At 36.9% G+C, this 60,688-nt stretch overlaps 2 protein-coding genes and 1 pseudogene across 2 annotated transcripts; all 3 read left to right on the top strand.

Annotated features, from left to right (window-relative positions):
* The first annotated feature begins 2,551 nt into the window (after nt 1-2,551).
* On the top strand, nt 2,552-38,993 carry LOC132608256 (tRNase Z TRZ3, mitochondrial-like; annotated as a pseudogene).
* A 44-nt stretch (nt 38,994-39,037) lies between these two features.
* LOC132608258 (tRNAse Z TRZ4, mitochondrial-like) lies at nt 39,038-41,823 on the top strand. The gene is made up of 5 exons (XM_060322310.1): nt 39,038-39,098; nt 39,276-39,331; nt 39,448-39,843; nt 39,948-39,980; nt 41,668-41,823. The coding sequence occupies exons 2-5, from the start codon at nt 39,299-39,301 to the stop codon at nt 41,821-41,823; spliced, it is 618 nt and encodes a 205-aa protein (XP_060178293.1). The 5' UTR covers nt 39,038-39,098; nt 39,276-39,298.
* A 10,410-nt stretch (nt 41,824-52,233) lies between these two features.
* Nucleotides 52,234-53,240, top strand: LOC132607019 (tRNase Z TRZ3, mitochondrial-like). Its single transcript, XM_060320803.1, has 4 exons — nt 52,234-52,471; nt 52,546-52,681; nt 52,785-52,823; nt 52,922-53,240. The coding sequence occupies exons 1-4, from the start codon at nt 52,425-52,427 to the stop codon at nt 52,976-52,978; spliced, it is 279 nt and encodes a 92-aa protein (XP_060176786.1). The 5' UTR covers nt 52,234-52,424; the 3' UTR covers nt 52,979-53,240.
* Nucleotides 53,241-60,688: the final 7,448 nt, after the last annotated feature.

The following is a 60,688-nucleotide window of genomic DNA, read 5'->3' on the forward strand; positions in this document are numbered from 1 at the left end:
ACAACTGCATTTTCTCTCTCTTAAGTTTTCTTAAGTCAGACATACGTCGTTGTAAATGTTCTCTGCATAACAATCTATCTTCAGTTGTGGTATTGCCTTGTAATGTTCCAAACTTCTGAATCTGCATCGTGAATTGTAGGCCCCTGGGCAAATAAAAGGGGACGTCAGTACATCGAATGTACTGGTATGTAAAACAATTGAATGAAATAGCATGGGACATGGAAAAAACATAATAGGGACTGAACTGAAACATGATCATGAACATGCATATCTGACATGGACATATATATATATATATATATATATATATATATACACGGGTAAAATATTTTAAGTTGGGAGAGCAATAAATATATAACCGATAACATGGTCTGTACTTGCGTCCTACCAGCAGAACACTCACACCTTGCCTGGGTAATGAGATTTAAACATGGCATGAAAGGATCCAGTCATTATCAGAGATCGTCCTAAGCATGGGTGGAGCATCCTCATCCTACGGTGGCTGCGTAGTTTTAGGCTGCTTGAAGCCTTCTCGATAATTAATGCAACTCCCTAAAACATGAACATGGAAAATAAGTGGCACTTGCTACCCATGGCTTTTCAGGAATTATAACTTGCATGTACGTGGATATCGTTCGTATTATTCTTGCATGAACTTATAAAACATAGATAGCTTTTCTTGAAAATATCATAATAGCTTGTGAGTCCTTGGTTTCATGAGGTACTTGTCATAATCTTGCAAACATGTTTTTGATTGATGAGTAATAATAATAGTTCATAATTATATATATAATTAACTTGAAAACATGCTTGTAACTTACTACATAAAGGCTTCATATAAACATAATGAGAACACATGAGGAAGAATTCATGATTCATGGATTAAGCTAGGGTTCCTAATAACCGTAATGGAAGATTAGGAATACAATAACGAATATAAATATAAAATTCATGTTCATAAATACATAAATTTGGGCTACCAATATGTTGGGTTTAATGCCTTAGGATTTGAACTTCATGGATATCAAGAAACGGAGCGTGGGGAAGAACGTAGAGATTTCCACACGTGGATAGAAGTTCTACATACCTTAATCGCTCCAAAAACTTGAGAAAAGTCGGAATCTTTGAATAAGAAATTCCAAAATCTTGATTCTTGAAACTTGGAATGGGTTTTCTTGAAAACCCTATGTTAGGAACAATGATTTCTTATTTAGATTACAAGGATATATATTAGAATTGACTTGGAATGATTAGAATTGGCTTACTTTGGTGTTCTTGGTGATGAGAGAGGGTAGGAGGTCGTTCTACGACTTGAAGGAATGAAAAATAATAATTTTGGACTGCTTTGGACGAATATATACTGTTCTGGGTCGTAAATTATATGGCCACTAAATGCGGTCCGTATTTCATAATATGGGTCGTATTTCGGGTCGTATTTTTGGACTGCTCTGCGACTCTTCAATAAAATGGCCATAACTTTTTGTAAAGATGTCCGGTTGACCTCCATAATATACCGTTGGAAAGGCATTTTAAAGCCCTACAACTTTCATAAAGAAGCTCTATAACTTTCTTAAAGGAAGTTTTTCCAAATTCCCAAATAATAAAGGGGTTATGATCGCTGGAAGTAAAACCTTGTGCAAACTCACTTGAAAACATGCTCCGTAGAGTGGCTTCCAACTTTGTTTTGCCCAAAGACTCTTCCTATGACTTGATTAGTTTTCAAAACACTTCCTATATCTCCCATATTGGTTCCATTATCCCCCGCCCCCCCTAATCTTACGCGTTAAACCTTAGCCAAAAGATCTGAGATGTTACATTCTCATCACGTAAATTTTTAGAAAGTAAAAGGAAATTCTAATTATATTAAGAAAAGTAACTGATTTTCTTCATCTTTTCAATATAATTTGTATAATTTAATTGAATTAACATCTACAAACATTTGTAAATTATAAAAATTTATTTTTATTTATTTGAAAGTTATCTTTGTTTATAAGTAACCTCATTAAAATCTCAACAAAACAATAAATATAACATATCTAATTGATCTCTCTAGAACCAAACTATTTTTTTTTCGGGGAAGAAAATGTAATTGTTTATATTGTTGTTAAAAAATTAAGAGACTTTAGGTCTTGTGTTTGTTTGAAGGTAAAAAGAGGTCTAGAGTAAGGGAAAAAAAGAATTTTTGCTCAATTTTCAAATATTTTTATGCAATTTAAATATATGGTAAGCCTTTAGTTTTTAAGAGTTTTCAGAAAATATCGAACTAATCATTCAATAATTTAATGCCTCAAAGAGCGGGAAAGAAATAAAAATAATAATAACAAATTTAACTTTTAATCTTGATTTTAGGCCCGTGCTAGAGTTTGCAGAAAATATCAAACTAATGTTTCAATAACTTAATGTCACAAAAAGGCGAACAAAAAAAAAATTAAAAAAAAAATATTTTTTTTGCGGGGATTGCCCTTTAGACTGTTTGTGGACTATGTTAGAAATTCACAGGTATGTTCTAAAGAGTTCTTTGCACGTGGATTAGAATAAATTGAAGTGGGAATGGAGTGTGTGGTTCAGGGACTTATTAGACTCAAGTAAGTTCCTGGTTTGTGTTTTGAATTACAGATGGAAATTTACATACCCAACCAAAAGTTAGTTTGGGTTTTACCGAATTCAACAAAGGAAATTTTTTAGTAGTGAATATTCATATAGTCACGCCAACTTGCTTAGTAGTTGTTGTTTTTCAGTAGTGAAGTAATCATTCATGTTGAGTTGTTGATTTTGACCACCCAAAGATAGCTTCGACTGTTCGACACATGCTATTCTTTTTCCCCGTCTTTGACACGTTCTTACGGAACTCTACTGGATTGATATATATATATATATCTAATTGATGAACGCCTCACCTTTAAAGTGTTCTCTCTCCGTATATCGATATTTTCTCAACGTCTTCTATCGTTTTGCTTCATCTGTCGGGCGGTTTTCTGGCTGCTCATTTTATGTTCAGTTCTATTTTGTCTGTTTTCCCCTTTGTTTATCCAATCCGGGTATCATTCTTCTCCTTTTGTTGAATTTTATAGTAATAATTTTTATGGACGTTCTATTTTTCCCTTTGCGCCAACTCTCTGTATACTTCTGTTAGTTTTCCGTTTTTCTCCTTTATGAGGTAATTCCTTTTCTGGAGGTAAATGAGTTTCTTTTCTGGTGGGCATATCCTCTGTATACTCCCGGTAATTGATTTTTATCAAGTTTTTAGCTTTGTTCATCGCAGCTACTGTCCAAACTCCTCTCCGTACTCCGTACTCCGAACATAAACAAAGGAAAGCACAAATACCTATTTGTATTTTGATGTGACTTAAGTTTTATGTTCCTTTAAAAGCAGATATAATTTATTGACATTCACATACAAAGTAATATATATCAAAAACAATAGGAAAAAACAAATACCCAAGGAAAAATGGTGCTAAGAAGTGAAGACTTTCATATGTTTGGTCCAACTCTAAGATAGCACTTCGATTGAGTATCGAAATCCCAAATTTTGAGCTCTAGGCTAAATTCTTAAATTGCCTATGAAATTATGAGGTATTAGATATTACTGAAAAATTTATCAAAGAGCTTGAAACACATATATGCTGAAAATGGAAGAAAAAACAGAGTGCAGAACAAAACTCACTGGTTAGAAATTAACAGTGCAGGAGAAGAACAAAAGCTTAGCATCAAAACATAAGAGGAATTTGAGATAGATATGAAAACATTTAGTTAGCTGTATTTGCGAGAATGACGTGCCAAAGCCGGATAGAAAAGGAATAGCATAGCACACGTCTCAGACCTACAAATACAACACAAATATAACAGGTGACGGGAGTCAAATCAAACAACCCCAATTCCCCAAAGTACAGTCACAACTTCAAGCTGCGGACACGTGATCTAGGGGTTGGAAAAATAATGCTGGCCTAGGGGAATCTATATTGCGCAGTGACTGTTCCAACCCTAATGAGCCAGTATCTTGATGTATTGACAGAAAATTCTCCATAATATGTTGCTTCTCCATATTCAAGTTGTTCAACATATAATACCTCATTTCTTTTCAATAGATGGGCCATTGTAAGAGGACGTTGTGATGCCCATAAACATTTTATGCAAATCCTCAATTTAATTGATGATTCTTAATTTCTTATAGCATTGATTTATTGATTTAATACAATGTCATGTGTTCAACACATTCATTTCAAACTTGAGTGCACTACTCACTGTTAAGTTCTGAAATTATCAAAGTTATTGATTGGTTCAGATCATATTCATGTAGAGTGCTTGCAAGCTGAAAAGCATCATACATTTATACTGATATTGCAGTTCCATTCAGTTGGATTGACAGTGATTCTAAACAGATTGCAAATCCACAAATGGGAAGCTGCATTCTTTTTACACCAACATAGAGAGGAGCAATCTGCTTCTTGATTCTGATATGAAAACTCGGGATATTTTAGAAACCTCATCCCGAGTTTTTCTTTCTCTATACAGATTCACTAAGTTTCTACTTTGGTTTCACATAAAAATGATGAATGGGAATAAGGTTTAGACCATCCTTATTGTACTTTACTTGTTTGACATTGTGAATCAGTGATTCACATCTTTCTATGTTAAGATTGTGTAAACCTTAAAACAGCTGTTAGTTTTACCCTCAATGAAGACTAAACAAAATTGAACAGTTAGATTAATTTTTCTTTTTCTGTGTAAAATTGTTTTGCCTTGTGAATTTGAACAATTTGCATTGGTTTCTCTTCCTGTCCATAAATGTGTTTGATGTGCTAGCCATAGATTATTTTTTTACGCTGAGTTGGACTAAAAATAACCCCGAATGGTCGCATATTTCTGATAAATACGCAGCTTAAATTATGTTGTAAATTTTGGAAACTTTGCATTAATGATTAACAAGTTTATTGGACCCGTGCGCAGCACGGGCAACAACCCACTAGTATAAAGGAATATTTTGTGTGGTTTTTCCCAATAAATAATTGGACCCGGAGTCCGGTCTTCACCGAGTCGGAAGAGCTTAGAACAAATAAACTATTGCCGCCAGCTTGGTCCTCTCCATCAATTTCTCCACTAAATTGTATGTTTCTCCTTCCCCCCTTCTCTAAATATAAACATAGACTTAGTTAATTAAATTAAATTATACTTAGTGTTGTTTTCTACCTTGTGTTTTAGTATGAAGATTCATAACATAATGCACTTGTTGTTCTACACAGGTCCAGGTTTCGCCAATGTCTAAGCCCAAAAATAATGTTCCCCGCGAAAATACAGAAGCCTATGTCCAGGTTTTTTTTTAATTTTTTTTTTCTATATTTGTGCAGTGCTTTTGTTAATTTTATTTATCTCTTCAGCATACTTACTTGCTTAAACTTGTTTGCTCGGATATGAATGTGCCAAAAGGGGGAAAAATAATGGAATAGTAACTAAAAGTTTCACTTTTTACAGTAAAACGAGTCAGTCATAATCTCTAGGAACTAAAAAAAGAGTTTTTTTTTTTATGTCAAAAGGGGTTTGACAACTTATATATATGAGAAAAAAAAAACCGCACGGGGCTTGACTAGTGCGAGTTATCTCTCCTGTGTGGTTTGCGAGCTATTGCGCAGGAGTTGGGTTTACCTGTGCGCACCTTTGTAGCGGCTGCGGGTTCCATGTCATAAAAAAAAATTACCCTAGGGTTCAATTGACACTGATCTCGAGGAATTTCTTTGATTAAAAAAAAACATAATCAGACTTTTTTTTTTTGATGAAGTGGAATATTATTAACAAAAACATCACGAAGAATATATTTTTTTTTTCTATGAAGTAAGTGGGATATTATTAACAAAAGCATCATGAAGATGCATAGATTACAAAAGAAAGAAAACATAGAGTATACTATAGTCAAACGGATGAACCAGAACAGAAGTATGTTGGTAAAAGAGGAAGAAACGATCATTAGAATGGTTGTAGATGAATAAATTAATCTTGGTGAGACATCGATTTTATTCTCAGATTTGTTGTTGTACAAGCTGTGTTGGTTAACCGCTCTAGTAGCTAAAATCTTATATACTAGTCAGGATACAAATGCTTTTGCCTTGCTGAACCGTTACACATCAGGAAGTTTTCTTTGGAAGAAATCTGAAAGAGTAAAAGACCAAATTTCTACTGACCTGAATATTGTAACTGTTGACACCCAATTTTGTCCCTCCTTTATTTAATTTTATTCACTCGGACGTCTAAATTTATTGACGAACTAGATACTTTATTTTCACTGCTATTTATATTCGCTACCTTTATTTTAACATTACAAGTATTAATTTATCACAAATTTTAAATGTTCATCGTCATTTCACTTTCGGGTTTGGAATCGTTAAATTAATTACAAGACAACACTTTGTAAATCCTTACTTTCTATATACTAATTACTATTTATCTTCATATAATAAATATTGTACTAGTTACTAAATTATTAGCCCGGAAATAATTAAAATAGCGGAGGAAGGACCAATATTTTTCAGCAAATTAATGGCTTAAAATACAAATACAATATTATTTCCTACCCAAACAAACAACCCACATTTCTATACCCAACCCACATTTTTCAACCCATATTTACATTTATGGGCCAGCCCAAACGGACCAGCCCAATTCTATTTTCACCCGACCCGGGTCCGGCCCAATTCCTTTCTCCTAACCCTACTTCTTTCCCTTCTTCTCTTTCTCTCTTCTTTCTTTCTCCGCCTCCCCTCATCTCTTTCTCTCTTTTTTCTTTTTCCCTCATCGTCGCCGCTCCCCTTTTCCCTCGTCTCTCTCGCACCCCGCTCCTCTCCACTTACCCCTGTCCCCGCGCCTCTGTCACCCACTCATCTCTGTCCCCCCACGCTCTCTTCCTCCTTTTCTAAAACCCTGATCACAACCCTATAAAGAAGGGGGAAACAAAGACGCAGAGGAGAGTTTGTTTTGGGATACAACAAGAATCACCCAGAAATCTTTAGCATTTTTAGGACTTTCATTTTGATTACGATTCTAACTTTAAGATTGGTAAATGTTCGTTCTGTCTTGGTGGACTTTGGCCGCGATAGAACTCTTCGAATCCATTTTGTGTCGATTCCCAATCTGTTAACGTTCGAGTGTAGATTCGACGACTTCGACACCCTAGTTCATTGCGCACAAAAAAGGTAAACTTCGATGCCTTATCACTCGTAAGCTTTAATTTCTGTTTTGGTTAAGATTTTTAGTTTATCCTGCTGTATGTTTAGTGATTATGTAGTTTCGTTGTTGTCGCATTATTTGTTTGATGTTTGGGAGCTGTTAGGATAGGATATTAATCATTAATCGAATTTGAAAGATGTCTATTGTTGCTTAAGAATGAATTTCCAGGACTTAGGAGATATTTAAAGTTGAATACACATAAAATATACAGTGGGTTATCGAGATAATAAGAAGATATACGTTTGATATATGTCTGATATACACACCGTGGTGTGTATATCTTAGGTATATTGATTATATGATTAAAACAGACCGACACTGAATCATCTCTATAATTATCTTTCATCTATAAGTTTAAAATTTTCTGTTTTGGTTAATGCTAATATAAAAACAGTAGCAGTGACATTAATACTGTTAGTGGAGTGCGTAATGTGACCAAATCCAATTCTGGTTTAGTCGATTAGTTCGCTATTTGGATCTACTATGTGTTTAGTTTATTAAGTGTGGGATTAGTATGTCCATTAGTTAATTTCCAGCCAAGTATATGTCTGTCTGTTGCTTGAACACTAGGCTTAGTATTTAAATACCTATCACACGGTCTAAATAGGATTGAGATGCAGCCTATAATAAAACTTATGCACGAGTTACAGCCCTGCTTTTTAAGTTATCTGGATTTATCCGCATGTTTGATTAATCTAGTAATGTTAATGAACTAAACACAACATACACAGCTATTAAGTGTGTGGATTTGTATGTGTACAAGCTCAGAAATGTGTGAAAAAGTATGTTGTATCTGTTTCTTCACAAGCACTGTCCATTTGGAGATGGCTTAATTATGTAAATGAGTGATTTGATGAATACTGTGCCGATCTTAATATCTTGTTCAGTTGCAAAATGCTGAAAATATTTATATATCTAAATGACATGTTCGACGATTCACGTGACCCGTATGTGATTGAGAGTCCGCTATTTAGAAACATAAAGTCATATCTAAGTACATGTACATTCGGTTTTTGGTCAATAGAGCTGGGATTTCAAAATGATGTTTGTTTTAAAGTGTTTAATTGTCTTTATATGCCTATGATTATCTAAGCACGATTCATATGTCGGCAGTGATTGACCACGTTACTTAAGGTTTGTGATAAGCTTGCTTGCATTATATGCCTACTAGCATTACTTGTGTGTAGAAATTTTGAGAGTTTGAACCTATCGTTGATCTGTGTTTCACCTCCAGCAGTGTTAAATATGCATACATTATGTTCCATCAAAACAGTTTCTGCGTTCCTAAATTTACAAACGATCTCGTGGAAAATGCTATATACTACATTTTGTCTTACCTAGAATGAAGTTAAGAGTCCTAGTATGACAGGTTTAGCTCATTTCCTTCTCCTGTACTTGTACATGTTTCTTCCTCATAAAATACTTGCATGTTGTCTTATCTGTCATGAAGTGGTCTGGTAATACTGGAAATTAGTTCTATAAGCACATTTGTTGGATAATTGGTCATAATTTTGCCAAACAAGCATCTGTATACTAATTTGAGTTCTCTATGTGATCAATGATGCATTAATAAAGGATTAAACTGTCCAGATTTTCCACCATGTGTGTTAAGTTAAGCAATCAGTTCTTTCCTCTGTTTAAGTATGGATCAATACCAAAGTTTCTGGTTTTATTTCAGTTTTCACAGAATTAGAACTGAATTATCTCGTGTTGGGCTGTTCTGCTATTTTAATTTCCTGCCCTATATCTGTCCGAGATTATGAAATTCTGGTTTATTTAATCATACATTGATACTCTGTTGTTCACATGATTCAAGATTGCTCAGCATGTTAACATGGTCAGTTTCCCTTTGATCGATTGTTTGTTGCTGGTTTATGCCTATTTCTAGTTGACGTGCATCGTGATTGTTTAGCCGAATGTAGGCAGGCTATGTATAAGCTTACCCCTTTCTGTGGTTTCATCTTGCTGAATTTCTGGGTTTTAAATTCTTGATTATATATACGAAATATACAAGATATACATGGTTGGTATACGCTTGGTTATGCATGGGAAGGTACACTACATATATAACTAAAAGAAGTTCACATTACGTGTCTTGTAACCCTTATCTCGGATTGTTATGCGTTGAAGGGATTTTGCTGCGTTATGTTGATTATACGAACGAGTATACACAAATATATACATTACATATATTCAACTTGCTGATTTTTGGGTCTATATCTTATGTGTTAGCCTTGGTTATCGATCCCATACTAATCCTTTTTCTTTGTTACTTATGCATGAACATCGCGTATGAGTCCGGGGACTTGTCTCTTCCCGCATTCGATGTTGGGCCGAAGCCCAACGAAATATTTACCTCGAGTCAGCCTCTGTCACATCAGTCCGCAGCAACTAAAAGGATTTTCTGGGCCAAAGCCCAATAATAAAATAGGCTGCAGCGGCAGTCCTAAAAATGGACTGATCCATTTACTCTTTCCTCTCTTCCTTATTTTTATTTGTGTTGTGTATTTTTATTTGCTTTGTATGACTAACATCTTATTTTATTTTATTAATGTAGATAATGTCTAGTATATTAATGAAGTTTAGTTTAATAGTGGGTAGTTAATTCAAAAAAAAGAAAACTAATAATTAGCTTCACTAGTTTATGTCGAAATTATTTATTATCCCTAATATTTATCTTTTGGAATAATTGATCTTCAAAGTACCATGACTGTATATCTTGACTAAGAGAATCAAATTGCACTTACTATTTTAGAAGTTTTAAAACACTCCAAATTTTATACTAACTTATTCTAAGAAAATAAAAGGAAATAGGTTTCAATGGATAACTTTTTACTTTAGTTCCTTCCAACACTTAATACACGATTGTTCGAAATAACCTTAGCACCATATATATATATTAAGTTGCTAGTCTTTATATGAAGCCTTTAATATTTATTCAACATTGATTTTACAATAACTCTTTGAAATTGCGAGTCGACATAGCTCACTTTTCTTCAAATACGTACAAACATTATCTTTTAGATCATTTTAACTAAACTCTTTTATGCACTTACTATTTTCTACAAGTGTTATTTTAAATAATGCTATTATACTTTCGTCTTAAAACCTTAATCATATTTATAAGTTGTATTTCAAAACAGCATTAAAAGTACTCTTTTATACGAATTATTATTATTTTTTACAAGTTTCATTTTAAATAGCATTCTTACATATTTATTTATAACTTTAGTCATACTTATAAGACTACTTTCTTTTTCTATAATACTATATTTACACTTAGCCTAATTAATTATAAGTCCGGTCGGTTAACCATTGTTAATGGGTCTTAAAGGGTGCCTAATACCTTCCCTTTAGACTAATTGAACCCTTATCCAGAATCTTTTGGTTTCGTAGACTTTAAAATAAAATCAACTTTAGATAATTACTTTAATTAACTTTAGGTGTCCTAATTCACCGTAAATAATTAGGTGGCGACTCCTTAACAACAAACACAAAAACAGGAATCTCCAATACGTCATACTTCTACTTTAACTCTCCGGGTTAAAATGGGGTGTGACAGTAACATGTGGTCTAATAGGTATGAGGAGTTTTTTTATGTAGCCGTGTTTATAGTAATTTAAATCTTGTAGCCTGGAGCTAAATGCCCTTGAATAGATTTCTTAGAGTTTCTTCCCATGTGTCCTAGCGTTGGTGGACAGAGATATTTTGTACCTGTTGCTGGTAGGAGGTGGTAGGTATCCCTAGAATTAGTCGAGGTGTGCGCAAGCTGTGCTGGGACACCGCGGTTATAAAACATGATTTCTTAGAGTTTCTCTTGGGTAATTAATTGTCACCTAGGGGCAATCCCAGGTAGGTGGTTGGAAAGAAACCAGTTTTGCAACTTAGGATTTTTGCCAGTTCTTCTAAATTGGAAACATCATTAACAGGGTATATGATGATTTTGTTCATATTGATGTGTAATCCAGAAATGGTTTCAAAGACCAGAAGAGCAAGTTGAGATTGGACACCTGATGTCTGTCTGATCCACAAAAGTTCAAAGTTTCATCTGCATACACTAGATGAGAAATAGTAACTGTGGTGGCTGGATTCCTGCCTATCTGGAAACCATGAATCCATTGTAGTTCTTTTGATTTATCCAACAACTGAGTGAGACCCTCCATGACAAGTATAAAAAGAAAAGTGGAGAGGAGATTTCCTTGTCTAAGATCCTTGTGTGGAGAGAAGAAACCCGCTTCTGTTTATCAAGACAGAGTATTTCACTGTTGATATGGAGATGTAAATCCACCTTATCCACCTATCTCCGAAGCCCATGTTCTTTAGGATGTTGACTAAGTAAGACCAATTTAATTGATCAAAAGCTTTTTCAAAAAAATAAATCTTTTAATAACTGAGAAATATGCTATTTCTAACTTTGTATGAATAATGCAGTATTATCAAAGGTTCACTTCACTTAAGCCTTGAAGCTAAGTACAAAAACTAGCAGATCACTTCGCATTGGTTAGGCATAGTTCCAATCTAGGCACCAAGGCGAAAAAGGTGTGTCTCATCACCCATTGGCCCATTCTTGAAGAGGACAACGCTAAAAAATAACTGCTCCCTCCGTCCCTATTTAGGCAACCAATCTTCGGGAAATTGCTTCATCATCAAGATTTTTTTTAATGTCACACCAAATGCGCTGAAGCGTGGCTCTTTTGAAAAATATTCTGTGCACCATTATGCAAATAAGAGAAATACCCTCTTTAGAGATCATAATATCGACCATAGTATTCTCCTTAAATGCTTTTCTAGAGTCTTTGATTTGATGTGTCTAGACTGTTGGATGTTTAGTTTGGTAACTCTGATCCTCACCTGAGCTTCCATGTAATTTTATTTTCTATTGTATGTTAGTGGCATTCCCTTTTAATTTCTTTGCTTCTTTACGAGGTGTGGACACAATTTTACTAACTCGTGAATGGATGGTGTGCAAACCATGTGCACTACAAAAATTGTCCATTTTTAATTTTGAAAATTCGTGAGCATTAATTTCAAAATCTTCAGACAATTGGAGGAAGTACGTGAAGATATCTATAAAGCATTTAGGTCCCCTCTAACACCCTTTGACATGTCTAACCCTATTCTTGAATTTGCATGTGAACTGAGTATTGAACAATCGAGTCTGACAGTCCACACAAAATTGACAAGGGAAGAGTTTGTGCCTTCATCTCAAAACCTTAAAGCAATACATGAATACCCCCAGACCCTTATAAGCGGTTTGCATACCTACATATCCTTATCATATATAAAGTATACAAAAACATAACTATCTCTGATGAATAACTTTTCCTTACAAAAAAATATATCTGTCTCATGAATTATTAATTACCTTTAAGTCTTAGCTGAAAAGGGGATGCCCTCATATTTATTTGTTGTTTTGCCTTTATATCTTTTCTCTTTCATTTGTAGTAGTAATTGCTACTTTCATGTTTATTACAGATTTTAGGGACAGGAATGGATACCCACGAAACATCCCCGTCTGTTCTGCTCTTCTTTAACAAGGAAATATTCATATTTAACGCTGGAGAGGTAACTCTTGAGTGATAGTAATATCTATTACCCACTACATCTTTTTATCGGAGGTAGATTAGGGTTGGCTTCAACTTGCCTGCTATTTCGTTATGTTTCTAAAAGTATGGTTATTGAAGTTAAGGATATTCATTAGATGATACTTCAGAATGTTATAGTATTAAGTATTAACAGTGACAAGCTGAGTTGAAAATATGTCTTAACTCTGTTTATGCTTCACCCTTGTGAGCCATTTCATATGCTTATCTTAAGAATTCTGGCTTCCCGAAATATTCTCATTCCTAGTAATTTTCGCATCTTGATTGTGCAATACAATTTAATTCGAAAGCTCTAGGAACAAGCAGCTTGGAGATGCCAACACAATGCTATTTTCGAATTATGGGCGTTTGTTGGCAAAGTATAATGAGTAGAAGTATTCTGTTCAAATTCATTCTTTTAGTAAATTGATAGAATGCTTAAACCCAAGATTCCCTGTTAACCTCAAGTTAGTTTGCTGAAGTAAAGATCCCGATTCAACTCTTGGTTGAACTGAATTGATTGCTTTATGTGAAAATCTAATCTGGACTGTTGGTGCGGTATCTGCTAGTTCACTGTCAACAGGTGAACATTCCAAGTTTTTTGTTTTTTGGGGAGCTTGGAAGAGGGCATGTGACACTTGCTGTCATTATTTTCCACATTCAGTAGAATAGTGACAACTTTTCCTTGTGGTTTTTAGTTGAAATAGTTTTCTGTAATAAGAATTGAAGCTCTGCATTTTGTATTCTAAAAAAAAAAAAAAAACTTGTTCTGCAAAGCAAATGTTATCCACTTGTTTAAAATAAAAAAAGAGGAAGTTGTTACCCGCTTGTGGGAGTTGTCTAGTTAGTTCTAAGAACACTTGTAAGGCGTTATTCCTCAAAGCATTACTTATGTTGCAGGGATTACAACGCTTCTGTACACAGCATAAGATAAAATTATCTCAGGTATGTCTCATATGCACGATTTCAGTTTCAAAGTATAGAAGCAATTGGTCACTGCTTTTGTGGACGGACATAAACAATCGATTTACAGGTAGACCACATATGTCTGACTCGTGTCTGCTCAGAGACAACAGGTGGACTTCCAGGTTTGCATCTCGACCTTCGGGGAATGAACTAATTTTTAAAGCCATAAATTGTTTTGTCCCTTTATTTTCTTAGGAAATTAAAATTGATTATCTATGTGGTACAATTTATGACAATTTCCATGAGTAAAATCTCTCATGAAATCTTTTCCTCATGATCCCTATTTCACCATTTCTCAGGCTTGCTATTAACTTTGGCTGGCATGAACAATGGTAGTCCTGAGAGTACTGGGCATATGAGTAGCAGTCCAGTGCTTACTTCCCCTATTTTTCATATGTTACTTATCATTAAAATGAACAGCAACAGTGGTGCTACTACTTACTGAAAAAACATCTCTACTAATCCTTTAAGGTCGACATATGGGGACCTCGAAATCTAGATTTATTGGTTAATGCAATGAAGAATTTTGTCCCTCATGCTACTATGGTCAACAAACATATCATCCCAAACGACATTAAGGTTCATGAAAATGGATCTGCATTAGCTCCCTCTTTACATATGCTGGAGCTGAAAGATAAACACAAGTTCAAGGCAGTTAGTATATCAGCTATTCTCCTATCACCGACTCAGTTGGCTGGATCTCAGTTTAGGCCAAATGATGCCTCCATTGTATATATTTGTAAACTACATGACATCAGGGGGAATTTTGATCCCGAAAAGGTTAAAGCTTGCGGACTTAAACAAGGGAGAAAACTTGCAGAATTGGAGAAGGGGTTCAGTGTGAAGTCAGATCTTCTGGATATCGAGGTCAGTTCTACTCTCATTAGAACTAATATATAGACTTTGAATTTGCCGTACTTGTGCCTTTGAAGCTACTAAATTGCAGCTGACTTTCATTTTGCCTCGTTCAGGTCCATCCAGATGATGTTATAGGTCCACCTATTGTTGACACCCAATTTTGTCCCACTTTTCTCCGAAATATCTATTTACGCCTCTAGTATTTTTGGCGACTTCATATAAAAAAAATAAAAAAATAAAAAAAATAATTAATTTTTTTTTTGGTAAATAGAGGAATTTTATTACCAAGGCAAAGATTTACAATCAAATTTTAACCTGTAAAGATTTCCTACCCTCTCCTAGTCTTCTAACCACATCTCTCCTTCAGTTCCACTGCCTCTTTATACTAGAAATACCTCTTACATTTAAGGATAGTTATTAAGTCTAGCTAGTCCACTTTCTAACTTCTTGTATCTACTCCCTCGACAGTGAGCATCTTGAATGATTTGTCTGATTACTTGCTTTGTGTTTTGTTGTTTTGCTTGGAAGATCCTCTGATTTCTTTCTTGCCACACAAAGTACACAGTTCCAGCCAGCACTATTCTGAAAATCTGAGCTGTTATGGAGTTTCCTGATGCATTTGTTACAGCCCAATTAAGCTCATCACTCCATTGCATAGGTTGCCTGTTTATCCGTTGCCACTTTAATAACCTCCTCCATATAGCTTGTGAGAACCTGCAGCTAAAGAATAAATGGTCGATGGACTCCACCGCATTCTCATACAGGGGACATTCTGTGTCATTTATTATTCCCCATTTTGCCAATCTATCTCTTGTGTGTATCCTTTTATTCGCAACTAGTGTCAATATGAAAATCCACTTGGGACATCCAAGGTTGTTGCACACCAATTAATTAAATTATTTTTTACTATAATTATTAGCTTCTTATCAATACTGGCGTTATTGTTATTATTATTATTATTATTATTATTATTATTATTATTATTATTATTATTATTATTATTATTATTATTATTATTATTATTACCAGTATTATTGTAATTCACATTTTTTATCATTTCAGCATTTTTGCCAGCTTATGCACACGCATCGCATTTATTTTCGCGTAATTTAACAATAGCATTTACTTACTGTTGAATTTCAAATATATTATCGCACGGCTATTACAGCGGCATTTTATTTTCATATGAGTGCTAATAAATACATATTTTTATATTAGGGGATATTTTAGCACATTTAGTATATGATTAATTAAAATGGGTCTCTTATTCAAATTTAGAAAGCCAAACTATTTTCATCCAGCCCAACATTTTTTCCGCCCAGCCCACATTTTCAGCCAATTCAGTCCATTAAGGCAACAACCCGCCCATTTTGTTTCTTGAAAGGGGTAGGGTTATACTCCATCTTCTTCAGCCGCACACCCCACACACCTCATCTCTCTCTCTTTCTTTCCTTTCTCACCCCCACCACGCCGCTCCCTCCGCTCCCCTTCATCATTTCTCAGCCCCACCACCGCACTTCCCTCCGCTCCTCTCTCTTTTCACCAACCGCACTTCTCTTTCCTGCTACTCTCTCTCTCTCTCTCTTCTTCAACACAAAAGAACAAAACCCTATAAATAGTGGCGAGTTGAATCGTTTTAGAGAGATCGAGAACCCAAAAAAAATCCCCTAGAAAACATTAAGTTAGCAGCAGTCGCAACATTCTTGATATCGATTTAACATACTAAATCGATATTTTGTTTTATTTCTCCCCCTTGGTATTGCATTGAATCCGAGGAACACAAGCTCAGATTCGAATAAGTTCGAGTGCAGATCGAAGACCCCGCACCCATTTCGCTGCACCCGAAGAAGGTAATTTCCCCTTTCCCTTTTACTTTCTGCTTAATCTATGCTTTCTTAATCGTTGTTAGGTTTTAAAATATGCTGATTAGTTAGATTAGATTGGTAAGCCTGTTTGTGTGTTGATGTTAATTCAGACCTAATCAGTCTTGTGTGATGATTTAAGTATCGAGTTGGGCTCTGCTTACGTAATTACATATATTATGTGTGATAGATTGGCTTCAGTCGATTCAGATGTATGAGTTAATCATGCTAGTTGGTTTAAGTTGCACATCGTCGTATAAATCTGAACAATTAGTTAGTAGGACGTTTGAGCTTGTTTAAGTGTTTGTTGTTAGGTCAGGCATGACTAGTAGTTAAGTCTGTCATTGATTTCTGTTTGCTCCTGATTATAACACAAGATTGTTTAATGCAATTTAGTAATGACATAGTAATATGGAGGGCTGGAATTGTAACATAGAGAAAACATATCCATTTTGTACCATGATAAGAATGATGGCTTGTGGATAAGATAAATAAATCTGGTTTAAAATTAGCATAAGATAAAATGGATGTGCTGTTTGGAGCTATTAACATACATCAGTTTCAGTTCTTGGGCTGGTTTATATTATCTTAAGGAGATTATATGTTGTTTTAGATTTAAACAATCTAAAGATGTCTTTTGAAACATACTTGTGCACCTGGCAGCCTTGATACATAGACATTGAACCCAATTTGACCAGAAAATTTCTCTTATTAGTCCCTGCTTCATGGATTGGGATATATGTTGATTTGATATTGTATTATGTTGACTCTGTCATGTATTTGAAATGTTTGTGTTGGCCAAACAACCTGTAGTAAGAGTCATTCATTTTTTTCTCTCTGCTTAAGTGTCTATGAGTTTGTTGAAAGGAGATGGGGAATTTACACGTTGGTTTGAATAAAATAGAATATGAATCTGCAATTTTTCCTATTGTTCTGTTTGGGCAAAGAATTATGGTTCAGCGTGATTTTCAAGGTCACCTTTGTTTGAGGCATCAGTTTCCTTCAAGACTCTTTGATTGTTAGCTTAAGTTGAAGTCTATATTCAGAATCAAAAGCCTGTTTTAAGTTCAAAAAATGGAAACTGTTAACTTTAAAAAAAAAACAGGGTGTGTATATGTGAACTGTATCATAAGGTATGATGAATCAGTCCCCCTATGGTCGAAACAAATGTCATTTTTCTTTGTGTTGTATGCAAGTCCTTTGATAATGTGAAAATTTCTCATTTTGGCATTACTTTATATGAAATCTGTTGAGTTCAAAAGGGATAAGCTGGTCATTAATTTGTTTGAAATATGATTGAATCTGGTTTATTGTTACCTTGAAGAAGGTTAAATCTGGCCTGGTTTGTTTAACCTCTTGAAATAGATATTGTGATCATGAGCATGAGCCTTAAAGATTCATTGTTGTTTTCGTGGAAACATCTTCAAAAGTCCCAAGGGATTTTCTTCTTTTTCCTTACTGTCATTTCGATGTAGTTTGTTTAATTGCTAGTTTCGTGGCTGTTAGATATAGGCTAGATAATCCTCATGCTCTTTGGATTTTGCTCTTCTTTTCTGATTTCATCAGATTTCATTTTGCATGATAATGTGTGGATCACTTCTGCCCCTTGCCTTAATTTATATCTATCGGGTGAAACACGACCATTTCTCAGTTCTGTGTATTTTCTTTTACCGGGTACAGATTAACTAAATCTGATTTGAATTAGGGAACTAGTCTGTCCGTAACTGCTGTCTCCATGTTTATGGTATAAAATGCTTTGTGGTCTGTTTGTTTGCCTCTGTAAGCAATGAACTGAAATACTGATTTAGGTGTTATCATAGGCTATAAGACTGGCAGTTATTTAGATATATTGAAGCTGTTTGTATTGATTAAGGCTGCTCGAAACGTCAACTTGCTGGTTCTATCACATATGGGCTTAATGTATTCATCTTTGCTTAATTTTGTGCGATTGGCTGTCAAAAAGATTAAGAATCCTGCCTTGCTTGTCTGCTTTCTGTGCGTTATATATGGTTCATGAGCCTTTCGTAATCCGCGGACCTTTGTTTGCCATTGCTGTGCAAATTTTGTGTTTTGAACGCATTTCGTGGTCAATTTTGTGAAGTTCGGTGTCGCCGCTAACGGCTGCTGTCGCCTAAGCATGTTTATGGGTAATGTTATGCACTGCCCTTGCTGGGCAGATGCTGTTTTGCCGTGGTATATTGTGTAGTCTTTCTCGCGTTGTTCACTGCCTTTCTATGTCGATTTCTATGCCTTAGTATATGAGTGAGTTAGTTAGTTTTGTAGAATACATTGCCATTGCTATGTAGATTTGTCCGCTTTATGATGTTATGCGATTTCTCTTGCGATGTCCACTGCCATATCTGTGCAAATTGCATGCCTTAGTATGTTATAAACACTTTAATATTGTTGAAACAGTAGAATTGTATACCTATGTATGCTCTAAGTATACTCATGAAAACACGTTAATAAGGAGGTTAGATGGGCCATTATGGATTAAGCTCGAACCCTCCCCAGTGTTAGCCATGCCTGGGATTCATGAAATCTTTTGGAACTTGTGCAACATCGGGAAAACGGGGGCAAAAGCTTTCTGATATTGACCTCCTATACATCCTTACGAGTGTGTATATACTAGGTATACTTAAAATATATCTGCTGGCTTGTTTGAGTTTACATTTCATATGTTTAATATAATTCATTAACCGCATACTAATCTTTCTCTTTCATTTTTTTGCATGAACCTCGCATACGAGTCCAAGGGACTCGTCTATCTCCCGCATTCGGAGTTGGGCTGAAAGCCCAACGTAATCTCGCTTGAGTCATCTCTGTCCAGCCCAGTCCGCAGCAATCCATGTATAAAAATTGTTGTTGGGCCAAAGCCCAAAAGCAGCCCTTGAGCGCAGCATTTTTAAAAGAAAAACGTGGGCTGAGCCCATTCCCACCAGCAACAGATCAACAGTCCCAAAGTGGGCTGGCCCATTTGATATTATTTGCCCTTTCATTTTTTTTTGTGCATATTAATTTGTATTATGCAACTAACTTTTTGTTTATTTTTTTTAGTTTAGATAAATCCTGATAAATTAGTAGGTTTAGTTTAGAAATGGGTAGCTAGTTTAAGAAAGACTAACAATTGATTCCATAAGTTCATTATGTGCTTTTCATGTTACAACTATTTATAATGTCTAATATTTATTTTATTTAGAATAATTGATTTGCAAAATGGCGTGAATACATATATTTAGTTAAAGGAATCGAAATTTATCCTTACTATCTTAAAAAAATAAAAAAAATAATAAAAAAAGAAATGGCAGTAATATGCAAATACAAACTCAAGTATATTTTGTAAATAACTCTTCAAGTTTTTGAGTCAATTACGCATATTTTTAAGTATAGTTGATGATTGTTTGTTTCAAATATTTATTAAAACGCTGCACAAATCCGCATTTTCGGCTACTCATATGCAAATCATCTTTTGCAAGTTTTTTTTATTTAAATAGCATTATTATGTAAAACCTTAGTAGAATTTGCAAGTTTTATTTTTAAATGGCATTTGAAATTTCCCTTTTATGCAAATTATCGCATTTTCTGCAAATAACGTTTTATTTAAAGCTTTAGCAATATCTATAAGTTTTCATTTTAAATGGCATTTGAAGTCTTTTTTTTTTTATGCAAATCATTATACTTTCCTACAAGCTATTTTCTTGAATTTTAAATATTATATTTGCATCTTTAGCCCTAATTAATTAACCTAAGTTTGGCTGGATAATCGTAGTTAACAGATTCTAAAGGATGCCTAACCCCTTCCCTTTAGGATAATATAGAACCCTTACCTAGAATCACACTGATTAAGCAGACTGTTAACGAAGGTTTATTTAGCTTTACCTTAGTTAATAATTAGGTGCCCTAATTCACTTTAAAATCAATTAGGTGGCGACTCCATGAAATAAGCGATTTGGGAATCTCCAATATGTTGTACTCTAATTTCAACCCGGTTAAAATGGGGTATAACACCTATTCCTGGTCCCATTGTACTGATTGTTGACTGTCCAACAGAACCTCATGCACAAGAGTTACTCGCTGCACAAGCCATTGATGCCTATTATAGAGATCCCCAAAGCAACTCCCCAGAGGCCACTAAGGTTGTGAACTGCATCATTCATTTGAGCCCTGCTACAGTCGTCAGCACTCCAGTCTATGAGAAATGGATGAGCAAATTTGGTTCCGCCCAACATATTATGGCAAAAACTACAAGGTTTGTAACTCCTCTTAATGCTTATTTTAATTTTTTCCATATCAACACTGGTTCATAGTCATTCTCTCACAGGAAGCAAGAAACAACTCCAATTCTAGTATCTAGTGCTAGAATCGCTACAAGACTGCATTATTTGTGTCCTCACCTTTTTCCAGCTCCTAGTCTTCCTTCTGTTCAGAATAACGATGTTGTAGCACCAAATTTCAAGGTACCAGTGGAGCTTTGTTTTGAACTCTAAAAGTTGATAGTCACTTGTGAGACGTCTTTAAAAGTCGAGGAAAGCTTGTGATATATGATACTTGTCTTTGCAGGGTTCAGTTTGTGGCATATCTGCTGAAAATCTCTTAAAGGCATTGTTGACTCCAATTTTCCAGATTATTTTGTTTAGAAAGGTTAACTGTATTATAAATAATCAGCATAATGGATGTGCTACAAATTATATTTACAGTTCAAAAGGAGCAAGAGTATATCCTTGTGCTTCCTACAACAACTATATGATAGCTAAGAGTGAATCAGCATCTTCCAGCTATTCTTCTTTACACCAAAAATGAATCAAAAGCAATCAGTTCATTTTGATTTCCTACACAGGCCTGGGTCTTTCTTCCAAACATCTTGCATTTCTTTCCTTCCATACGGTCCACCATATACAAGCAGGAACTGTTTTCCACCATTTCTTCTGCCTAAAATATCCCCCAGTATCCAGCATGGTAACAGATCTCTTGTGGACTTTGGCATAGTCCACTCAATACCTTTCATGTTTAAAGGGATTTTCCAGATCTGGTAAGCGGTTCCACTGTAGAAATAGATGGTTTATACGATCTGATTTCATTTCGCACAAGTAGCATCTTGAGCACAGTTGCATTTTCTCTCTCTTAAGTTTTCTCGAGTCAGACATGTTTCCTTGTAAATGTTCTCTGCATAACAATCTATCTTCAGTTGTGGTAATGGCTTGTACATGTTCTAAACTTCTCAAAGATTCAGCAATTTGAGTAACTTCTCAGTCATTGAAAAGTCTTCTAAAGTTTAAATTCCAACCCCGCTGTAGCATCAACTGCTGGTTCAAACAAAACAATTCAGGAAAAAGGTCTTTTAAAGGCCCATGCCCAGTCCAATTGCTATCTAAAATGTTTTCATCTCATTGCCAACTTCTTATTCTGATATCATTGAAAAATAAAGTCCATAGTTTTTGATAGTTCTCCTGACACTTGGTGACAGTTGGTGTATATGGGGTTCTTACAATCCTTGAACACCATTGTCCCTCTTAACTATACTTTTCACTAATAATTCTTCTCCATAAAGCTTGATCTTCCAAACTAAGTCTCCATAGTCATTTCATAAGCTTGTGGGTTCTTTCTTATGCCTAAACCCCTTCTGTTCATTTCTGACAGTGAAAGCACTCCACTTTATGATATAGTAAATCTAGTTCACCTGCCAGCTAGAATATAAGTGAGAAAGGAGTTTGTTCAAATGTTCTCTGACTCTAGAAATGAATTACCTGCCTTTATGAGTTTTTTTTTGGAACCATGTCATGTTAAACTGTTCCTTAACGAACCTATCTAAGAACTTTTTCAGATTAGTACCTGTGATTATGAATTATTTCAATAGCAATTCAATAATTTCACTCATGAGCAGGAAACTCATCCTTTTATAAAAGTGATGGAAACCATTCTCCCTCCTCTCGAAGCTACATTTAACATTTTTCCTCTTCTTCTAGGCTTAATACATTGTTCTTACCTATGGTTTTATAAAAAATTTCATTTGCATGGCCTTCGATTGAATGAACTTTTCTTGTCTAACCTTTTGAACAGTTCACCTTACGTCCTCCTAGTCGACTGGGATTGGATAGATCAAGTGTTCAAAATCCGATGACCTCTTCAGTGTTCATTGAAGAGTTACTTTCAGAGATTCCTGAGATTGCTGATGTAGCAAAGAACATAAGCCAATGTTGGCACAAACCTAAAGAAGATGAGGTGGAATTATCCAACATTCAGCACAATGGTGAAGTCCCAAGGTGTCTGGAGAATGTACAGAGAGATGATCTGGAGATTGTTTTTCTTGGCACCGGTTCATCTATACCTTCAAAATACCGAAATGTCAGTTCCATCTATGTTAATCTTTTCTCTAAAGGGGGTTTGCTCCTTGATTGTGGTGAAGGAACCCTGGCACAACTCAAGAGGAGGTAGTAGCATTGGACTCTTAGGATTTTTGCTATGTTGTTCAGAACCTCTTTTGTCATTTTTAATCTGTGAATTAATATATTTTAATAATTTTGGAACAGATATGGGATTAATGGTGCAGACAGTGCAGTTAGGAATCTTAAATGCATTTGGATTTCTCATATCCATGCTGATCACCACGCAGGTTTGGCACGGATACTTGCTTTGAGACGTGATTTGTTGAAGGGAGTAGCCCATGAACCCATGCTGGTTATTGGGCCAGAGCAGGTTGGGGAGTTTCTCAAGGTATATGTAAAGTTAGAGGATGACTCTGTGCATGATGAAAGTAGAGAATATAGAGATCACTGTTGACTTCTCTTTCTGAAGACAGCTCTCTGTTGCGCTGTTCGAAAAGAATGAAGCCAAGCACTCCAGTTGTTGACATAACATTGCTAAAGTGTTTCAAGAAAGTTTTGAGTGAAGCAGGGCTAGTGAGACTCATCAGCTTCCCTGTTGTACACTGTCCTGAGGCGTTTGGAGTCATCTTGGAATCAGCAGAAAAAGTGAATTGCGGGAAAGTAATACCAGGTTGGAAGGTTATTGGAACACCCCGCAACTTGGAACTGAGTTTAAGCTCATATCATTAAAGTTCTAGTGGAAACACTGTAGGTTTGAACGTTTTGTGAAAATGGTTGATAGGCCTATTTCGGGCAGCGATAACTCCTTGATCGGTTTGGAATTTGGAAAAGTACCCTCAATGAGGTTGTAGTATATAGAAATACCTTTCTAACGATATAAGGACCAAGCCAACCAGAGATCGGAGCATGGAGATATGATCATCTCAATATGGCAAATAGTAAGGCACTAGAAATCCTATAGAATCGGCTAAGTTTTCGATACGTCTGCCTTCCAGTCAAGTTTCGTGAACATCCGTTGGGAATTTGAGAAAACTTCCTTGATGAAAGTTGTATCCCTTTGAAATATCTTTCCAACGGTATCTTATGGGGGTCAAAAGAACATCTGTGTAAAGAGTTATTCCCATTTTACTGAAGCCTGTTCGCTGGAAATTTCGTTTGCATTACGGTGACGTTACGGGCCGTAACAGTGAGCCGTAACACACCGAAAATTTCCGAAACCTCACTGGATATTTTCACCAAGGTACGGTACCAATTTACGGTCCGTACTTCGTGTTACGGGACCGTAACATGGGGCGTATTTTGGTCCGTAAGTACGTTTCGGGTCACCTGACTTCGAGAGGCCATAACCCTATCATAAATTGGGAATTTGGGAAAACCCAAAGAATAAATTTGTAGATAATTGAAATACCTTTCCAACGATAGGTTGTGGGACCATAGGTGACATCGGGATAGGGAGATATGGACGTTTTAAGACAGAAATGTCCCAACCCGCTTTCAAGTTGGGTCAAACCCATTTCCCCTTGGTATTAAGGAAAATGCTCAACCCTAGCAGCCCTATTCCCACATATTTTCAGATTTTAGAGAGAGAGAGGGAGAGAGGGAGAGAGGGGAGGGTTATAGAGAGAAAGTAGAGAATCAACCAAGTTGAAGGCCCCGAATCCCGAGGCTCGTGAAGGATAAAGTGTAGTACAAGTTATTTCCGTCATTCTAAGCTAAAAATCGAACTTGGGGATGTTGATTTCATGGTGACTACTCGTAAAAGGTAATGTTTCTACTCCCTAATCATTAATAGTTGTGAATTAATGAATTTTTGGGAGAATAATAATTGGGTTTGATGAAGAGAATTATATGAACTATGCTAGAGTTGTTGGATTGTTGACTTGGGATGGTTGTATTCATATGGGTGATGAATAATGATGTTAATTACATCTAATTGAGATTGTAGAATTATCTAGAAGTAATAGAATGGGGATTTGGTGAAGAAAACACCATTAATGAGGGTTGTGGAGCTTCATGCCCACCAAGTGTTTGATAAAATGCTTAGATGAACAAAGCATGGATATTGTTGCTAATATAGAGTTCCTATGACCTGTATTGCTATAGATCAAAGTTGAAGGGATGGAAGGACATTGTGATACTCTCAAAAGCAGGAAGTTAAGGTATATAGAGTTACTATCTACGTGTGGGAACATCATTGTTCTTCCCCACGCCTCATAATCCATAAAATTATGATTTCTCTACTAAAACTAGGGTTTCAATACCATGCTCATGATAACCCTAGGTTCATGTCCATGATTATATTATGTATGAATTGTTATAATTCCATCATTGAGTTCTTAATATTTCTTTGTGATTATTGAGAATCCGTCCGTAATTTATGAAAACCCATATCTTGTATTCCATGGGTTCTTGCATCATGTTTTTGACTAAGGATGATTGTTTCATGAATATCCTACACGTCTACAAGTTTTCATGCAACTGTATTATATAATTAATTTCATGCTATGATACAAGATACATACATACTAAATACAAGTTATTTCATGAAACCATATTTACAAGTTATTTCATGAAACCGTGCTTACACGTTATTTCATGAAACCATGTTTACAAGTTATTTCGTGAAATCATTATTACAAGACAAGTACAAGTTAATTCATGAAAATCATGGGCTTCTTAGCCAACTATATTATTTTAATGTTTTTGGGAGCTACACAAATTACCGAGAAGGCTCAGATAGCCTGAAACTACGTAGCCACCGTAGGACAAGAATCGCTCCGCCCAGATAAGACGATACCTTAATTTTACACTGAATGGATCCATCAGGCACGTTACCACCTTATACTCTGGCAAGGTATGAGGGCTCTGCTGGTCCGGCGAGGTACCAGACTCCACGTACCCACGTGGTGATCTACCACCTTATACCCTGGCAAGGTATAGGGGCTCTGCTGGTCCGGCGAGGTACCAGACTCCACGTACCCACGTGGTGATATCACATGTCGGTTTATGAAATGCTCTCCCTACTTATCATGTTTTACTTATGTTATATATATACATATGTACTCATGCTCATGTTCATGTCCAGGTTTTCTGTTTCAGTTCTTATCATGTTATTCCATGTCCCATGTTGTTTCTTTCGGTTGCTTTACATACCAGTACATTCAATGTGCTGACGTCCCCTTTTATTGCCCGGGGGCCTGCATTTCACGATGCAGGTACTGATATACAGGACGACATATCTGCTCAGTAGAACATCATTCACATCAGCTTATTGGTGAGCCCCATTTCATTCGGGGTTTAGTCAACTTTTGTTTTATGATTAATTATGCATCTAAAGGTATGCTGGGGGCCTTATCCCAGTAAGTATGTTTTCCAGTCAGACTCATGATAGAGGTTTCATAGACTAGACAAGTCAGTTATGTCATGTCAGACATTCGGAGTCGTATAGCCATTTTGGCTCATTCATGTTATTTCCGCACTCATGTTTAAACAAGTATTTTTATTAAGTATTATGACTTATTACGTTTTATAAAGGCTCATCATGCATTCACATTATATTTCCGCTCATGTATGCCTCATGACAGTTCAGCAAGCCATCTGGTTCGCTCGGTCACATGCAGGCAGGCACCGAGTGCCGTGTTACGTCTAGGCCATGTTTCGGGGCGTGACAAAGCTTGGTATCAGAGCCTAGGTTCAAGGATCTTTAGGGAGTCTATGAAACCGTGTCCAGTGGGGTATCTTTTATATGTGTGAGGGCCCCACACATATAAACAGTTGACCACCAAGACATTCAGGATTTGTCTCATTTTTTCTACTCTAGATCGTGCCATGAAGCTTAGAGCAATAAGTAACTTCTCTTCCTCTCGAATTACGTACGTTTCGAATGCGCAAGAGATGAACAGGTAATTCAAGGTCCAAGTAAGGATGTTTACCCATAGGGGGTACAATTGTGCAGTACTTACTAGTAACGAATGAGACTTCAAGTGTTATTGAAAGTAGAATACAATGTAAGTTGCCCGAGAAGGGGTGTAGTGGAATGAATGGTATGTTGAATGATAATGATGTTCTTGAGAAAGGAGAATGGAATACAACAGGGAGAGGATATTAGAGAAATTAGAAAAGGAGCTATGTCTGCAGGAAACGTAAATCATGAAGGATCTCAAGGAAGTGGTGGCAGACAGTTTTCTACCGGAGGTCATCAGGACCCACTCCATCTGCTGTTAAAGATTGAAAGGGAAAATAAACAGGAAATTGTAACAGGTACAGTTTGAGTTGGACATATGAGGTAAGTTCATCATTTTTATACTGTTGTTGAAATTGGGAGCCCTGTGTGGCTATGATATGATATGATATATATGTATATATGTTAGCCTTGTGAGGCATTGTTTGTATTTCCTGCGTGCAGGGTTTTTTTGGGATAGTAAGAAATACAGAGGAAACTCTACCAAAATTTTCCTAGAAATAGAAGGAGAATGAGATATAAGTTCATAATATGTCTGGAAAAGCCATGTCAACAGTCTTGATAAGATTTGACTAAGTTACGAGTATGGCTGTCACGACCCGACTAGGGGCCGCGACGGGTACCCGATACTTGTACCAAGCACCCCTTATCTCGTGTCGTACTTTTACTACTAGGTGGGCCGTATAGACTATACCATTTTTTTTTCTGTTGCTTAACGTTAACATTAATGGCATAAGTGTAAACATGGACTTATAAACTTTGCTAGCACATTATACAACGACGAGGACAACAAAAGTACAAAACATCTGACCGTACATATCTGTCTACGAGCCTCTAAACAAAGTACATCTACATATACAAGAAGGGCCGGGTCCTACCGTGCCCGAATATATACACAAAAGTAGTACCAAGAGTCAATTCTGTCTACCTGCTGACCTGCGCGGCATGAAACGCAGCGTCCACAAGAAGGGACGTCAGTACGAGTAATGTACCGAGTATGTAAGGCATGAATAATAGCATACAGGAAATATAGAACATGGATAACGACATCAAAGAAATACCGAGCATATCATGAGGTAGAAAAATAACCCATGCATATAAGTGCCCTTGGGCGAATACCATGCATGCTTGACGCTGCGGAACGTGCAGCCCGATCCATATGTGCATATACTATAACATATTACTGCGGAACGTGCAGCCCGGTCCATATACATATATTACTTTACTTTCTTAGGAAGACATTTCTTTCCATATATATAGAAAATAGAACATGTCATATTTCCGAGGCGTCGGCTCCGATCCATTTAGCCATATATCCCGCGTCCGGGACGATACTACGTATCATACTCCAACTGATCAGGTGGCTGTGCGTCTATAGCGCCTTCCCTTTTCCAATCTTCCCCATATACATATACATATACTTATAACATATAAACAGCATGCATGAGAGCCTAAAGAAAATCGTGTCCGTATCGGAGTGACATAAGGTCGGTAGCCTCCGGTTATCTTATGGAATAACCATGGTCACTTTGTCTCGCCTTGGAGGAACTAGTACTATAAAGCGAGACCATAAACGTAGAGTAGTATTAAGAGAAGACATATAATAAGATCACAAACCTCATAAGGTGTCAACTTGTATTCTTGAAGTCTTTAGAAAGTAGAATCATGTTCAAAGAAATAAGATTGAGGATTAGGAACTAACTCTATTTTCTCATGTTCATATTGAGTCCATAATTCTAGATTTTCAACTATGAAATCATGTTCGTCATAATCATCACAAAAATATTCTCATTAGAATAGTTACAATACTTATCGTTCGATAAACGAAACAATTAAGAAAATCCGGGAATAACGGGCCTACCTCGGGTCAAATGAGGTGGCGTACACGATTTACATACGTTACATTTCATGACGTCACTTGTGAGATTTTTAAGGTAGTCGGGTCCTATTTGTGCAAGTTCTAGATGTTTAGGAAATTTTTCAACATTTCATACAATATTTAATTCAATTCTACTGAATGAAAAAGGGTCAACTTCAAACTCGGATTTCTAGGAATAGGATTGTCCCCGAGGCTCGTATCCACCCTATTATGTCTAAGACATGCCAAAGAAGGAAGGGTGAAGCCTTACATACCTTTTCCGCTTCATACACGTCTCCAAAATCAAGTTTCAAGTTCGCCAAAATCTACAATTTGGTCACAATTATCAAATGTTAATTGTAAGGCTTTAAGATTTCAATCATAACCAATACTTGTCTACAAAAATTTGGGCAGCATCTCCCCTATACATACAACATCCCCGAGATTTAACTCGGCTCAAATATCAACAACCATACCAACAACAATATCAATAATCATCACAAAACACAATATAGCATAACTAGTCTCCTTTCCAACAATAGTGTAATAGTTTTCATCCCAACTTCACATTTTCAAATCAATACCAACCTTCTCATATTCATTTACTAATCAAGATCATTACAATGCAATTTGGAAATATTTCATATCATTTCTACGAAATATTCACAAAATATACAAAGTATACAAATTTTTTCCACCAAAACCATAATCCATCCAAAACTTCTAATCTTCAACATACATATTCATAACATATTTCCACCTTCCAATCTCATCAACCATAATCATAATTCACATCTTAACAACTTCATTTTCATAATATCACAAAATCATTCTAAAGTGACATAATCTTCTACATTCCAATTCAATACCAACTTAAACCATTTAACCTTCATTTACATCATAAGAATGACAACAACACAACTAACATATTAAACAAAATTAATTCATTTCCATTTCTATCTCCACACCACATGGCCATAATTCCCACTTCCAACTTCAACCAAATTCATTCAACTTTCATTTCCAATATAAGGTCCACCACAACTACAACTAGAATGCAACATAAAATTCAACTCATCTTATTTATACAACATTACATACACATGCACACATGCAAACCCACTTTGTAAACTTCCATATTTCCATAAATTCTACTCATTTCTACATACTAAAACATAAACCAATCTTCATAACATAATAAAAAGGGATTAATTCTTACCTTTTTCTACAATCTTCTTCACTTGACCAAGTTGTCAACTTGAAGAAACAAGTGCTCTTTCTTCCAAAATAATTACACCAAGTTGTAAAGGACCCTTGAATTAGTGGAAATACCACAAGAAAATAATTTTTGGAGAAAGATTTCAAAGGGGCAAAAATTCAAGAGCTTGGCCGTATGGCCCTTTTGTTTTGCTCTTCTTTGTTTTGTTTTTCACCTTCTAAATTTTTCTTGAAAGTTCCATGATAATGATCCCCTTTTATCTAATTAGCACATGGAAAAATTAATTAAATCTCATGGGCTTGCCAAGCCATGGCCGGACACCCCCTTTATTTGGGCCTCAATTTCTTCTTTTTTTTTTGTCATGGGCCTAACTCGGTTGGCCCCGAGTTGGGCCTAGCCCACTGAGCTTTTGACCTTAAAACATTCATATCTCCTTGCACCGACGTCACCTGAGAACCCACGACCTATAGTTGGAAAGCTAATTCAATTATCTACAACTTCTATTTCTTGGTATTTTTTCAAATTCCAAACTTATAATACCGTTTTTGCCCCCCAAAGTCATGTCATCCGAAAACGTTTTCTTAAAAATATTCGTTTGGAGGACTTCCACTTTGATTTGGCCCAAGGGTCCTTCTTGAGTTGTGTTTAACTTCACATATGTGATTCATATGACTTGTCACATGTTCCAAAAAAAAACTTTACGGGTGGGCCCCACCTCAGCTTACAAATAATCTGACGTTCAAAAATACGGGATATAACAATGGCTGACTTTGAGAAATATGATTTGATTTCCTATTCAGATGAACACCTTAAGTGGGTGACAGTTCGGATACATCCGAATGTGTGTTAGAAACCAAGGGCTTAAGTTAAGCTCAGAGTAGAGTGATTAGTGGAAGAAGAAATCAGCTAAGCCGTAAGAGAGCAAACTACAGAAGAATAACCTTTAAGAGTTGTCAAAAGGGGTTGACCTAAGATTTATAATGTGAGCAGAATAAAGTCATTAAGATGGGGTATACCAGTTATGAATACAATTGCAACCGTTCATGTAAGTAAATTTAGTTTTTCCGGATGAGAAATTGCTCAGATGGGAGTCGAAAGATTCATCAATGTTGTAGAGTACAAAGGAATTACAGAAGATAAGGAATGTTAATTGCAATCCCATCAAAAGAGAATAACTTATAAGTATAAGATGTTAGCCTTGGTCTAAGGGGGAGATGTATAAATCACCAGTAAGTCCAGCGAGATAATTGAAGACCCGAATGGTTAGTATGAGATATGAAGAACCTCAGTTCAGTTAAGTTGGCATAATGAGATAGTCTCCATAAGGAATATGCCTCATCTTAGAGGAAACCCAAAGTGAGTAGAATGATCGTCGAACGAATCGTGTCAAGTTCAATTACTATCGATTAGGCGACCACAGAAAAGCTATAAGATCATGCCCAGTTATGTGTCATAAGGGTAGTGCCATTGCACAAGACTCTAATCTTTAAGGTGCTCGTGAAAGACTTAGCGCACAACCGTACAATGAGTATTTTAGGAAGTATCTCAGAAAAAAATCAAGTATGGGAAGTACAGCTCATGATTTAGGCAGACAAGAGAACTAAGGTGAAAGAAGTCCACTGCTTATCCAAGCTAGGAATTCGACCTTCAGGCTCAGAAGTGGGTGGAGTTGTTGCCCAGAATATGGCTTATTCCTCCTTAGTCATCGAAGTTAGAGAGAAGCAGTTCAGTGATTCCTAATTGCTGGAGATGAAAGAGGGGATTCACGAACAGAAAGCCTTAGCTTTTGAACAAGGGGGAGATAATGGTACCTTGAGATACTGAGACAGATTTTGCGTTCCAGATGTAGATGGCTTAGAGGGCTAATTATGTCAGAAGCTCACTATTCTAGGCCTACCTCGTTCAGCTAGGAGGCATGATTTAATTCGGGTGATTGTGGACAGACTTACGAAGTCAACACACTTCTTGCCAGTTAAGACCACAGATTGAACAGAAGATTATGCCAAGTCATATGTTAATGAAATTGCCGGATTGTATGGGACCCTAGTGTCCATTATTTCAGATTATGGTGCTCAGTTCACAGCGAATTTCTGAAAAATAAAAAAAAACCTTTCAGAAAGGATTGGGTACCAAGGTGAACCTTAGCACAACTTTTCATCCTCGGAAAAATGGTCAGATAGATACGCTATTCAGATCTCATGTTATAATATTCATGTTAGTTCAATACTCAGATATTTATGTCAGCTTAATACTCAGATATCAGTCCAGTACTCGCGTATTCATGCCAGTTCAGTATTCAGCTAATCCAGTATTCAGTTCGCTCAGTATTCAGTCAGCCCAGTCTTCAGTCAGTTGAATAGACATTCAGTTTAGTAGCTCAGCAATTTAGTAGTCATGTATTCATTCAGTTCAGTAACCATGTGTCCTTGATTTCAATGGTAATTGGGATGACCACCTGCATCTTATTGAGTTTACTTACAAAAAAAAAATTACCATGATAGTATTAGGATGACACCAATTGGTTGGTTCGAAGTTGGTGAAGCAGAATTATTAAGATCAGATTTGGTTTACCAGGCTATGGAGAAAGTTAAGTTAATACAGGAACGTTTGAAAATGGCTCAGAGTCACCAGAAGTCTTACACAGATGTGAGGCGAAGGGACTTAAAATTTTCAGTAGATGATTGGGTGTTCCTTAAACTCTCACCCATGAAGGGTGTCATGAGATTTGGCAAGAAAGGTAAACTCAGCCCCAGATATATTGGACCTTATAGAATTCTGCGAAGGATCGTTCTAGTAGCTTGTGAACTTGAGTTGCCACAAGATTTGGCTGCTGTACACCCAGTGTTTCATGTATCCATGTTGAGAAAGTGTGTAGGGGACCCATCGTTGGTTATTCCTGCTGATACTATAACAGTTACAGATGGGTTGACTTATGAGGAGATCCCCGTAGCTATTCTTGACAGTCAGATTCGCAAGTTGATGACTAAGGAAGCAGCCTCAGCGAAAGTCCTGTGGAGGAGTCAGAACATTGAGGAATCTACCTGGGAAGCCAAGGAGGATATGAAATCCATGTACCCGCACTTGTTTCAGCCCGCAGAAGAGATTTATGATGAAACACCAAGATTTTGAGGTATGTAAGCTTTCTTTTCATGCTTTAGGTCGTGTGTGGCCAATTTATAGTGCTATTGTGATGTAGCCCTATAAGGCAATGATATTATGGGCTGTTGTGACAGGTTGGTAGTGCCATATTACAGGGGAAACTCAGGTAAAATTTTTGTAGAATCCCGAATGTTAACATTTGAGGACGAATGTTCCAACAGAGGGAGAGAATGTTACACCTTGGAAATTTACCCGTTAGAGTACCACGAATAGACCCACGAAGGGTATGACGTATACGACATGTTGACGAGTAAGAAGTAATATTTAATGATTCTAAATGAGATTTCAAAGACATTTGAGGTAGGAGACGAAAGTTGTTAAGGAAAGCAAGGTATATGTTGTGTGTCAGGCAAGAATTACGAGTATCGAATTAATGATGGCTTAATGACATTTTGGAGAAGAGTTATAATGTCCCTTATGTATTCACGCCTCACGATTCACATTCAAGTTCATGTATTCGCTATTCATGTCTCATGTTTGGGAACTGATGTTTTCATGAAACTATGTCATGTCAGTTTCCATGCCCCATGTCATGTTATGTCTCATGTTCCACGCTCATGTCAGCTATCCAGTTCCCATATTCATGTCTCAGTATTCACGTTTCCATGTAACCATGTCATGTTAGTTCAGTCTCCATGTTTCATGTTATGTTTCCTTCACGTTCATGTAGTCAAGCCATGTCTAGCCATATTCTTAACCATGACCCATCATTCGAGGACGAATGATCCCAAGGGGGAGATATTGTAACACCCCGCATCTTGGAACTGAGTTTAAGCTCATATCATTAGAGTTCTAGTGGAAACACCGAAGGTTTGAACGTTTTGCGAAAATGGTTGATAGGCCTATCTCGGGCAGCGATAACTCCTTGATCGGTTTGGAATTTGGGAAAGTACCCTTAATGAGGTTGTAGTATATAGAAATACCTTTCTAACGATATAAGGACCAAGCCAATCACAGATCGGAGCAAGGAGATATGATCGTCTCAATATGGCTAATAGTAAGGCACTTGAAATCCTATAGAATCGGCTATGTTTTCGATACGTCTGACTTCCAGTCAATTTTCGTGAAAATCCGTTGGGAATTTGGGAAAACTTCCTTGATGAAAGTTGTATCCCTTTAAAATCGATTTCCAACGGTATCTTATGGGCATCAAACAGACATCTGTGCAAAGCGTTATGCCCATTTTACTGAAGCCTGTTCGCTAGAAATTCCGTCTGCGTTACGGTGACGTTACGGACCGTAACTCGTGTTACGGGCCGTAACAGTGAGCCGTAACACACCAAAAATTTTCAGAACCTCACTGGAAATTTTCACCAAGGTACGGTACCAAGTAACGGTCCGTACTTCGTGTTACGGGACCGTAACATGGGGCGTATTTTGGTCCGTAAGTACGTTTCGGGTCACCTGACTTCGAGAGGCCATAACCCTATCAGAACTTGGGAATTTGGGAAAACTCAAAGAATGGAAGTTGTATATAATTGAAATACATTTCCAACCATAGGTCGTGGGCCCACAGATGACATCGAGATAGGGAGATATGGACGTTTTAAGATAAAATGGTCCCAACATTCTTTCAAGTCGGGTCAAACCAATTTCCCCTTGGTATTTAAGGAAAATGCTCAACCCTAGCAGCCCTATTCTCTCATATTTTCAGATTTTAGAGAGAGAGAGGGAGAGAGGGGAGGGTTAGAGAGAGAAAGTAGAGAATCAACTAAGTTGAAGGACCTGAATCCCGAGGCTCGTGAAGGATAAAGTGTAGTACAAGTTGTTGCCGTCATTCTAAGCTAAAAATCGAACTTGGGGATGTTGATTTCGTGGTGACTACTCATAAAAGGTAATGTTTCTACTCCCTAATCATTTATAGTTGTGATTAATGAATTCTTGGGAGAATAATAATTGGGTTTGATGAAGAGAATTATATGAACTATGCTAGAGTTGTTGGATTGTTGACTTGGGATGGTTGTATTCATATGGGTGATGAAGAATGATGTTAATTACATCTAATTGAGATTGTAGAATTAGCTAGAAGTAATAGAATGAGGATTTGGTGAAGAAAACACCATTAATGAGGGTTGTGGAGTGCCCACCAAGTGTTTGATAAACTGCTTAGATGAACAAAGCATGGATATTGTTGCTAATATAGAGTTCCTATGACCTGTATTGCTATAGATCAAAGTTGAAGGGATAGAAGAACATTGTGATACGCTCAAAAGCAGGAAGTTAAGGTATGTAGAGTTACTATCTACGTGTGCGAACATCATTGTTCTTCCCCACGCCTCATAATCCATAAAATTATGATTTCTCTACTAAAACTAGGGTTTCAATACCATGCTCATGATAACCCTCGGTTCATGTCCATGATTATATTATGTATGAATTGTTATAATTCCATCATTGAGTTCTTAATATTTCTTTGTGATTATTGAGAATCCGTCCGTAATCTATGAAAACCTATATATTGTATTCCATGGGTTCTTGCATGCATGTTTTTGACTAAGGATGATTGTTTCATGAATATCCTATATGTCTACAAGTTTTCATGCAACTGTATTATATAATTACTTTCATGCTATGATACAAGATACATACATGCTTAAACTTGTTTGCTCGGATTTGAAGGTGCCAAAAGGGGGAAAAACAATGGAATAGTAACTAAAAGTTTCACTTTTTACAGTAAAACGAGTTAGTCATAATCTCTAGGAACTAAAAAAAAGAGTTTTTTTTATGTCAAAAGGGATTTGACAACTTATATATATGAGAAAAAAAAACTGCACGGGGCTTGCCTAGTGCGGGTTATCTCTCCTGTGTGGTTTGCGAGCTATTGCGCAGGAGTTGGGTTTACCTGTGCGCACCTTCGTAACGGTTGCGGGTTCCATGTCATAAAAAAAAAAAAACCCTAGGGTTCAATTGACACTGATCTCGAGGAATTTCTTTGATTAAAAAAAAACATCATGAGACTTTTTTTTTTGATGAAGTGGAATATTATTAACAAAAACATCACGAAGATGCATAGATTACAAAAGAAAAAAAGAAACATAAAGATTACTTTTTTTTTATGAAGTAAGTGGAATATTATTCACAAAAGCATCACGAAGATGCATAGATTACAAACATAAAGAATTTTTTTTTTTTTGATGAAGTAAGTGGGATATTATTAACAAAAGCATCATGAAGATGCATAGATTACAAAAGAAAGAAAAAATAGTATACTATAGTCAAACGGATGAACCAGAACAGAAGTATGTTGGTAAAAGAGGAAGAAACAATCATTAGAATGGTTGTAGATGAATAAATTAATCTTGGTGAGACATCGATATTAATCTCAGATTTGTTGCTGTACAAGCTGTGTTGGTTAACCGCTCTAGTCGCTAAAATCTTATATACTAGTCAGGATACAAATACTTAGAAAAATGTAAAAGAACAACAAGGTCAGTTGGGGATTTAAGTACAAAAAAAAAATTAAGTATGAGTTTATGAAGAAGAAATATAAAATATATACTCACTTATTTGACTAGACATGGAGTTTAAGAAAAAAGAGGGGACTTTTTGAACTTGTGGTGTAAAATGCAACCCATAGAGAGATATTACATCTGCCATGTTGCTAGTCTCCTTTCCATTTTTCCAATGACTCTATTCCAAATTTCAACAGATTTGAATTTGGCACCTAGGGGCAATCCCAGGTAGGTGGTTCGAAAGAAACCTGTTTTGCAACTTAGGATTTTTGCCAGTTCTTCTAAATTGGAAACATCATTAACAGGGTATATGATGCTTTTGTTCATGTTGATGTGTAATCCAGAAATGGTTTCAAAGACCAGAAGAGCAAGTTGAGATTGGACACCTGATGTCTGTCTGATCCACAAAAGATCAAAGTTTCATCTGCATACACTAGATGAGAAATAGTAACTGTGGTGGCTGGATTCCTGCCTATCTGGAAACCATGAATCCATTGTAGTTCTTTTGCTTGTCTAAGATCCTTGTGTGGATCTCCTTGTCTAAGATCCTTGTGTGGAGAGAAGAAATCCGCTTCTGTTTATCAAGACAGAGTATTTCACTGTTGATATGGAGATGTAAATCCACCTTATCCACCTATCTCCAAAGCCCATCTTCTTTAGGATGTTGACTAAGTAAGACCAATTTAATTTATCAAAAGCCATTTCAAAAAAATAAATCTTTTAATAATTGAGAAATCTGATATTTCTAACTTTGTATGAATAATGCAGTATTATCAAAGGTTCACTTCACTTAAGCCTTGATTTGATGTGTCTAGACCGTTGGATGTTTAGTTTGGTAACTCTGATCCTCACCTGAGCTTCCATGTAATTTTATTTTCTATTGTATGTTAGTGGCATGTCCTTTTAATTTCTTTGCTTCTTTACGAGGTGTGGACACAATTTTACTAACTCGTGAAGTGATGGTGTGCAACCCATGTGCACTACAAAAATTGTCCATTTTTAATTCTGAAAATACGTGAGCATTAATTTCAAAATCTTCAGACAATTGGAGGAAGTACGTGAAGACATCTATAAAGCATTTTAGTTCCTCTCTAACACCCTTTGACATGTCTAACCGGATTCTTGAATTTGCATGTGAACTGAGTATTGAACAATCGAGTCTGACAATCCACACAAAATTGACAAGGGAAGAGTTTGTGCCTTCATCTCAAAACCTTAAAGCAATACATGAATACCCCCAGACCCTTATAAGCGGTTTGCATACCTACATATCCTTATCATCTATAAAGTATATAAAAACATAACTATCTCTGATGAATAACTTTTCCTTACAAAAAAAATATATCTGTCTCATGAATTATTAATTACCTTTAAGTCTTAGCTGAAAAGGGGATGCCCTCATATTTCTTTGTTTTTTTGCCTTTATATCTATTCTCTTTCATTTTGTAGTAGTAATTGCTACTTTCCTGTTTATTACAGATTTTAGGGACAGGAATGGATACCTACGAAACATCCCCGTCTGTTATGCTCTTCTTTAACAAGGAAAGATTCATATTTAACGTTGGAGAGGTAACTCTTGTGTGATAGTAATATCTATTACCCACTACATCTTTTTATCGGAGGTAGATTAGGGCTGGCTTCAACTTGCCTGCTATTTCGTTATGTTTCTAAAAGTATGGTTATTGAAGGTGAGGATATTCATTAGATGATACTTCAAAATGTTATAGTATTAAGTATTAACAGTGACATGCTGAGTTTAAAATATGTCTTAACTCTGTTTATGCTTCACCCTTGTGAGCCATTTCATATGCTTATCTTAAGAATTCTGGCTTCCCGAAACATTCTCATTCCAAGTAATTTTCGCATCTTGATTGTGCAATACAATTTAATTCGAAAGCTCTAGGAACAAGCAGCTTGGAGATGCCAACACAATGCTATTTTCGAATTATGGGCGTTTGTTGGCAAAGTATAATGAGTAGAAGTATTCTGTTCAAATTCATTCTTTTAGTAAATTGATAGAATGCTTAAACCCAAGATTCCCTGTTAACCTCTAGTTAGTTTGCTGAAGTAAAGATCCCGATTCAACTCTTGGTTGAACTGAATTGATTGCTTTATGTGAAAATCTAATCTGGACTGTTGGTGCGGTATCTGCTAGTTCACTGTCAACATGTGAACATTCCAAGTTTTTTGTTTTTTGGGGAGCTTGGAAGAGGGCGTGTGACACTTGCTGTCATTGGTTTCCACATTCAGTAGAATAGTGACAACTTTTCCTTGTGGTTTTTAGTTGAAATAGTTTTCTGTAATAAGAATTGAAGCTCTGCATTTTGTATTCTAAAAAAAAAAAAAAACTTGTTCTGCAGAGCAAATATTATCCACTTGTTTAAAATAAAAAAAATAAAAAAGTTGTTACCCGCTTGTGGGAGTTGTCTAGTTAGTTCTAAGAACACTTGTAAGGCGTTATTCCTCAAAGCATTACTTATGTTGCAGGGATTACAACGCTTCTGTACAGAGCATAAGATAAAATTATCTCAAGTATAGAAGCAATTGGCCACTGCTTTTGTGGACGGACATAAACAATCGATTTACAGGTAGACCACATATGTCTGACTCGTGTCTGCTCAGAGACAGCAAGTGGACTTCCAGGTTTGCATCTCGACCTTCGAGGAATGAACTAATTTTTAAAGCCATAAATTGTTTTGTCCTTTTATTTTCTTAGGAAATTAAAATTGATTATCTATGTGGTAGAATTTATGACAATTTCCATGAGTCAAATCTCTCATGAAATCTTTTCCTCATGATCCCTATTTCACCATTTCTCAGGCTTGCTATTAACTTTGGCTGGCATGAACAATGGTAGTCCTGAGAGTACTGGGCATGTGAGTACCAGTCCAGTGCTTACTTCCCCTATTTTTCATATGTTACTTATCATTAAAATGAACAGCGACAGTGGTGCTACTACTTACTCAAAAAACATCTCTACTAATCCTTTAAGGTCGACATATGGGGTCCTCCAAATCTAGATTTATTGGTTAATGCAATGAAGAATTTTGTCCCTCATGCTACCATGGTCAACAAACATATCATCCCAGACGACATTAAGGTTCATGAAAATGGATCTGCATTAGCTCCCTCTTTACATATGCTGGAGCTGAAAGATAAACACAAGTTCAAGGCAGTTAGTATATCAGCTATTCTCCTATCACCGACTCAGTTGGCTAGATCTCAGTTTAGGCCAAATGATGCCTCCATTGTATATATTTGTAAACTACATGACATCAGGGGGAATTTTGATCCCGTAAAGGTTAAAGCTTGCGGACTTAAACAAGGGAGAAAACTTGCAGAATTGGAGAAGGGGTTCAGTGTGAAGTCAGATCTTCTGGATATCGAGGTTAGTTCTACTCTCATTAGAACTAATATATAGACTTTGAATCTGCCGTACTTGTGCCTTTGAAGCTACTAAATTGCAGCTGACTTTCATTTTGCCTCGTTCAGGTCCATCCAGATGATGTTATAGGTCCACCTATTGTTGACACCCAATTTTGTCCCACTTTTCTCCGAAATATCTATTTACGCCTCTAGTATTTTTGGCGAATCATATAAAAAAAAATTAATTAAATTATTTTTTACTATAATTATTAGCTTCTTATCTATACTGGCGTTATTGTTATTATTATTATTGTTATTATTATTATTATTATTATTATTATTTTATTATTGTTATTATTATTATTATTATTATTATTATTATTATTATTATTATTATTATTATTATTATTATTATTACCAGTATTATTGTAATTCACATTGTTTTATCATTTTAGCATTTTTGCCAGCTTATGCACACGCATCGCATTTATTTTCGCGTAATTTAACAATAGCATTTACTTACTGTTGAATTTGAAATATATTATCGCACGGCTATTACGACGACATTTTATTTTCATATGAGTGCTAATAAATACATACTTTTATATTATGGGATATTTTAGCACATTTAGTATATGATTAATTAAAATGGGTCTCTTATTCAAATTTAGAAAGCCAAACTATTTTCATCCAGCCCAACATTTTTTCCGCCCAGCCCACATTTTCAGCCAATTCAGTCTATTAAGCCAACAACCCGACCCATTTCTTTTCTTGAAAGGGGTATGGTTATATTCCCTCTTCTTCAGCCGCACACCCCACGCGCCTCATCTCTCTCTCGTTCTTTCCTTTCTCATCCCCACCACGCCGCTCCCTCCGCTCCCCTTCATCATTTCTCAGCCCCACCACCGCACTTCCCTCCGCTCCTCTCTCTTTTCACCAACCGCACTTCCCTCTCTCTCTCTCTCTCTCTCTCTCTCTCTCTCTCTCTCTCTCTCTCTCTCTCTTCTTCAACACAAAAGAAAAAAACCCTATAAATAGTGGCGAGTTGAATTGTTTTAGAGAGATCGAGAACCCAAAAAAAAAAACCCTAGAAAACATTAAGTTAGCAGCAGTCGCAACATTCTTGATATTGATTTAACATACTAAATCGATATTTTGTTTTATTTCGCCTCCTTGGTATTGCATTGAATCCGAGGAACACAAGCTCAGATTCGAATTATAACTAAATCTGGTATTTCGCCTCCTTGGTATTTCGCCTCCTTGGTATTGAGATTGTTTAAGTGTTTGTTGGTAGGTCAGGCATGACTAGTAGTTAAGTCTGTCATTGATTTCTGTTTTCTCCTGATTATAACACAAGATTGTTTAATGCAATTTAGTAATGACATAGTAATATGGAGGGCTGGAATTGTAACATACAGAAAACATATCCATTTTGTACCATGATAAGAATGATGGTTTGTGGATAAGATAAATAAATCTGGTTTAAAATTAGCATAAGATAAAATGGATGTGCTGTTTGGAGCTATTAACATACATCAGTTTCAGTTCTTGGGATGGTTTATATTATCTTAAGGAGATTAGATGTTGTTTTAGATTTAAACAATCTAAAGATGTCTTTTGAAACATACTTGTGCACCTGGCAGCCTTGATACATAGACATTGAACCCAATTTGACCAGAAAATTTCTCTTATTAGTCCTTGCTTCATGGATTGGGATATATGTTGATTTGCTATTGTATTATGTTGACTTTGTCATGTATTTGAAATGTTTGTGTTGGCCAAACAACCTGTAGTAAGAGTCATTCATTTTTTTTCTCTGCTTAAGTGTCTATGAGTTTTTTGAAAGGAGATGGGGAATTTACACGTTGGTTTGAATAAAATAGAATATGAATCTGCAATTTTGCCTACTGTTCTGTTTGGGCAAAGAATTATGGTTCAGCGTGATTTTCAAGGTCACCTTTGTTTGAGGCATCAGTTTCCTTCAAGACTCTTTGATTGTTAGCATAAATTGAAGTCTATATTCAAAATCAAAAGCTTGTTTTAAGTTCAAAAAATGGAAATTGTTAACTTTAAAATAAAATAGGGTGTGTATATGTGAACTGTATCATAAGGTATGATGAATCAGTCCACCTATGGTCGAAACAAATGTCATTTTGCTTTGTGTTGTATGCAAGTCCTTTGATAATGTGAAAATTTCTCATTTTGGCATTACTTTATATGAAATCTGTTGAGTTCAAAAGGGATAAGCTGGTCATTAATTTGTTTGAAATATGATTGAATCTGGTTTGTTGTTACCTTGAAGAAGGTTAAATTTGGCCTGGTTTGTTTAACCTCTTGAAATAGATATTGTGATCATGAGCATTAGCCTTAAAGATTCATTGTTGTTTTCGTGGAAACATCTTCAAAAGTCGCAAGGGATTTTCTTCTTTTTACTCACTATCATTTCGATGTAGTTTGTTTAATTGCTAGTTTCGTGGCTGTTAGATATAGGCTAGATAATCCTCATGCTCTTTGGATTTTGCTCTTCTTCTCTGATTTCATCAGATTTCATTTTGCATGATAATGTGTGGATCACTTCTGCCCCCTGCCTTAATTTATATCTATCGGGTGAAACACGACCATTTCTCAGTTCTGTGTATTTTCTTTTACCGGGTACAGATTAACTAAATTTGATTTGAATTAGGGAACTAGTCTGTCCGTAACTGTTGTCTCCATGTTTATGGCATAAAATGTTTTGTGGTCTGTTTGTTTGCCTCTGTAAGCAATGAACTGAAATACTGATTTAGGTGTTATCATAGGCTATAAGACTGGCAGTTATTTAGATATATTGAAGTTGTTTGTATTGATTAAGGCTGCTCGAAACGTCAACTTGCTGGTTCTATCACAAATGGGCTTAATGTATTCATCTTTGCTTAATTTTGTGCGATTGGCTGTAAAAAAGATTAAGAATCCTGCCTTGCTTGTCTGCTTTCTGTGCGTTATATATGGTTCATGAGCCTTTCGTAATCCGCGGACCTTTGTTACTGCCATTGCTGGGCAAATTTTGTGTTTTGAACGCATTTCGTGGTCAATTTTGTGAAGTTCGGTGTCGCCGCTAACGGCTGCTGTCGCCTAAGCATGTTTGTGGGTAATGTTATGCACTGCCCTTCCTGGGCAGATGCTGTTTTGCTGTGGTATATTGTGTAGTATTTCTCGCGTTGTTCACTGCCTTTCTATGTCGATTTCTATGCCTTAGTATATGAGTGAGTTAGTTAGTTTTGTAGAATACATTGCCATTGCTATGTAGATCTGTGCGCTTTATGATGTTATGTGATTTCTCTTGCGATGTCCACTGCCATTACTGTGCAAATTGCATGCCTTAGTATGTTATAAACACTTTAATATTGTTGAAACAGTAGAATTGTATACCTATGTATGCTCTAAGTATACTCATGAAAACACGTTAATAAGGAGGTTAGATGGGCCATTATGGATTAAGCTCGAACCCTCTCCAGTCTTAGCCATGCCTGGGATTCATGAAATCCTTTGGAACTTGTGCAACATAGGGAAAACGGGGGCAAAAGATTTCTGATATTGACCTCCTATACATCCTTACGAGTGTGTATATACTAGGTATACTTAAAATATATATGCTGGCTTGTTTGAGTTTACATTTCATATGTTTAATATAATTCATTAACCGCATACTAATCTTTCTCTTTCATTTTTTTGCATGAACCCCGCATACGAGTCCAAGGGACTCGTCTATCTCTCGCATTCAGAGTTGGGCTGAAAGCCCAACGTAATCTCGCTTGAGTCATTGATGTGGCGTGAATTTACACCATAATCGATGCTTTTTAACTATAAGTTTTACTTGTTTTTAAGCAAGTCTGTATTATTTTACGTGGTTTTTGTCATGTTTCAGGTTATACGAGGTCCCTAGAGCCTAAGTGTGGAAAACAAGCAAAAAAGTTGCAAAACTGGGGATAACTGGAAGTTCTGGAAATTTTCGCGAAATATTGGTCTTCGCGATCGCGCGGCAAGATCACGCGCTCGCGGTGACGCGCGTCCGTGACACTGCGCGAACGCGCAGTTAGTTCACGCGGTCGCGGTCACGCGCGTCCGTGACCCTGCGCGATCGCGGTTCCTCTTCGCGCGTTCGCGATTCGTAAACGAAGCAATTACACGCGATCGCGCAGTGACGTGGCGCGATCGCATTGAAGGATTTTTCAGCGTTTTCGACCAGAACTCGGATTTTGACGATGCCTTCCATCCCAGTTCATATAAATAGAAAACTAGGGCAAAATATCAGATCATCTTTGGCACAACACACAAGTTCTTGGAGCCTAGGGTTCATCACCAACACCTTGGAAGAGAAGATTTGGAGACACCAATGAGAAATTCTTTACCCATTTCTTCTACTCTTGCTATGTATTGAATATTTATGTGTGTAGTATTTCATTTCAATACTTGAATTTCGTTTATGGAAATATTCTTGATTAAAGTTTGGATTGAATCTCTTGTTTTGCTTATGTGTTGAATGATTTTATTCCTAATGAAGTGAGTTATTGTTTCTTTAATTAATCTCATTTTGAATGATTCTTAAGGGAGTAGCTAACCCTAAGACTTGCCCATTTATTTCGGTTTAAACTTGGAAGAGGCAAACTCGGGATTGGGAAAGATTAATTAACAAGAATTTGGGGCGTTAACCCTCATCTAATGGAAATCGACCTAGGAATAGGCGACGCCACTTGTAGCCATATTCGGGTGTTCTTAATGCTCCTAATTGCTTTAGGGATATTCAATTAGGTAGTCTAGTTAGTCTTCGGAAGAAGCTAATTTAGAGTCATTATCCGAGGCTAAGTAATATAAACTCACCATTATTTGTAAATCATGAAGTACATTGGATCGTTACTTGAGCATAGTTTCCCTTGTATCCATGCTTGTGGCCATTGATCATTTTACTTGCTTTCTAGGTTAGTTTACATTTTTGCATTAGTTATAATTCTCTCAAACAAAACCAAAACATTATCTATCGTTTGGCTTTAGCGTAGTTGGTGAAAATTTCTACTTTTCCTAATCGCCTACATATTGTTCTCTGTGGGATTCGACCCCGACTCATAGTTGGGTAAATTATATTTGCATACGACCGTGCCCATTCCAATTAATAGGGTGGATTTGGACGTTATCAAAAATGGCGCCGTTGCCGGGGAACAATTTGGCGTATTTGGGCTAATCTAGGAAATAAGCTAACTTGCTTTGATCCGAACCCGTAAATATTTGTGTAGTTGTTTTCTGTGTTTTATTTTTTATAAAAAAAAATGGCATCTTTCCATGAAAACTTGTTTAGTAATGACTTTTATTGTGAGCATGGCCAAATTGGTGAGTTCAAATTCATGATGGAGTGTCTACTAGGTGAGGGTAATGAAAACCAAAAAGCTTTTGAAGAGTACTTGGAAACTAGTCTCCAACTTGGTTTGATGAAAGAAGAAGAAAATCCTCCACGGGCAAATCATTATGAACTACCTAATGCTCAAGATAAAAGGGTAAATCATGAAGATGAGTTTATTGGGAATGCCAAAGAAAAAAATGAACGGGAGTCAACCATTGTTCTGTACAATATGGTTGGTGTTGACCCCAATCCGGGGGAAAAAGAGGATGTCATAGTTCAAAAAGTTCAAGAGCCTTATATTCTGCAATTTGAAAATTCAACAAGGCAAAATGACATTCCTCACTTGAAAGCCAAGAAGTGTAGAATGAACAATATTTTACTTGGCGTGATCAGATATTTACCACCCCCCACTGCTCGTGGTCACAAACTTGATTCCAAGTTAGGTGCCCAATTCAAAAGCTCCAAATGGCGAGAAAAGCGGTAAAGTTGGTATCCGTCGTGCCGCGACGTTAACTTAAGCGCTTGGTGGGAGGCAACCCATCGTTTTTAATTTTTTTTTTTTTTTAATCATTTTTGAAATTTGATTTTTTTTAGAATTGTTTAGTTTATGATTTGTGACTAATCTGCAAAATTTCACAATTTTTGGAGTTGTTTTGAATAGGTGGAGTTTTCAGAACAGCCACAAATCAGTAGCTGCTGGTTTCTGCTTATTTTCTGAACTGCTGGTTTTTGCCGAAATTTACTCTACGCGATCGCGCAACAACCTCACGCGATCGCGGTTTAAAAAAAAAAAAAAATTAACTCAGCGCGATCGCGACCGAAGGTCACGCGAACGCGCTGAGGCGCGTTTACAGGTATCAAAACAGATCAAAAAGGGCATAACGGCTTAAAACATCATTTTCTTCAGTTTTCCTAAAAAAAAAAAAATCTCATTTTTCTCTCAAATTCAACTTCAAAAATTCGGAAAATTTCTTCAACTTGCAACCACAAGGTATGTGATTCCTCCATTATCTTGTCCCTAGGGTTGTTTTTATCATCTTTCCATGTTAGAAATTGTGAGTTAAATTTTTTTTTTTCTCCATTTATTTAAGCATGAAAATGTGATGAAATTGTTGAAATTCTTGTTATATAAATTGTTGTTTGTTGTTGAGTGATGTGAGTTGAGTGTTGGTTGCTGATATAAGAAAAAAATTGGGCAAAACACAAGCTTAAAATCGTTGAATTGAAGGCACAAAATTGATGCCCATAACCTGTTTGTGAAAATGCTTCGCTGAATCTGAAACGATTCAGCGCGATCGCGGCCTGTACTGGCGCGATCGCGCTGAGTAAATGACCAAAACTGACGCGAACGAGTAATGTTGAACCGCGATCGCGGTTAATGAGACAATAAAAATGTCGCGATCGCGCCAGTTCCTCACGCGATCGCGCTGGAGGAATACCGCAAAATGCCGCGATCGCGCTGCCTTGTCACGCGATCGCGTTGAAGGAAAAGTCCCAGTTCACAGACAGAATGCTCGCACAGAGCTGTTCCAAACTTGGGTGCCCAAATGTCCTTAACCCAACTCCTCATTATACATCATTATAGGTGTTCATATGCATTGTGTTTGCTTTGTAGGTACTTAAACTCAAAAAATGGCTTCATCATCCAGTGCTGCCCAAGTACCATTGATTGAATATTATGACACCACCACCTTCCAGTCAGCAAAATGTTCAAAGCTATATGATAGACTGCTGGGAAAGAGCTTCATTGAAGAGAAGGGCTTTGTAACAGAAAGTTTGGAAGAAAAGATGCCCGAGTTCTATGGAAGGTTGGTGACAAGCGGCTGGATACGCTTTGCAGATGAACCAATCAGGGCAAATCATACCCTGGTGCGGGAATTCTACGCAAATTCTGCAGAGGCAGACATTACACATAGGGCAATTGTCAAAGTCAGAGGTGTGGATGTCCTGTGCAATGCCTCAAGAATCAATGCCTATTATAATCTGCAGGATGGTGACAACAGCGAGATGGCACAGATGTACGAAAACCTGCGGCAACAATGGTTTGTGACCCACCTTCACGGTGGGGAACAACCAAAGTGGCTAAACACAATGCAGAAAAGGATTGACTCTGCAGAGTTCACCGCTGAAGCCAAAACTTGGCTTGATATTGTCACATCCAGGGTGCTGCCTTCAAAACATGATTCAGAGCTGCCGCTTGAGAGGGCTAAAGTAATTTGTGCTGTGATGGAAGGATTGCCTGTTGACGTGGGGAGACTCATTATGCAGGAAATCCGGGAGGTGGTGCTTGAACGGACCAAGAGCTTATTCTTCCCATCATTGATCACTTACTTGTGCTCCACTGATGGAGTGCCCACGAGACCAGGCGACAGAGAAAAAGGGCCTGCTGGACCGATTTATCCGTTGAAAAAGAGAGGGCCTGGTAATGTACAGAAGAAGAGGAAGATTGATATAGCAACATCATCATTTGAGCAGTTCACATCTACTGCATCAGATTCTATTGGTGGGGCATCAGCCCCTCCCATGGCTATACCAATCTTGCCACCACTGCAAGAAGCCGCCAGGCCTTTCCAATATATCTCCACCCAGGTCCATGGGGTGGACAATCGGATCCAGCATCTAGTAGCTAGTCTCCCTGCGGGCCCACATGGCGAAGGCACATCTATAGCTCCCTCTGTTCCTATTGGTCCGACATTAGCAGGTGTGGTGGAGGACATGAAGCATATCAAAGAAAAGCAAGGAAAAATAGAGAGGAGGCAGAAAAAGGCAAGGGAGCATGCCAAGAAGCAAAGCAAATTCCTGAACAAAATGATGAGCATTCTGAGGAGTGTATGCAGAGCACAGCACGACGAGGAGGAAAATGAGGACGATTTTGTCCTGCCAGAGCCCAGCAGCTCCAGTTCAGAGAGTGAGCAGAGATGACCATAGCACGCAGTGCTAGGAGGTATGAAAAAAAAAAAAAGTTTTTTCTGTGTTGATGTACTGCAGTGAGGACACTGCAAGTTTTTTGGTTAGGGGTAGGAACCTCCTCGGCTTTTCTTTGCCAGAGTTCTTTTCCTGAGGAGAGTTTTATTTTGTTGAAACTGGCATGTTTAGGATGTTGCTTAGGTTGAATAGAATAATTTTGTTTTATTTGGTACTACTTGATAACTAATGGCATGTATTGTGTTTGTTGAAATTTTTGGACCCCTCGAAAAATTGAAAAATGCATACTTAGAACAGTTATTGTCTGACATGATTGATTCTTTATATGACATTGTGATTATTGGGGTGTTGTGTGTGATGAATTACTACTTAGGAGGTCACAAGTGTAAAAATTATTGTCCTTATGCCGATGTGTGTGTGAAGTGTTAGTTTGATTCTGTTTGTGCATGTATAATCTAGAACTTGCCCGGTTGGTCTTGTTTGAAATACGAAAGTTAGTTTGGTTGTGAAATGATCTTAGGCTTTCTTTGGGTAAATAAGTCACTGTGCCTAAATAAGCCTCTCCAAAAGCTGAAAATACCCCTAGTTTCCCCTTTTGAGCCTTTTTGACCTTTTTCTTGGCTAGCCAATTATGAAACCTTACCCTTTGTGAAATTAATTCATCTTCACACCCATTCCCTCCTTGATGCTATTAATTAGATGAGACAAAATGTCTAAGTTGGAGGTGAATTAAATGTGGAGTACATGTTCAAAACATAAGTTGGGGGTGGTGGAGTTTGCTAGTGAAGATTCGATGTGGTAGCTGCATATATATATATAAAAAAATAAAAAATAAAAAATAAAAATAAAAAATAAAAAAATCAGAAAACTGTAACGCAAAAAGAATTCTAGGTTGGTTAGAAGTAAAACCACATCGAGGTTGAAAACTGAAAGAAAATAAAGGGGTGGAAAGAAAAGAGGCGAACTAAGGTGAAAAGATGTTGTAGTGTTCAAGGAGGGTGAGTCACTAATATCCAAAAAGTATCCGACCCGTCCCTAAACCTACATTACAAGCCGAAACAAGTCCTAATGAGATCACAACCGAACAATCCTAGGATGAGAACATAGAAAATAAGGGCAAGCCTATGGTATTTGCATGTGTAAATATGAATTTTCTTTGTGAGTGTGAGTGTTTTTCTCTTCTCTTTCGTCTTCGTCCCATTCTTGTCGTATATATGTGTGTTGGGACATTCTTTGGTCTATGTGAGGGCATAAGGATGAAAATTGAACAAAATAAAGTGACCGCCTAAAGTAGCGTTTGTGTGCACCATAATATGTTCGATAATATGATGTCATTCATTGAAGCTTCATGGTTAGTCGTAGTGTTCTTGAGTTGTGTATGTTGCTTTAAAACAGAAATTAGGGTGGTCCTTGGAAGAAAAACATGCATGCCGGTAGTTCAGAGTCAAAACCAATATAGACATTGTTATTCTATGATATCTAGGTATTAGATTGAGTCGTGGTTTGTATGGCTTGCTTGAGGACAAGCAAATACTTTAAGTTGGGGGTGTTGATGTTGCGTGAATTTACACCATAATCGATGCTTTTTAACTATAAGTTTTACTTGTTTTTAAGCAAGTCTGTATTATTTTACGTGGTTTTTGTCATGTTTCAGGTTATACGAGGTCCCTAGAGCCTAAGTGTGGAAAACAAGCAAAAAAGTTGCAAAACTGGGGATAACTGGAAGTTCTAGAAATTTTCGCGAAATATTGGTCTTCGCGATCGCGCGGCAAGATCACGCGCTCGCGGTGACGCGCGTCCGTGACACTGCGCGAACGCGCAGTTAGTTCACGCGGTCGCGATCACGCGCGTCCGTGACCCTGCGCGATCGCGGTTCCTCTTCGCGCGTTCGCGATTCGTAAACGAAGCAATTACACGCGATCGCGCAGTGACGTGGCGCGATCGCATTGAAGGATTTTTCAGCGTTTTCGACCAGAACTCGGATTTTGACGATGCCTTCCATCCCAGTTCATATAAATAGAAAACTAGGGCAAAATATCAGATCATCTTTGGCACAACACACAAGTTCTTGGAGCCTAGGGTTCATCACCAACACCTTGGAAGAGAAGATTTGGAGACACCAATGAGAAATTCTTTACCCATTTCTTCTACTCTTGCTATGTATTGAATATTTATGTGTGTAGTATTTCATTTCAATACTTGAATTTCGTTTATGGAAATATTCTTGATTAAAGTTTGGATTGAATCTCTTGTTTTGCTTATGTGTTGAATGATTTTATTCCTAATGAAGTGAGTTATTGTTTCTTTAATTAATCTCATTTTGAATGATTCTTAAGGGAGTAGCTAACCCTAAGACTTGCCCATTTATTTCGGTTTAAACTTGGAAGAGGCAAACTCGGGATTGGGAAAGATTAATTAACAAGAATTTGGGGCGTTAACCCTCATCTAATGGAAATCGACCTAGGAATAGGCGACGCCACTTGTAGCCATATTCGGGTGTTCTTAATGCTCCTAATTGCTTTAGGGATATTCAATTAGGTAGTCTAGTTAGTCTTCGGAAGAAGCTAATTTAGAGTCATTATCCGAGGCTAAGTAATATAAACTCACCATTATTTGTAAATCATGAAGTACATTGGATCGTTACTTGAGCATAGTTTCCCTTGTATCCATGCTTGTGGCCATTGATCATTTTACTTGCTTTCTAGGTTAGTTTACATTTTTGCATTAGTTATAATTCTCTCAAACAAAACCAAAACATTATCTATCGTTTGGCTTTAGCGTAGTTGGTGAAAATTCCTACTTTTCCTAATCGCCTACATATTGTTCTCTGTGGGATTCGACCCCGACTCATAGTTGGGTAAATTATATTTGCATACGACCGTGCCCATTCCAATTAATAGGGTGGATTTGGACGTTATCAGTCATCTCTGTCCAGCCCAGTCCACAGTAATCCATGTATAAAAATTGTTGTTGGGCCGAAGCCCAAAAGCAGCCCTTGAACGCAGCATTTTTAAAAGAAAAACGTGGGTTGAGCCCACTCCCACCAGCAGCAGATCAGCAGTCCCAAAGTGGGCTGGCCCATTTGATATTATTAGCCCTTTCATTTTATTTTTTTTGTGCATATTAATTTGTATTATGCAACTAACTTTTTGTTTGTTTTTTTTAGTTTAGATAAATCCTGATAAATTAGTAGGTTTAGTTTAGAAATGGGTAGCTAGTTTAAGAAAGACTAACAATTGATTCCATAAGTTCATTATGTGCTTTTCATGTTACAACTATTTATAATGTCTAATATTTATTTTATTTAGAATAATTGATTTGCAAAATGGCGTGAATACATATTTTGAGTTAAAGGAATCGAAATTTATCCTTACTATCTTAAAAAAAAAAAAAAAAAAAAAAAAAAAAAAAATGACAGTAATATGCAAATACAAACTCAAGTATATTTGTAAATAACTCTTCAAGTTTTTGAGTCAATTACGCATATTTTTAAGTATAGTTGATGATTGTTTGTTTCAAATATTTATTAAAACGCTGCACAAATCCGCATTTTCGGCTACTCATATGCAAATCATCTTTTGCAAGTTTTTTATTTAAAGAGCATTATTATGTAAAACCTTAGCAGCATTTGTAAGTTTTATTTTTAAATGGCATTTGAAATTTTCCTTTTATGCAAATTATCGCATTTTTTGCAAATAACGTTTTATTTAAAGCTTTAGCAATATCTATAAGTTTTCATTTTAAATGGCATTTGAAGTCTTTTTTATTATGCAAATCATTATACTTTCCTACAAGCTATTTTCTTGAATTTTAAATATTATATTTGCATCTTTAGCCCTAATTAATTAACCTAAGTTTGGCTGGATAATCGTAGTTAACAGATTCTAAAGGATGCCTAACCCCTTCCCTTTAGGATAATATAGAACCCTTACCTAGAATCACACTGATTAAGCAGACTGTTAACGGAGGTTTAGTTAGCTTTACCTTAGTTAATAATTAGGTGCCATAATTCACCTTAAAATCAATTAGGTGGCGACTCCATGAAATAAGCGATTTGGGAATCTCCAATATGTTGTACTCTAATTTCAACACGATTAAAATGGGGTATAACACCTATTCCTGGTCCCATTGTACTGATTGTTGACTGTCCAACAGAACCTCATGCACAAGAGTTACTCTCTGCACAAGCCCTTGATGCCTATTATACAGATCCCCAAAGCAACTCCCCAGAGGCCACTAAGGTTGTGAACTGCATCATTCATTTGAGCCCTGCTACAGTCGTCAGCACTCCAGTCTATGAGAAATGGATGAGCAAATTTGGTTCCGCCCAACATATTATGGCAAGAACTACAAGGTTTGTAACTCCTCTTAATGCTTATTTTAATTTTTTCCATACCAACACTGGTTCATAGTCATTCTCTCACACAGGAAGCATGAAACAACTCCAATTCTAGTATCCAGTGCTAGAATCGCTACAAGACTGCATTATTTGTGTCCTCAGCTTTTTCCAGCTCCTAGTCTTCCTTCTGTTCAGAATGACGATGTTGCAGCACCAAATTTCAAGGTACCATTGGAGCTTTGTTTTGAGCTCTAAAAGTTGATATTCACTTGTGAGACATCTTTAAAAGTCGAGGAAAGCTTGTGATATATGATACTTGTCTTTGCAGGGTTCAGTTTGCGGCATATCTGCTGAAAATCTCTTAAAGGTATTGTTGACTCCAATTTTCCAGATTATTTTATTTAGAATGGTTAACTGTATTATAAATCATCAGCATAATGGATGTGCTACAAATTATATTTACAGTTCAAAAGCAGCAAGAGTATATCCTTGTGCTTCCTACAACAACTATATGATAGCTAAGAGTGAATCAGCATCTTCCAGCTATTCTTCTTTACACCAAAAATGAATCAAAAGCAAGCAGTTCATTTTGATTTCCGGCACAGGCCTGGGTCTTTCTGCCAAAACATCTTGCATTTCTTTCCTTCCATACGGTCCACCATATACAAGCAGGAACTGTTTTCCACCATTTCTTCTGCCTAAAAGATCCCCCAGTATCCAGCATGGTAACAGATCTCTTGTGGACTTTGGCATAGTCCACTAAATATCTTTCTTGTTTAAAGGGATTTGCAGATCTGGTAAGCGGTTCCACTGTAGAAATAGATGGTTTATACGATCTGATTTCATTTCGCACAAGTAGCATCTTGAGCACAACTGCATTTTCTCTCTCTTAAGTTTTCTCGAGTCAGACATGTTTCCTTGTAAATATTCTCTGCATAACAATCTATCTTCAGTTGTGGTAATGGCTTGTACATGTTCTAAACTTCTGAAAGATTCAGCAATTTGAGTAACTTCTCAGTCATTGAAAAGTCTTCTAAAGTTTAAATTCCAACCCCGCTGTAGCATCAACTGCTGGTTCAAACAAAACAATTCAGGATAAAGGTCTTTTAAAGGTCCATGCCTAGTCCAATTGCTATCTAAAAAGTTTTCATCTCATTGCCAACTTCTTATTCTGATATCATTGAAAAACAAAGTCCATAGTTTTTGATAGCTCTCCAGACACTTGGTGACAGTTGGTGTATATGGGGTGCTTACAATCCTTGAACACCATTGTCCCTCTTAACTATACTTTTCACTAATAATTCTTCTCCATAAAGCTTGATCTTCCAAACTAAGTCTTCATAGTCATTTCATAAGCTTGTGGGTTCTTCCTTATGCCTAAACCCCTTCTGTTCTTTTCTGACAGTGAAAGCACTCCACTTTATGATATAGTAAATCTAGTTCACCTGCCAGCTAGAATATAAGTGAGAAAGGAGTTTGTTCAAATGTTCTCTGACTCTGGAAATGAATTACCTGCCTTTATGAGTTTTTTTTTTGGAACTATGTCATGTTAAACTGTTCCTTAACGAACCTATCTAAGAATTTTTTCGGATTAGTACCTGTGATTATGAATTATTTCAATAGCAATTCAATAATTTCACTCCTGAGCAGGCAAACTCATCCTTTTATAAAAGTGATGGAAACCATTCTCCCTCCTCTCGAAGCTACATTTAACATTTTTCCTCTTCTTCTAGGCTTAATACATTGTTCTTACCTATGGTATTATAAAAAATTTCATTTGCATGGCCTTCGATTGAATGAACTTTTCTTGTCTAACCTTTTGAACAGTTCACCTTACGTCCTCCTAGAAAGTGTTCAAAATCCGATGACCTCTTCAGTGTTCATTGAAGAGTTACTTTCAGAGATTCCTGAGATTGCTGATGCAGCAAAGAACATAAGCTAATGTTGGCACAAACCTAAAGAAGATGAGGTGGAATTATCCAACATTCAGGACAGTGGTGAAGTCCCAAGGTGTCTGGAGAATGTACAGAGAGATGATCTGGAGATTGTTTTTCTTGGCACCGGTTCATTTATACTTTCAAAATACCAAAATGTTAGTTCCATCTATGTTAATCTTTTCTCTAAAGGGGGTTTGCTCCTTGATTGTGGTGAAGGAACCCTGGCACAACTCAAGAGGAGGTAATAGCATTGGACTCTTAGGATTTTTGCTATGTTGTTCAGAACCTCTTTTGTCATTTTTAATCTGTGAATTAATATATTTTAATAATTTTGGAACAGATATGGGATTAATGGTGCAGACAGTGCAGTTAGGAATCTTAAATGCATTTGGATTTCTCATATCCATGCTGATCACCACGCAGTTTTGGCACGGATACTTGCTTTGAGACGTGATTTGTTGAAGGGAGTAGCCCATGAACCCATGCTGGTTATTGGGCCAGAGCAGGTTGGGGAGTTTCTCAAGGTATATGTAAAGTTAGAGGATGACTCTGTGCATGATGAAAGTAGAGAATATACAGATCATACTCTGTTGACTTCTCTTTCTGAAGACAGTTCTCTATTGCGTTGTTCGAAAAGAATGAAGCCAAGCACTCCAGTTGATGACATAACATTGCTAAAGTGTTTCAAGAAAGTTTTGAGTAAAGCAGGGCTAGTGAGACTCATCAGCTTCCCTGTTGTACACTGTCCCGAGGCGTTTGGAGTCATCTTGGAATCAACAGAAAAAGTGAATTGCGGGAAAGTAATACCAGGTTGGAAGGTTGTGTACTCTGGTGACACGAGGCCATGATCACAAGTTATATAAGCATCTCTTGGAGCTGTACCCCGCATCTTGGAACTGAGTTTAAGCTCATATCATTAGAGTTCTAGTTGAAACACTGAAGGTTTGAACGTTTTGCAAAAATGGTTGATAGGCCTATTTCGGGCAGCGATAACTCCTTGATCGGTTTGGAATTTGGGAAAGTACCCTTAATGAGGTTGTAGTATATAGAAATACCTTTCTAACGATATAAGGACCAAGCTAATCAGTTATCGGAGCAAGGAGATATGATCGTCTCAATATGGCGAATAGTAAGGCACTTGAAATCCTATAGAATCGGCTAAGTTTTCGATATGTCTGCCTTCCAGCCAATTTTCGTGAAAATACGTTGGGAATTTGGGAAAACGTCCTTGATGAAAGTTGTATCCCTTTTAAATATATTTCCAAAGGTATCTTATGGGGGTCAAACAGACATCTGTGCAAAGAGTTCTGCCCATTTTACTGAAGCCTGTTCGCTGGAAATTTCGTCTGCGTTACGGTGACGTTACGGGCCGTAACAGTGAGCCGTAACACACCGAAAATTTCCAGAACCTCACTGGAAATTTTCACCAAGGTACGGTACCAAGTTACGGTCCGTACTTCGTGTTACGGGACCGTAACATGGGCGTATTTTGGTTCGTAAGTACGTTTCGGGTCACCTGACTTCGAGAGGCCATAACCCTATCATAAATTGGGAATTTGGGAAAACTCAAAGAATGAAAGTTGTAGATAATTGAAATACCTTTCCAACCATAGGTGATGGGCCCATAGGTGACATCGGTATAGGGAGATATGGACGTTTTAAGATAGAAAGGTCCCAACCCGCTTTCAAGTCGGGTCAAACCCATTTCCCCTTAGTATTTAAGGAAAATGCTCAACCCTAGCAGCCCTATTCCCTCATATTTTCATATTTTAGAGAGATAGAGGGAGAGAGGGGAGGGTTAGAGAGATAAAGTAGATAATCAACCATGTTGAAGGCCCCGAATCCCGAGGCTCGTGAAGGATAAAGTGTAGTACAAGTTGTTGCCGTCATTCTAAGCTAAAAATCGAACTTGGGGATGTTGATTTCGTGGTGACTACTCATAAAAGGTAATGTTTCTACTCCCTAATCATTTATATTTTTGAATTAATGAATTCTTGGGAGAATAATAATTGGGTTTGATGAAGAGAATTATATGAACCATGCTAGAGTTGTTGGATTATTGACTTGGGATGGTTGTATTCATATGGGTGATGAAGAATGATGTTAATTACATCTAATTGAGATTGTAAAATTAGCTAGAAGTAATAGAATGGGGATTTGGTGAAGAAAACACTATTAATGAGGGTTGTGGAGCTTCATGCCCACCAAGTGTTTTATAAAATACTTAGATGAACAAAGCATGGATATTGTTGCTAATATAGAGTTCCTATGACCTGTATTGCTATAGATCAAAGTTGAAGGGATTGAAGGACATTGTGATACGCTCAAAAGCAGGAAGTTAAGGTATGTAGAGTTACTATCTACGTGTGGGAACATCATTGTTCTTCCCCACGCCTCATAATCCATAAAATTATGATTTCTCTACTAAAACTAGGGTTTCAATACCATGCTCATGATAACCCTAGGTTCATGTCCATGATTATATTATGTATGAATTGTTATAATTCCATCATTGAGTTCTTAATATTTCTTCGTGATTATTGAGAATCCGTTCGTAATCTATGAAAACCCATATCTTGTATTCCATGGGTTCTTGCATGCATGTTTTTGACTAAGGATGATTGTTTCATGAATATCCTACATGTCTACAAGTTTTCATGCAACTATATTATATAATTACTTTCATGCTATGATACAAGATACATACATACTAAATAAAAGTTATTTCATGAAACCATATTTACAAGTTATTTCATGAAACCATGCTTACACGTTATTTCATGAAACCATGTTTACAAGTTATTTCGTGAAATCATTATTACAAGACAAGTACAAGTTAATTCATGAAAATCATGGGCTTCTTAGCCAACTATATTATGTTAATGTTTTTGGGAGCTGCACAAATTACCGAGAAGGCTCAGATAGCCTGAAACTACGTAGCCACCGTAGGACAAGGATCGCTCCTCCCAGATAAGACGATACCCTAATTTTACACTGAATGGATCCATCAGGCACGTTACCACCTTATACTCTGGCAAGGTATGAGGGCTCTGCTGGTCCGGCGACGTACCAGAATCCACGTACCCACGTGGTGATTTACCACCTTATACCCTGGCAAGGTATAGGGGCTCTGCTGGTCCGGCGAGGTACCAGACTCCACGTACCCACGTGGTGATATCACATGTCGGTTTATGAAATGCTCTCCCTACTTATCATGTTTTACTTATGTTATATATATACATATGTACTCATGCTCATGTTCATGTCCAGGTTTTCAGTTTCAGTTCTTATCATGTTATTCCATGTCCCATGTTGTTTCTTTCGGTTGCTTTACATACCAGTACATTCAATGTGCTGACGTCCCCTTTTATTGCCCGGGGGCCTGCATTTCATGATGCAGGTACTGATATACAGGACGACACATCTGCTCAGTAGAACAGCATTCACATCAGCTTATTGGTGAGCCCCATTTCATTCGGGGTTTAGTCAACTTTTGTTTTATGATTAATTATACATCTAAAGGTATGCTGGGGGCCTTGTCCCAGTAAGTATGTTTTCCAGTCAGACTCATGATAGAGGTTTCATAGACTAGACAAGTCAGTTATGTCGTGTCAGACATTCGGAGTCGTATAGCCATTTTGGCTCATTTATGTTATTTTCGCACTCATGTTTAAACAAGTATTTTTATTAAGTATTATGACTTATTACGTTTTATAAAGGCTCATCATGCATTCACATTATATTTCCGCTCATGTATGCCTCATGACAGTTCAGCAAGCCATCTGGTTCGCTCGGTCACCGAGTGCCGTGTTACGTCCAGGCCATGTTTCGGGGCGTGACAAAGCTTGGTATCAGAGCCTAGGTTCAAGGATCTTTAGGGAGTCTATGAAACCGTGTCCAATGGGGTCTCTTTTATATGTGTGAGGGCCCCACATATATAAACAGTTGACCACCAAGACATTCAGGATTAGTCTCATTTCTTTCTACTCTAGATCGTGCCATGAAGCTTAGAGCAATAAGTAACTTCTCTTCCTCTCGAATTACGTACGTTTCGAATGCGCAAGAGATGAACTGGTAATTCAAGGTCCAAGTAAGGATGTTTACCCATAGGGAGTACAATTGTGCAGTACTTACTGGTAACGAATGAGACTTCAAGTGTTATTGAAAGTGGAATACAATGTAAGTTTCCCGAGAAGGGGTGTAGTGGAATGAATGGTATGTTGAATGATAATGATGTTCTTGAGAAAGGAGAATGGAATACAACAGGGAGAGGATATTAGAGAAATTAGAAAAGGAGCTATGTCTGGAGGAAACGTAAATCATGAAGGATCTCAAGGAAGTGGTGGCAGACAGTTTTCTTTCGGAGGTCATCAGGACCCACTCCATCTACTGTTAAAGATTGAAAGGGAAAATAAACAGGAAATTGTAACAGGTACAGTTTGAGTTGGACATATGAGGTAAGTTCATCATTTTTATACTGTTGTTGAAATTGGGAGCCCTGTGTGGCTATGATATGATATGATATGATATATATGTATATATGTTAGCCTTGTGAGGCATTGTTGGTATTTCCTGCGTGCAAATTTTTTTGGGATAGTAAGAAATACAGAGGAAACTCTGCCAAAATTTTACTAGAAATAGAAGGAGAATGAGATATAAGTTCGTAATATGTCTGGAAAAGCCATGTCAACAGTAATGATAAGATTTGACTAAGTTACGAGTATGGCTAGTAGTACCAAGAGTCAATTCTGTCTACCTGCTGACCTGCGCGGCATGAAACGCAGCGTCCACAAGAAGGGACGTCAGTACGAGTAATGTACCGAGTATGTAAGGCATGAATAATAGCATACAGGAAATATAGAACATGGATAACGACATCAAAGAAATACCGAGCATATCATGAGGTAGAAAAATAACCCATGCATATAAGTGCCCTTGGGCGAATACCATGCATGCTTGACGCTGCGGAACGTGCAGCCCGATCCATATGTGCATATACTATAACATATTACTGCGGAACGTGCAGCCCGGTCCATATACATATATTACTTTACTTTCTTAGGAAGACATTTCTTTCCATATATATAGAAAATAGAACATGTCATATTTCCGAGGCGTCGGCTCCGATCCATTTAGCCATATATCCCGCGTCCGGGACGATACTACGTATCATACTCCAACTGATCAGGTGGCTGTGCGTCTATAGCGCCTTCCCTTTTCCAATCTTCCCCATATACATATACATATACTTATAACATATAAACAGCATGCATGAGAGCCTAAAGAAAATCGTGTCCGTATCGGAGTGACATAAGGTCGGTAGCCTCCGGTTATCTTATGGAATAACCATGGTCACTTTGTCTCGCCTTGGAGGAACTAGTACTATAAAGCGAGACCATAAACGTAGAGTAGTATTAAGAGAAGACATATAATAAGATCACAAACCTCATAAGGTGTCAACTTGTATTCTTGAAGTCTTTAGAAAGTAGAATCATGTTCAAAGAAATAAGATTGAGGATTAGGAACTAACTCTATTTTCTCATGTTCATATTGAGTCCATAATTCTAGATTTTCAACTATGAAATCATGTTCGTCATAATCATCACAAAAATATTCTCATTAGAATAGTTACAATACTTATCGTTCGATAAACGAAACAATTAAGAAAATCCGGGAATAACGGGCCTACCTCGGGTCAAATGAGGTGGCGTACACGATTTACATACGTTACATTTCATGACGTCACTTGTGAGATTTTTAAGGTAGTCGGGTCCTATTTGTGCAAGTTCTAGATGTTTAGGAAATTTTTCAACATTTCATACAATATTTAATTCAATTCTACTGAATGAAAAAGGGTCAACTTCAAACTCGGATTTCTAGGAATAGGATTGTCCCCGAGGCTCGTATCCACCCTATTATGTCTAAGACATGCCAAAGAAGGAAGGGTGAAGCCTTACATACCTTTTCCGCTTCATACACGTCTCCAAAATCAAGTTTCAAGTTCGCCAAAATCTACAATTTGGTCACAATTATCAAATGTTAATTGTAAGGCTTTAAGATTTCAATCATAACCAATACTTGTCTACAAAAATTTGGGCAGCATCTCCCCTATACATACAACATCCCGAGATTTAACTCGGCTCAAATATCAACAACCATACCAACAACAATATCAATAATCATCACAAAACACAATATAGCATAACTAGTCTCCTTTCCAACAATAGTGTAATAGTTTTCATCCCAACTTCACATTTTCAAATCAATACCAACCTTCTCATATTCATTTACTAAT

Source organism: Lycium barbarum, chromosome 8 (genome assembly GCF_019175385.1).
Source record: "Lycium barbarum isolate Lr01 chromosome 8, ASM1917538v2, whole genome shotgun sequence".
Classification (NCBI taxonomy): domain Eukaryota; kingdom Viridiplantae; phylum Streptophyta; class Magnoliopsida; order Solanales; family Solanaceae; genus Lycium; species Lycium barbarum.

Excerpts from the sequence above, each read along its gene's own strand:
- LOC132608258 (XM_060322310.1), top strand. The coding sequence starts at position 39,299 with ATGAACAATGGTAGTCCTGAGAGTACTGGGCAT. Across the intron at positions 39,844-39,947 it reads CAGATCTTCTGGATATCGAG|GTCCATCCAGATGATGTTAT; the intron begins GTTAGTTCTACT and ends TGCCTCGTTCAG. Across the intron at positions 39,981-41,667 it reads ATGTTATAGGTCCACCTATT|GAGATGGGGAATTTACACGT; the intron begins GTTGACACCCAA and ends GTTTTTTGAAAG.
- LOC132607019 (XM_060320803.1), top strand. The coding sequence starts at position 52,425 with ATGAGCAAATTTGGTTCCGCCCAACATATTATGGCAAGAACTACAAG. Across the intron at positions 52,472-52,545 it reads ATTATGGCAAGAACTACAAG|GAAGCATGAAACAACTCCAA; the intron begins GTTTGTAACTCC and ends TCTCTCACACAG. Across the intron at positions 52,682-52,784 it reads TTGCAGCACCAAATTTCAAG|GGTTCAGTTTGCGGCATATC; the intron begins GTACCATTGGAG and ends TTGTCTTTGCAG.